This window comes from Amphibalanus amphitrite, unplaced genomic scaffold (assembly GCF_019059575.1).
Source record: "Amphibalanus amphitrite isolate SeventyFive unplaced genomic scaffold, NRLGWU_Aamphi_draft 000398F_arrow, whole genome shotgun sequence".
In the NCBI taxonomy this organism is placed as follows: Eukaryota; Metazoa; Arthropoda; class Thecostraca; order Balanomorpha; family Balanidae; genus Amphibalanus; species Amphibalanus amphitrite.
This window is the reverse complement of record NW_024881892.1, coordinates 393,942-453,097: the sequence shown is the minus strand read 5'-3', so window position 1 is coordinate 453,097 and position 59,156 is coordinate 393,942. Positions and strand designations below refer to the sequence as shown.

Below are 59,156 nucleotides of genomic sequence, written 5' to 3'. Positions count from 1 at the left end.
CCTCAGAGCCTGAAGCGAAAAATACAAGCATATTTATTTCAAAAAGACTTCAGGTTTGTCGAACGGTGTTATGAGAATTTTGATAACAGTACTGCATAAGTTTTTCAGTGATGCCGCAAAAGTGTTGTATCTATCTTCTTTTATTGTGCAGTCGGCGGGACCGATTCAAAATTGAGTCGTTGCTACTAAAATAGCAGCATATGGCGACAGACGATGAACAGGAAAAATAGTTGCGTAAATTTAGACATAAACCACCCCCAAACCATGAATATCTTTTGAAGGCACTATAGACGACCATTAACTAACTAGATGTGATGAAGATCAAATGTAATGAATACGCTCATTTTACAAAATTACATGCAAGTACCAAAAAGTGATGTAAGTACTTATTCAACGGTCATTTTCAGCGCTCCCCGCTAACGTGACTTCAAGTTGAGATATTTGCGGCAAGGTACCGAATTGAGCAAAATGGTTTTAATTTACATTATAACTTGTTGTGTTTTGTCAGAAAATGGTCCTAACTCAGATTTTGTGGAAAAAGGTCATAATCTCCCTTTAATTTTCAAAACATATATATTTTTACGCTAGCATGTTTTTTTAGCTTGTTTTTTTCGCGGACCCCGGGCCCGCGAGTCACCCGGTGGCCCGGGGTCAGCTCAGGCAAGGATGTATCCAGGACCTTTCGATGGGAGGAGGAAGGCACGGTGGGTCCAGTCTCACTGGCAGACGGGTCTCTTTAAAACGGTCTTTGCATGAGAAAATGTGGAAAATCGGCAAGCAAAAGTATCATTTATGCCCGAGGAGTGTGCCTAATGTACACTAATGCCTAATTTACATGGTATTTTACGAGCGAGCGAAGCGAGCGTCGAGCGAGCTCCTCAGAGTCACCGGTGTGTGGCGCGCTCAGAGGTGCCAGTGAAAGGCCGTCAGATGCGCTGGTGTTGGGTCCTCACAGGCGCCGTTGCGGGGTCTTAGGGCTTAGAGATACTGGTGGGGCCCAGGGTATATTGAGTGACGGGTAAGACGAACTTTGGTAGGAATTTCTAGTATAACTACTAGAAAACCTACTATATGTGGTCGGGACTAGCAAAAAGTTAGTTCAATCTAGAATATGGTAGCGCTTATGGTTGGCAGTCGTGACGCGCACGTGACAATCATTTCTTAAATTTCTTAAATAACAGGTTTTAAGGGCCGATTAGTGGGCAGATACATTCAATTAGCTATTAATAATTGATTATGCAAACATTCAAGAATCTACATCATTTAATTCTAGCCAAAATCACGCGGCGCTACCACGATTCGAACTCACGCCCCTCGGATCTGTAGCCCGATACGCTACCGACTGCGCTACCGAGGACCGCAAACCGACGATCGGAGAGGCGGATCGCGGGTGCTGGCGTGCAGAGAAATCTTTACCCTGTACGCCGTAGAAGATCGGCTGGGTTTCGTGAAAAATGGTAGAGGAATTGTCGAAAGAAAATTCATCGATCTATCATTTGAGACTAAGAACCATTGATTCCTTCAAAGATTGACCGAGATATCGCTCGCCGAAAACAGGCCATTTAACATGTAAACCCTACGGGCTGGTAGGAAATGTACGCCGTGGAGCAGCAGTGCTACCAACTAACTTCGGCGGGGGCCGGGTGGGGCCATCATTGGCATGTGTGTGGCTCTGCAAAATGGCCTGCAAGTGGAAAGTGGCCCGTCATAGGCTGGCAAGGACACTCGGAGGCTGGTAAAAGGCCCTCAGAGTCACTGGTACGTGGCCCTCAGAGGCGTCGGTGTGGGAACTCTCAGAGCCGCCGATGTAGGCCCTTAAGATGCGCTGGTGGGGGTCCCTTGGAGGTGGGGCGAGGGGCCTCGCAGTTGCCGTTGTGGGTGCCTTTAGAAACACTGGTGTGGACCGTGTGTCTATCACAGACGGATGTGGAGCCACAGCAGCCAATCCCTAGAGCTCGTTGGCCGTTACTAGGGCCCTGAGCGGCCGGCGAGGTCTCTCAGAAACCGGCATTGGGCCTTTATGAAGATAATTGTGGCTTCATAGGAGCCAATAACGTGCCCCCACAAGCCCTGTGGTGTCCTTCCGAGTTGAAGTGCGGCCAGCGCGAACCCTCTGCTACCAACTGGCGCCGCAGGGCCCCTCGGTTTTGAAGGAACCCTAAACCCGAGAACGGGCACGTACCCCCTTGCTCCCTTGCTATGTCACTGAATCCAAGTGATTAGGGGCCCTTTAGGTAATCAGGGGCGTTTCAGATGACCAGGGGTTTTCAATTGATCAGGGGCCCACCAGGTAACCATGGGCCCCTCTGGTAACCAGGCGTTAAGTAACGAGGAACCCCATCAATAACCAGGGCCCCTCAGTAAACGGGGGCCACTCAGGTAAGTGTAGGAGTCTCGCAGAAGGGCCGGCAAGGTTTCTCAGGTCCAATTTTTGACAAGGCTCTTATTGAATCAGGTGCGAGCCCTTTGCCATCAGCAGGGGGCCCTTTCAAGCCTTTTGAGGGCCGTTTAACGTCTCTTGAGTTCCCATTGAGGCCTTCTAAGGGCCCTTTGAGCAGTCGAGGGGCCTTTGAGGCCTTTTGAGGGCCTCTTGACGTCAGCTGAGGACCGTTGGACGCCAGCTGAGGATCGTGTTTTTGGGCCTTCTGATGGCCATTAGACGCCAATGGATGACCCTCTGACACCAACTGGGGCCCTCTGACACCAGCTAAGGGCACTTTAAGTTTGACGCTAGCTCAGGGCCCTCTGGCATTAGCTGGGGGGCCCTCTGACGCTAGCTCAAGGCCCTTTGACGCTCTTTAAGGCCTTCTGAGGGCCCTTAAGGTCTTATAAGGGCCCCTTGAGGTTTTCTAAGGGCCCCTTGAGGCTTTTTGAGGGCCGCTTGACGCCAGCTGAGGACCGTTTGAGACCTTCTAATGGCCATTTGGCGCCAGCTGGGGGCCATCTGGCACCAGCTGGGGGCCCTCTGTCACCAGCAAAGGACTCTTTAGAGCCTTCGGAGAGCCGTTCGACTCAAGGGCATGGCCCTCTGACGCCAGCTCAGGGACCTTTGACACCCTTTAAGGCCTTCTGACGTCCGTTTGACGTTAGCTGAGGGCCCTTTGAGGCTATCTGAGGGCCCTTTAAGGCCATCTGAGAGTCCTTTGAGGTCATCTGAGGGCTCCTTAAGGCCATCTGAGGGCTCTTTGACACCATCTAAGGGCCCTTTGACACACCAGATGAGGGTCCTATGACGCTAACTGAGGGCCCTTCGAGGCCATCTGAGGGCCTTTTGAGACCATCTGAGGGCCCTTTAAGGCCATTTGAGGGCGCTTTGTACACGGTCTTCGGTGGTCTAAGGATTAGTTAGAGGCCCATTTGAGGCGGCCTTCGGCCGCCTCAAATGGGCCCCTTCCTTCGAGTTGGGCCCCCCCAACTCGAATGGGGGGCACGGGCCCGTGTGCCCCCCCCCCTTGTGTGCGCCCTTGAGGTCAACCAAAGGTCATTCGAGGTCACATGAGGTCAACATAAAACTTGTCCTTTTCCAAACAAAATATATATCATTCGACACGGCTTGACAAGGCAAATGCGATGGTACCACTGCCGTAGCTCTAGGACCATTTTTATCGAAGTTATTTGCGAAAAACTAAACCACAGCTCGGGGTCGTTGACCTGACCTCTGACCTCAGGTCACTAAAACTATTTTTGTATTTTTCTCTAGGTCAAACGCTACACAACTGTGCCCGTAATTTGTCTTTATCTCTAAAACTCTATTTTTAGCAGCTATTTGAAGTTTGCGTCTGTGACACCGAAGTTTGCCGTGCAGGGGTCTAAAAAATCGACTTTGTGACGTCATCAATGGGGCTAGGTCCAAATTATTTTACTTCAGAAGATGTCAAATTGATGGGAGAAACGGTAATGAAAGTTTCGCTTTCCTATCCCTATAAACGTTCGGGAGCTATCGCAAATATTCGCCAGGGGGGGGGGGGCGAAAAACGCCCCCCGGGCCCGCGAGGGTTAATCTAGTGTATGGGGCTTCTTGCCTCAGGCCGTGGGGCGTTTTGCCCTGGGGTTGGGGCAAAATGCCCCATTTGCAGTTGCTTCACAAAGCACTTCCTAGCTGGGAGTCCGATCATAAGTGAATGAATTTGAGGGGTGGAATTTAAAGTAAAATGTCCAAAGAACACATTGAGCACAAATTTGGCCTTCCAGGTGGTGTGAGACAAAAGTAGGTACCTATGTAGCAAAATAAATTATCTGGGGCGTCTTGCCCAAGGCTACCCTACTTTATACTCTACGTACATTTGCTATACGTAGGCTTTTGTACGTGACGTACTTTTTTGTCCATACGTACTTTATACCCTACGTACTTCTGCGATGCGTACTTTTGTCCGTGACGTACTTTTGTCCATACGTACTTTTTACCCAACGTACATTAGCTATACGTACTTTTGTCCGTGACGTACTTTTGTCCATACATACTTTATACCCTACGTACTTCTGCGATACGTACTTTTGTCCCTGACGTACTTTTGTCCATACGTACTTTATATAGTACGTACTTCTGCGATACGTACTTTTGTCCCTGACGTACTTTTGTCCATACGTACTTTATACTGTACGTACTTCTGCGATACGTACTTTTGTCCTTGGCGTACTTTTGTCGATACGTACTTTATATTGTACGTACTTCTGCGATACGTACTTTTGTCCCTGACGTACTTTTGTCCATACGTACTTTGTACTGTACGTACTTCTGCGATACGTACTTTAATCCTACGTACTTTTGTCCTACGTACTTTAGCGATACGTACTTTTGTCCGTAACCCCAGGATTACCTACAGGGCGTCGCGCAGCCCGGCACTCCAGCGTCACCTTTCGGCCGTTCGAATAAGTGCTGATGGCAAGCCCAACCACCAGGGTACAGCCCTCTATGTTTGCGTGCTTGTGCATTGTGCGATTTTAGGACTAAAGTACGTATCGCTAAAGTACGTAGGACAAAAGTACGTATGCAAATGTTCGTACGCAAATATACGTAGGCGATAAAGTTCGTATGCCAAAAGTACGTACGCAAATGTTCGTACGCAAAAGTACGCATGAAAAAGTACGTAGTGCATAAAGTACGTATGTCAAAATTACGTACGCAAATGTTCGTACGCAAAAGTACGTATGAAAAAGTACGTAGTGCATAAAGTACGTATGCCAAAAGTACGTACGCAAATGTTCGTACGCAAAAGTACGTATGCAAAAGTACGTAGTGTAAAATGTACGTATGCCAAAAGTACGTACGCAAATGTTCGTACGCAAAAGTTCGCATGCAAAAGTACGTAGTGTATAAAGTACGTATGCCAAAAGTACGTACGCAAATGTTCGTACGCAAAAGTACGTAGCGTATTAAGTACGTATGCTAAAAGTACGTACGCAAATGTTCGTATGCAAAAGTTCGTATGCAAAAGTACGTAGTGTAAAAAGTACGTATGCCAAAAGTACGAACGGTTCTTATGCCAAAGTACGTAGTGTATAAAGTACGTATGCTAAAAGTAGGGTATAGTAGTGTAAGTTGAGCCACTTTTTCTTTATTGCTGCTCTGTTGCCATACTAACAGAAACTCATGATAAATTCATATACCAAATAATATTATGTCCATTTCGCCCATTTACTCATCGATAAATTTTGCTATGCCTTGTAACAAATGCTCATTAAATAAAGAATAAGAAAGGTATTACACATTGATCAGCTTAACCCAAGGGTGGGGTACGTACTTAATACCCTACGTGCATTTGCTATGCGTACTTTTGTCCGTGACGTACTTTTGTCCATACGTAGGGTAGACAGGGGCAAGTCGCCCCGCCGAGGTAAAAACGCCTCACCGATGTTTCTCGGAACTGGCAGGGTTCTGGGGAAAGATCCTCTCTTCTGTTAAATGTGCACTTTATGATCATTATATGGGCAGACTGGAAAGAAATTGTGATAATTCTCTAGGGAGATATAGCCAAAAATGTGTTTGTTGGGCGATTTTTATGTTTGGCTGTCTGATTATACATCATCGCGTTCTTTTGTGGTCCACATCAGGTTAACAACTTTTATGTATTTTGAACCACTGTTGTCTAATGCTTATGATGCCGGGTTGGTTGGTGTTAAATTATGTCTTGCTGGAGCGCAAGGCGTTGTTCGCTGACCGAACTACGTGATGGGGTAAAACGCCTCAGTAGGTCGCGGGGCAAAAGCCCCATGGGGCGTTTTACCTCATGTGTTGTTCGGACTACCCACTTCCTAATGTTCGGTAGCTGGCGAACAACAAGTTTCTATACATTTATATGCATTTTTCTCACCAACTGTATGGCAAGGGAAGTATATTGTTAACTGATTTGCATTGCATTAATTTATTATTTGGCCTTATGAGGCAGGTGAAAAACCTGGTCATACAATAGTGTCATAGCTGAACACTTGATAGGATGGAAGGTGTTACCTTCAGTGCCGTGCCTCCAGCGGTCTAACGGACCTCTCATATAAGATTTAGCCAACTACCATGTTCAATCTTTAATCTAGTGTATGGGGCTTCTTACCTCAGGCCGTGGGGCGTTTTGCCCTGGGGTTGAGGCAAAATGCCCCATTTACAGTTGCTTCACAAATCACTTCCTAGCTGGGAGTCCGATCATAAGTGAATGAATTTGAGGGGTGGAATTTAAAATAAAATGTTCAAAGAACACATTGAGCACAAATTTGGCCTTCCAGGTGATGTGAGACAAAAGAAGGTACCTATGTAGCAAAATAAATTATCTGGGGCGTCTTGCCCAAGGCTACTTTATACCCTACGTACACTTGCTATGCGTAGGCTTTTGTACGTGACGTACTTTGTCCATACGTACTTTATACCCTACGTACTTCTGCGATACGTACTTTTGTCCGTGACGTTCTTTTGTCCATACGTACTTTTTACCCTACGTACATTAGCTATACGTACTTTTGTCCGTGACGTACTTTTGTCCGTGACGTACTTTTGTCCATACGTACTTTATACCCTACGTACTTTAGCGATACGTACTTTTGTCCCTGACGTACTTTTGTCCATACGTATTTTATACAGTACGTACTTCTGCGATACGTACTTTTGTCCCTGACGTACTTTTGTCCATACGTACTTTATACTGTACGTACTTCTGCGATACGCACTTTTGTCCTTGACGTACTTTTGTCCATACGTACTTTATATTGTACGTACTTCTGCGATACGTACTTTTGTCCCTGACGTACTTTTGTCCGTACGTACTTTATACTGTACGTACTTCTGCGATACGTACTTTAATCCTACGTACTTTTGCTTACGTACTTTTGTCCTACGTACTTTAGCGCTACGTACTTTTGTCCGTAACCCGCATTGTGCAATGTGCCTGTCAGGTAACTAGCTGGCAACAGTGACGCAGTCATGGAAGGCAGATGGAGCCAAGCACAATAAGTCCTTGAAGCAAGGAGTGAAATTTTGAGAATAACTTTTTTTAAACGAATGACGGAAGGCTCTGCCAGTACCGAGATAGTACCTATCCTGCCTACATTATCCGTTCGTAGAGATAAGTCATTACCACGATATCCTGCCTACCTTGCTCGGCGCATTGGTTGGACATTTCCCCGGTGTCCCTGCTCGGCACCCTGCTTTTATGCTTTTTTATCGGAGCTCCCGTCAATGCCCATTGCCCATTCCCGGCGCCCTGCCCGGTGCCTCTCAGCACGTAATCAATGTCCCAACTCCGACCGCAGCATGTTTCGGTGCCCCCCTCCCCCCCCCCCCCAGCACGTGATCAATGCCCCTACTCCGGTTGCGGTGTCTCGGTGCCCTGCCCGGTGTCCCCAGGACGTAATCAATCCCCCACTCTGGTCGCTGTGTCTGATGCCCTGCTACGATAAACAGTGCTCCGGTCTGGTTCGGAGTTAGTCAGTATTCATTCAAGTATTGCATGTAGCATACAAAACCATGTGTCTTGTGACTATCTTTTCATTATGAAGGTATAGTGAAAAACATGACGCTCGTAAATTAGGTATGTCCCTCAAGCACCAATTTGGCATTATGTCTATAGAAGCCACCTTAAAAAGATGTTTTGGAATCTAAGTGAACGTAAATATACCACACTGATGATCGCCGTACGAAGAAGACATCGTATTGTTATCTAAACAAAGAAAAGCACATATACGTACAAAACACTGGCCACAAAAAAAAATGTATTTTCAACATGCATATTTCACACATGTAGTTACCAAGTTATGAAAATACCTTCCTACGAAAGTTTGTCTGTTTGTTTGTTGGGGGTTAGGGGCGCGCCGACTGCGAGGACATTTTGCGCCCGCTTCCTACGAAAGAAACGAAAGAAAGGCAACTATTTGCCTTAATTTCTTAGTCCAAATACCGAGGCACCACTTATAAATAATTCATCTAGGACTATGGGTAAGTATTTCTGAATATAATTTTGATTGAACAAAAAAAAACTGAAAACAAGTAATAAATATCTTGTAGGACATTAGAATATACCTCTAAAAGCACATCGTTCCATCGCACGACACAGATCACAAACACCCATTGGACACCGAACACGACACATACGCGTATCTCGCTATTACCGATGCTACGTCCACCAGCATGTGATGTCACACAGTAGCTATGCCAAGAAAAACTAGAGATTCAAGATGTGACGAAGAAGGCATACTGCGACATCACATACATCAAATAGCACCCATCCAGCCGCCGATCTCTTGTTCTGTTCTCCACGAAAAGCGCGTCTTCACAGCTCTCACAAGTCTCATGAGGATAATACAAGTAACACGAACAACTCAAGAGCTAACATATGAAGGGTCATGCAACTAAATTATCTTTTAAAAAAAAACCATGCACCTACTTCACTAGGTCCCGAAGAACATGAAATATTTCCAACAAAAACCATAAGAAAATCGTGAGACTCTGTCTTAATGTCAGCGAATCAGAAATAACCAATATCGAGGATATTACCGATAACTGTGTGACATTCATCGCACTTCAAGTTGCACATAATATTCCTGAGACAAGAAGCGGCAGCTATTAGCGTGCACGTGTACGTCCATTTTAACTTGTGAGAGCGATATACCGCCTCGGGGCAGTGAGGACCAGGTGAGGACCAAAGGCAGTTGTAGATGTCGGCTACCAGCTCAATGAGGCAGCCACTCTGGCGGGTTTAGGACGGTATGCATGCGGTTAGCGAGACCCAAATTGGTACAGAGAATCCCACCGAGCTATCAGGTGCTATCAATCCCAGGTGCTATTAATAACTGCCAATGACCTCCTGCCATTGGTCAGCGCTCATCAGCTACAACATTCCTCGGTATTGATTTCACAATACCTCGTCTTCATAGAGTGCGAGCACCCGTTCCAGTATTCGGTGAGGCCGTCCTGCGGTGAGACAGCTGCTCAGGCGGTCGTCACGGGCTGCAGGAAGTATCCGCCGCCGTTACCTCGCTCCTTCAATATTCGGTGGTAGCTGTTCACGACCAGTATAAAGTAGATGCCAGTGCCGCCGGACGCCAGCATCGTCATGATGTGGAACCACAAGTCCGGCGATGTGTCACTCGTTGCTATCATCAGCACAGTCATATAGAGAGAGTAGCCGATCATCCCGGCCGACACCAGGCTGTACCAGATGCACCAAACGAACATCGGGCGCGCCCGGTCCTTCTTGAAGGCCACCAGCAGCGCCACGTCCATGACCAGGCAGACGATGGCAGACGCCAGTCCGAGCCCGAACAGGACGTGCACCCCCTGCACGATCTCCCGCAGCTGCTCCTCGGCCGGCTCGTCGTCATCCAAAATGGACGGGTCTTCCATGACGGCAGAGCGGATCGCGCTGGGGGAGGCCAAGACGTACGCAAAGAATATGGCGCCCAGCGTGTTGAGCACCAGGCAGGTGATGGCTATGACGAGCACACCAGTGCGCAGAGAGCAGCACAAGAACGAGCCCAGCTGTGGACACCGCATGGTGGCGGCCCTGGCGGCAGACGGGACGGCTGTTAAACGCTAACAAAAATGGGTCTCATTCGGATGGGCATGAGTTTTTGCCCTCTGGAGGTTTAACAGTTAAACTGAGGTTAAATCGGAGAGCAATATCCAGAGAGGTCTGTAAAAGGGCTATCGAATGTGCTTTTACGCGGCGCTGTAGCTCTATTGGTTCCCGAGTTAGCCGTTGGCAGTTTCCAAAATTGTTGAAATGGATTAAATTTGACCTTTGATGACCTCTGGTGACCTGACCTTTGACCAGACCTAAAAATGACCCATGTGTTTCCGTCATTATTTCTTACGTTCTTTCGATTGCCGCTTACCGCGTGTCGCTACGTGGCCCAGGAGCCGAGTTAAGCCGGGTTCACACCGGTTTTCCGGTCCGGAAAAATTCCGTCTGCCGGGCCGGCACCAAAATGTTGAAATTGTCGCTAGATGTCAAAAAAGTCGCTAGAACCGGAAAACCGGAAAGTCGAGCCGGAAATGTCATAATCATCAACCATCAAGTACGATAAGTAGGTACCAAGCAATCTCGCGAATTATTTTGAAATCGAACATACTTGTGTGACGGCTTTACAAGTCCCTGATGCAGTTCCACCCAACCGAAAATCATCCATACTTCACTGGTAGGTATATTAGCAAGATTAATACAATTTAACATTTACAGCATGCGGGCTTGGTATCGACAAAAAAACACTAATAAATTTCAATCGCGCTGGCTGTTGTTGGTTTAAAAACACTTGCGAACAAAGAGGAATTGAGGGCTGGGCAGGGCGCATTAGAGACGGCGAGCTTGATATTACGCTTGCTGATGTAGATGGCTGGGTCTCAAAATCGGTCATCTGACTGTCACTGAACTCTACTGCCATAACCCGCGCCCCGCTGGGGATCCTAAATTTCCACGCCTTGCTGGTGGGGGTGTTTAACACCCCCCCCCCCCTTTAACTCGGCTCCTGGGCCACGTAGCGATACGGGGAAGGCGGCGTTCGAAAGAGTGTCAAAATTAATGACGAAATTAATTCGGTCACTTTTTTTGGTCAAATCAAAGGTCAGGTCACCAGAGGTAATGGAAAGCCGAATTTTACCGATTTTCAGGTCGAATGTCGACGATTTACAACAAGCCAACGCATAACTTGGCATCAATTTTCTCCCATTGACATATAATGGGGGGGGGGTTACAAAATTGACCTGACCTTAGGTCACCGATATCAAAATTCCGAGATAGTTATTTATTTAAATTGTGTACATATTGTTGCCCTTATCAATCGCTGAGAGTTTCAAAGAGGTCGGTCGCTCGATGTAGCATATGGAAGACGTTGAAACTTTGTATGAGGTGAGGTCACTTGAAGTGACCTGGTGACCTGACCTTAAGTGACCTTGCTCTACAATTTTTACATGTGCAGAAAAGATGCATGATAAGGTGTGCCAAAAACAGCCGCCGTTTTTTAGATGATCGCGAAAAACCACAGGGAGGGTTCAAATATCCCCACCCCCACCCCCACCCCCAGCAGGGCGCGGGATAATATCCTCGGCATTCAGTACCATCGTATTTCCTGAATCTTCTACTTGCGATTGAATGGCAAAACTGCCTCCACCCTCCCGAGCTGCTATGTGCTTGTGTAGGAGGGCATCGAGGGCAGAGAAGTGTTGTCAGCGCGTCTTGTAGAATGTAGATTTCAGAATCTGCTCGGCTGGCTCCACTTCGTAGACGACGGAAGTTAGCAATACGTACATTGTGCTACCTGTCCTGCGGCCGGCTCCAGCGCTTGATAATCTCTTCTGCAGATACTGGCTCCGCTCCTTCTACAACCAGCGCGTCCGCAATGTTGTTCCACAAATTCGCCCTTTTCACCGCTTCCTTATAATATTTATCTTTTTACTATAAAGTCATGGATATTTTCCAACCAATGAAATTAATTTATAATTTGAAAAGGCCATGAGTCATGTGAAATACAAAAACAGAAATGTAGCTATCACTCCGTTTGAGATGCAAATGTTTTGAAATAAAAATGAAACGCCGTCAAATTTACGCTTGAATTTTATATTCTCGTGAAAAATCGCGAGACTATTAGGGCACCGTTGGTTAAATTGGTCCTGTAGCGCTGAAACATAACATTATTTCCCTCGTGCCTTAAAGGAAAAGGGCCACCTTTAACATGGGGATTGAAACTGAGATAGCCATCTTGTAGCCCGTGTCCGAAAACCTACCGGTCTACCTCCTTACGGCCGATTTCGGCCTCCATTCGTAGTTATCGGCAATTTTAAAAGAAAATACGCCAGGAAGCCCCCGGTCAACAGACATGGTAGCCCAAATCTAGTCGGATATGAAAATTATTCTAAATCCATAGACTTTAATGCTAAATTGACTATAATTGAGAAGGTTTTATGAAGATACATGACCAGATACAGAAAAAAGCGAGATGCTATCTTGTAGATTAAATCGTCTACTATCTGCGACTTTTGAAGTGGTTTTCAATCTGAGGTACAGAAATCGTGTTCCCAAGAGACTGAAAGTAGCCATGCTTTACATTAGACCCAATGGCAAAAATTCGGAATCTGACGAAATTGGCCATTTTTACGTCTGATTTATGAAAATTCTGGACAGGATATATAAAAACCCGAGATGCTATCAGGTGGGAAATTTCATTTTCTATTACCGCCTTTTGAAGTGTTTTTCGATCTGAGACCGGCAAATCGTGTTCCCAAGAGACTGAAAGTAACCCTGTTCTACAGCAAGACAATGGCAGAATTCTAATATTTGATGGAAGATATCTTAGGTGATAATAACCTTACTACTAATTGCAATGCTTCATTGGAAAGCTCAACACTGGCACTATCATCGGTCTTTGCATTGCTATTTCACAGAACAACAAGAAATAACGTTTTGAAGCCTTTGCATATTGACTTATTTTTCATCGACGGGCTCGATCCCCATCACCACCAACAATTTTCCGGGAAGTCAGGATTTTGCAGATATTTAAGCAGAATTGCAGAGCTGTGTTAATACTACGACACTTAAATACACATTTTAAGAAAACTGCTTTCTTTCTTAGCATGAGTTGGTTCTCAGAAACAGCAACATGTCGATATAATGAGGAAAAACAAGTGCAAATGATCACGCAAGAGAGTATCCTTAGCTCCCTAGCAACCACCTAGCAACGTAAGACAAAATAGTAAACAACTCCTGTTGATGTGAGGTACTCAGCCTTGGAAGCACACTAGACGGTCACCATACTGGACTTCATACTGAATTTTGCATACCAGAATGGATGTTTCCAACTAAAATTATTTTTTCACGAAATTTATCTTTGTTGCCCTACTATTTTTCGTAAAACCGAGATATACAAACTTCATGATATCAAAAATAATATTGTGATAATAAAAACCGCCATATAAAACAAAATAATTGCTGAGATCATGCCTACTAAACTTGGTCCTACCCCTAATTCAATATACCCTGCGCCAGGAATGCGTCCTTATCCCAGGAATGCGTTCTTATCCGACAATACAGCCACCCGCGGCGAGGCTTTGGTTTTTTACCAATCAGCTCCAACCAGCTCAGCTTTAACCAATCAGCTTATCTGACACAATCCGACGAGTCTGTCTTCTGAACGCTGATTGGCTTGAGTGTGACGTCATCGCTATGCCATCATACAGTAGGTGCCGTAGAGAGTATCAACATAGTACCAATATGTTAAATAGTTTTAAATACTTTTTCGCGAATTGTGCACTTCTGGCACCAGTTTTAAAAAGAAAATGAAAAATAATAATGTCAAAATGAAAAACAACGATATCTTCATATTTCACGAAGGTGGCCCTTTTCCTTTAATTTCATATCACAAACGGTGGCTATCCGGCAAGGCAAAAGTTGAGATGATTTCAACTTTTTGCCGGACCGGAAAATCTGGCTCTCCGGCCTGCCGGACCGGTCAAAAGAAGTTGCCAGATTTGCCGGTTCACACCAGTTTTCAATTTTCCGGCACGGAATTGGCCATTTTTCCGGCCCGGCAGACGGAATTTTGCCGGTCCGGAATCCGGTGTGAACCCGGCATTAGACGGGGGGCATGACCCCCCCTGAATGATTAAACTGTAGCAAAAAGGCTAATTTGAAAGAGGTGGTATATTCCCCTTAAGAACTAAAAATCAATGGTAATAAAGGAAAATATATACCAAATGACAACTAATTATCAATAATCGAGCCGGGTTAGAATCATGGTTATCTGGAAATTTAACACCAACTGTAGTTCGCTATGGTATTAAAAAGCAACACTTTGTTATCCAAAGAAGTTGACAGAAGTTGACAGAAGTTACAAGATTGGGCGCGAGAATATTTACAATAAAAGCAAACACTCAGCTGACAAAGCACAACAAATCTTATACTTTGAAGGTGGGGCACCGATCACACTTGGATCACACCAGCACAGCTTTACGCGGCCAGCTGTTGGTCATCTCACCTGAATCAGACTACGGAGACAGCACTGTTACACTGCAGATGGCAATATCCCTATACGTACATAGACTACTCTTCTTTTATTCCCTCCTGGCCTAAGACTAAGAGCACGGCCCTATCCGCATCGATCAAGGTCGTCGGTGTACGACGCCGCTCGATAATTCTGGCCTCGACCAAGGGAGGCAGAACAGACGCGCAGATGGCGAACGCAGCGCCACCTGGTCCGCGCGTCATCAGGGGCGGGGTTAACGGGCGAGAGCTATTTTCTACTAGAGATGCAAACGTTCGGTGGTAATTGCTTCATTGGAGTCTAAGCGATGGTTTCGCGCTTTCGATCAGGAAATTGGATCATTAGCAATGGCGTACTTCGACTCAGGCTTGCCTACTATAATACAGGCAATGAACACGGCATTCTTCTCTGTACCTTGACCAGCAGGGGACACCTTCACGACCAGCTTCCAAGAGCAATCAAATCAATAAATTTTCTTTTCTCATACTGTGGGCAGTATCATACACCTTGAACTCTGCAGCTGATTTGACATAGATTCGAAACGGTATGTGTCAAGTACATGCACCAGGAAAAAAGGGTCCCAGAATTAATCCTAGAGGCATTCCGCTTGTGACACTGGTTCTGACACTGGTATGTGGCCCTTCCTCGACCAAGATTAGGGGGTTATCGCTATGAAGAAGTTCTCTGCTCTGATCCCCTGAAACGTTTCCTCAGTAGTCACGGCGCCTAGAGCCCCGGTAACAGCCAAGCAAACCACCTCAGTTTCGCCAGGCTTTCTTGACGCTCGGCTGCCGGGCCTCGACTGCTGCGCCCGTGCAATGATTACTTAAAGAATCTGGGCAGCGCACATAACCCGAAGATCTATGTATATCCATGATTAATATCCATGATTCATGCTTCTGCAAGATAATATCTTTGTTTGTCCTTTAAGTTACCAATTATTTATGAATTGATGTTTTGTGTAGACCCAACGTCAAACCGTAGGCCTTCTGTATACCGAGGTCCTGGTCCAGCAGAACTCTATGGTCCAAATGCTATTTTAGTTAGTCCAAATCGAACGATTCTCATCTGCCATCCTCCCTTATTTGAGATCAAGTGTGCCGATAAGAGGTTCTGAAATGAGGCGCACAAAAAAGGATGTCTATATAGTTTGCGTTTGCAATATTTCACCTGCCATTTTTATCCCTAAAATCATAAATAGTATACATCTTCTCAAACACGAAATTTGCGATATTTTTACTTCATCTTTCGAAAGACAGACCCAAAACCAATGATATGCCATGAGGTGCAATATTCGGAACCGTGGATCTATGCGTGGCCATTGAAGAGTTTGAAAGAATACTTCACAAAAAGACAGCTAATGTATATCTACAGAGTATCTGACGCTATCTCCTAAACTTTATATCACCAGGATTATGCTTGATCTTTGTATCTTATTTGTCCTTTGTGATTCCTCCGACCATTCTCATGAGTTTAAGTGGGCCGATCCTGGCTGTAGTGCAATGCCAGGCCAACCCGCGGCAGGGCTGGAGCAAGCTCCAAAAACCCCGCCAAAGTCCAAAAATCAGTTTAATATTCTGGTCCCCATGTAGGGGACGTATCAGATATTAAGCTGATAAGAACAGAGGTGTGTATATAAGTGCATGTTGGTGGCATGGGTTTGAGAAAGGTAAGCCAACCAAGAGCAAATATATCCCGACCTAGTGGTTTCAGACCGGTGTGCAAATATCCGGGGCCATGACCCGCCCCCCGCCCCCAAAGGGCGGCGGCCCTGGAGGTGACCAGGCTCCGTACAGATACTACACTTTGATCTTAGCCAAAAGGCCGAGAAGCGATACTTAAGCACTGCATTTTCAGATACTTATGCACTCAAAATGTATCTTTAATGTCTAGTATTCATTCAAGGTCAAATTCGTCATACAGCGTGTACTGAACAGCGTCACTAAGACCATTTATTTAACCCATAACGCTCGAATCTACTTGGGTTCCCCCACAGCTCCACGCGTATCTCTTCCAAATCGTTCTTAGGTATCTCAAAATATCTGCGATATTGTGTCGCATATCCAAAGCTATTCTGTCGGTTTGTGGAAGCAGACGTCAACGTCCACCGATGATTCGCCTTTATCGTACTATGTAGGAGGGACGACGGTACCCGATCCCGTGGCCTCTAAGTGTAGTGACCTTTGGCCTGACCTGGGTGTGATGCATAGCCCTTGAATGCCTACGTTCCCAGCTCTCTCGTCAAGTAACGGAATTTTTCCTTTGTGTCACCATTTCGTTGCTACCCACGTCTGAAGTTGAGTTACGTCCCTGTCAGGAGCTCCACCGTAAGGTCGTCTGCAGGAACCTCGTCTACCGTTCACCAGATGGTAGCACTATCACCAGCCTGCGGTTGTTGAACCCTGTTGGACCCTCCCCGTACCCGGACCCGTCCCCACACCGTGTGTCGTCACACTCTGTGGGAGGAGCCTGTTACCGCTCAGTCGGCGGACGGCGGCAGCCGGCTTCACACTCGCTGATCCGGCGGCGGTGGAGGCAAAAGGCTATAAGCCTGCTTTTGAAGCTGGCTGCTGTCGTACTCTTATATAAGGCAATGACCGTACCTTGTAACTTATGTTCTGATTTTCGACGAATTAAAAACGTCCAAGCGTGAAATTAAGCAAAGGAGTAAGCAATGGAAGTGCTTATTTCATTAATGTATTGCACCGCTTACAGACCACCAATAATTGGTCATTTGCCACATTTCAATTGTGGCTTATATTAAGTAGGGGAGAGCGGGGCTATGCGTTACACTTTTTGGTCTTCTGCACTTAGTGGCCAAGCTATTCAATGAAATTGCACCAAATTTGGTCACATGCTAGCTGAATCAATTTGGAAAGCACATGCAAACTTTCACTTCTTTACGACTATTCACTTTTATTCGAAATTCAGGAAACCAAAGCAAGATTTTTGGGGTAAGTTGAAAAATTGTGGGGCAACTTGATACACGATATGGGGTAACATGTTACACTTCTTTTTTCGTAGTTTCTTCATCATTATAACGGTCATTGGCCGTCCTATCGGAACCGATCGTAAGCCTCCCTAATGGACAATACTAAACATGCTTTCCATTCTCATTGAAAGGCAAGAACAATAAAGCATAAACCATTACTGTACCCCACACGCATGAAAAGGCTCATCAAACCTATCTATAGATGGCCTTGCATCAAACATGGCTCAATCTCTGATTTGCCTTTACTGCGACGCCAAGGGCACCATGCATTGCCATACTGACCGGAGTTTGATTTTCTGCACGAAATTTACGCCCAGGTGAAATGGAGCACGCTATAAGCAGTCTTGGGTAGCCATTTTTAAACATGCCCCGGCCCTGCGGCGGCCGACTTTCACAATACTGAACTCAAATGTTTGTTTACATGAAGAGGCTAGTGCGTTTTACTTGGTGATCTTACATAAGAAATCCTCGCTTAATTTTGTGAACATACATTCAACATTCTTACACAAATAACCTTGACAAAAAACGACCCAAAGTGTTGGCCAGCAAAAAATACTTTTGCTGTCACAACTTACCCCAGAGCGCCTACAGGGCGACATGGCGTTCCACCAGGTCTGAGCCTGCAGTGACATGTAAAATGTGCGTAACCTTTCTGCTAGCGTAAATACTGGCGCCATACCAAGAGTATTCTTAAAGATATTTCCTTTGTAACAACTTACCCCTGTAACAACTAGCCCCACTCTCCCCTACAAATAGCATCGCTGCAGCACGCGTATGATTTGCTAATGTTATAAACAATCTAACAGGAAAGTTCAGTCCTGATTTATCGCATTGTTATAAACAATTTAACAGGGACACTTCGGTCATCGCTCGATCACAATTCTCATCAAGTCTGCGTTCTCTCTCACAGCTCTCATTTCATCAGCGCGTAGACAGTATCCCCTACATTAATATCGCCTTCGACATCCACTCCCAGAGCGTTGCCCAGCAGTGGCGAATCCTTGTACATCGCCTTCTCCTCCTTCGTCTTGGCCAAGCGGAACGTGCGGAGCGTGCGCAGCGGCTCCATGAGTTGGCTGCGCTGTCCAGTGCGCGGGTCCACGCAGGTGTTGGGGCACCGCTGGACCGCCTTGATGTGTCGCATCACGGCAGTCCCGATGCGCACAAATGCCCAGTCGTCATCGGCGAAGGGAGCGGCGCCGGCGACAGTCAGGTTCATCCGAAAGTTGTCCAGCGTCACTGGCGTCTCCATGCGCGAGTTGAGTTCGTCTACGGACGCTTCACACACCACGGAGAGTGCCGTCACGTTCTGGAAGGCGGCTACGTCGGACGGCTGCGCGAAGCGCGCGTACGGCCTCGGTATGTCGACAGTGCGACGCGCCGGCACCGAACCGTGCCGGAAATACATCAGCGTGTAAGCCTTGCCGTCGGCGAAGTAGTCACTGAGCCACTTGCTCGCCTGCTCGCCGAGGTCCAGACCGGCGTTGTGCGTGCCGAACTGCTCCCCATGCACCACAGAATTGCCCTCCGTCGGTAGCGGCACGCGCAGCGGCGTCATCGTCGGCGCCGACAGGGTGACGGAATCGTCGTCTAGGTCGGCTTTGATCAGGACGATCGTGCGGCGGGACATGGCGCAGAGGATGGTGTCGTTGCAGACCACCGCCAGACAGCGGTCGAGCTTTGGGCCGGAGCGCAGCCCGAAGGCGGTCACCTGGGCGTGCTGGCACCGGAGGCCCGCCCCGGACTTGAGCGGGTACAGCCTGATGGCCGACAGTGTGCCGACGGGCACCCAGTGGCGGCGCCTGCTGTACCGCCAGGCCAGCAGGCCCGACACCGCCAGCACGGCGGCGGCGGCGAGCAGCAGCGGTGGCGGAGCGCTGGGCACCGACATCCCGGCGCGGCCGAGTGCGCGAGGCGACTGCCGATACCATGAGAGGAGCGTCACTCGGCGGCAGAGGCGGCGTCAGGCAGCAACAGCGGGAGTGTCTTGGGCGATCGATGACGCAGGGACGGTGCCAGTAGCGTCCGCAGGGCTCAGCAATATCGCCGTAGTTACCGCAAGGGTGCTAGCTCTAAGGCCATTCTAGGGGTGTCAGGTCAGTTGCCCCGAGATAGTGACAGGTCGACTGCTGACGAGCTGGGCACGCCTCTGTCGGACTGACGGTCGCGGTCGCCGACGAAGAAAAACGTTCGCCGGTGCTACTTAACGGACTGCTTGTTTATCAGACAGCATAAGTACCACGACCGCTGATATAGTCGGTATCTAAGGCCGCCTGATATGGCGACGAAGGCTGCAAAGTTAGGTTGTTCTGGGACAATAAACAAAAGGCCTTCATAATTTATCAGGGGCATTGGGCAAACACGTCTATACCAGTGGGAGCGTAGCCTGTTCTACATCAGTTGTATTGTATGCATAGGAATGTCATACTAACGACATGTTCACTATGCAGGATTAATTTAACAAACATCACTTAACGAAAAGCACTTAAAATGGGTGTACAAAATAAATCAACACTTAAGGCATCCTATCACGAAAGTGATATTATTGCGACAAAAAATAAAAGTATCACAGTTCACACACAAAACGATAGGAGTGACTGCTCGTATCACACTCAATACTGAAAAGTTACAGCAACACGATTCCATTGCCAAGTTCTTGAAAAATACATAGTTTCGCGTTTAAACAACAATCCACTGGCAGGGTGAACACGTTATATGAGCAGGCAATGTACAAGGAAAGGCTGCAACAGCTGGTCCGTCTTTAAAGTTGATAACAATAATAGAAAACCATTGCGCTGTCTCGGTGGTGCATACATTGAGGCCTTCACTTCCGTGAGGTCGCCTTTACCACCTCTAAAGACCTGTGACACAGCGGACTTAATCCAGTGAGTCCACTGACAAAAAACAACAAAAAGACGTCCGGTAAATACAAAACGAAACATATATTTCTTCTTTCAAGCTCCGTCCTATAGCATACAAGAATGGCAAGAAAAAGTAAATGCAGATTCAAGAATGGGTAACACAGCGATGGCCGCAGTAACCAAGAAACGCGTTGCCGACAATGCTTCATTTCTGTTACAATACATTTGAAGTGTGCCTACTACGCCAACTGACCTCCACCCGAAGCCTACCTTCTGCAAGAACTAGTAGTACTCAAGATTCTTGACGGTCATCCCTCACTCCTCGCTGACACACTCTGTTGCTGCTGGTTTTAGTTCCGAGATGTCTCGAGATTTACGCTTGTAAGTCAGTTTCACATGACCCCAGTGGTAAAACACCCAGTTCCCAAGTCCTCACTGGCCTCGCGTGAAGGTTGTGGCGACGACCCGATTGGCTGGTGATGGTTCACCTAGTCGAAATGTATATGCAGCAATCTAACGGATGTGCGATGAGCACAGCGCCCTTCTGCTGTAGTCACCAAGTACTAGTCGTTGGTGTTCAAGGAGCTCACCTAGACTGTGACCAAGAACTGTAGTGACTGCTCCTTATCTGCGCACCGCCCAGACCGTGAGCTCATCATCTGCGTCGTGGACGTAACCTGTCGCTGATCATCTTGAGATGCCAACATTTCGAACGCCTCTGCAGGCTGATCATCCAGAGATGCCAACATGTCGAACGCCTCTGCAGGCGCAGATCGCGTTGCGCGACTTTTGTAAAAGTTTCGCTTTAGAGTTGGTTGCATGAATATTCATTCCCCATCGACGGTTCATTGATCTTGAAGTACCATCAAGACAAAACCACACATTTCCATGATGGAGAAAAATTGCATTCACCCGACTTCTTCCCTGTAAAACAGCTCATGGCCTAACAAGTGGCACACATGAGGTCGAATCAATGACCAACCCTCATACCTCGTCTCGTGAGTCAAACTTCTCGAGTGAAAAGGTACCGACTTCTTGTAATTTGCAACTGAGCCCTAAACATGTCGCCTAAGAACACAAGGTATCCGTCGAACAGCTTCCAGAGCTTGGGTGTCAAGGATACCTTGGCAAGGCGAAAAGGGTAAGAGGAGCAATCACAGCATGCATGTCGGAGGGTTGCAATCATCGCAAGGCGCTGTTTCTGCTCTGCAGCTACCGGCGAAGGACTGAGCCCGGATTGGGATATTCAAGCTCTTCACCGTCCGAGGAACGCATGTGGAGTCGGCCCCCTAGTCACAACTGCAGCAGCACGTGCGACACCGGCTGCCGCCGTCCGCCGACTGAGTGGTAACAGGCTCCTCCCACAGTGTGTGACGACACACGGTGTGGGGACGGGTACACGGAGGGTCACACGCCGCAGGCTGGTGATGGTGCTACCATCTGGTGAGCAGTAGACGAGGTTTCTGCAGACAACCTTACGGTGGAGGCCCTAACAGGGACATCGCTCGACTTCAGACGTGGGTAGCGACGAAGTAGTAACACAAATGGAACATTCAGTTACATGACGACATAGATGGAAACATAGGCATTTAAGAACTATGTATCACACCAAGGTCAGGTCAAAGGTCACTACACTAGAGACCATGGGATCGGGCGCCGTCGTCCCTCCTACATAGGACGATAAAGGCGAATCATCGGTGGACGTTGACGTCCGCTTCCACAAACCGACAGAATAACTTCGGGAATGCGACACAATATCGCAGATATTTTGAGATACCTCAAAGCAATTTGAAAGAGATACGCGTGGAGCTGTGGGGGAACCCAAATAGATTCGAGCGTTATGGGTTAAATGAATGGTCTTAGTGACGTTGTTAAGTACACGCTGTATGACGAATTTGACCTTGAATGAATACTAGACATTAAAGATACATTTTGAGTGCATAAGTATCTGAAAATGCAGTGCTTAAGTATCGCTTCTCGGCCTTTTGGCTAAGATCAAAGTGTAGTATCTGTTCTTATCAGCTTAATATCTGATACGTCCCCTACATGGGGACCAGAATATTAAACTGATTTTTGGACTTTGGCGGGGTTTTTGGAGCTTGCTCCAGCCCTGCCGCGGGTTGGCCTGGCATTGCACTACAGCCAGGATCGGCCCACTTAAGCTCATGAGAATGATCGGAGGAATCACAAAGGACAAAATAAGATACAAAGATCAAGCATAATTCTGGTGATATAAAGCTTAAGAGACAGCGCCAGATACTCCGTATACATTAATTGTGTTGTTGTGAAGTCGGGCGTTCGGCAAACAATAACCTGGACCTGGGCCAGCAAACAGGTGTCCGGCCGGGTCAGAGGTGGATGCCCGACCCCATTACCGCGGATGATGCCTGGCTCGGCGCAGCCACACGTCGGAGGGCCAGCAGGCATAATACACTACTCACAGGCAGTTTCTCGGCATCAAAGACCAATTCATGACGAATGTATGATGTAAACCCCATGCTACTGATCTTGTTCTACGGCAACCAGGTCCAGTTCATGTCTCAGGGTCTTGTACTTCAACCAACAAAGGTGGTTGCCACCGACCATGCGCAACACGCAGCGGCAATGTTCACAACTTTGAGAATTGATTATCCATGTGCTCATCCATATCCATGTGCTTTATCCATGGTCATGGATAGCATTATCCACTTCGAGTCTAGCTAGCAGCATCATTTCGAGTTAACTCTGCTATTAAGTAATTAAATTATGCAACCGAGCACGATAATGCTCAAATCAATCGAAATGCGATATGGTTGCACCGTGGGAAAACGTCCAAGCTCTTCAGGGAGAAAGTTGGTTGACAACAGGACAGCACCAAGCTTCCTAGGTAAAGTCAGGTAGTCAAAATGTAGACAATTTTTATTACAAAGGCATCGCAACTAGCCTTAGTCATTGGCATCCTTCTCATGCTTCCTTTTCCGGGCTGGTGGTCACCACCACCAAACAACTGGTGATCAGTGCAAGTCCTCTTAGGACTAGTTGCACCCTCTCCGGGGTGATGGCTTGATGATGATTTGGTGTGAAAGGACAAACCATCAACGAGGCTATAACCCGGTGACGGTTTGAGCGGCAGGGCGAATTGTCCGATCGGCATACTACCGTCCCACTAACTGGCTTACTCACTGAATCGAACCGTCAGTGGTTCACAGTGTCCAATGCCTGCACCTTATGCTATCTTCTCATAGCTCTGTACTGACCATTTCAGCCCAAAACGTTTTATAAGCGGGGTCTAAGAGAACAACGAAACAAAAAAAGCATGAAAGCTCCGTCCTCTCTATCAACAGGATTCAGGATTAGGCAATCTGTCTCCTTGTTGACCCTTTCGGGCTGGCGTTCACCCCAACTCGACTTGGTGATTTGGTTGCCTCAACTTGGTGGAGTGCAGACTGAAAAGAGCAGCACTCGAGATTCAGCATCACCAAAGATGTTGATCTCTCACGATTCGCCACTTCAAACATGTTCAGCTCAATATTAAAAAGACGAAACATTTCTCCCACAACGTCTTTGGCATCCCTGTTGTACGGAATCGACACTTCTTGATTGAAAAAGTCGCAAGTGCTACATCAGGAAATCAATCAGTGTGGGCATGGCTCACGAGTGCGGTCTCACAAGCTCAGTCCTGAACCGTTTACTTTTCCCCATCTACGTGAACAGCCTACCCGAAACCGAGCCTTGCCGAGCCTGGTATTCGAAACTGGCGACGGACTTCGATGTGCTTGCTAACATCGACATGAAGTTGACAGCGTGCCACCGAGCAGCCACAAGGGCTACCGAATATTGCAACCTGATCTGGGGACCATCTGGAGACCGACCAACGTCTAGCGTACACGTTCAGACAAGAGCCACCCGCATAGTGTTTGGTCACGGGCCACGTGATAATATTAGCCTCAAGTTACTCCAGCTGCCGTCTCAGCGACTCAGTGGCTTCTACTACGCTTCTACCTTCCACTCCAAGCCAGCTTTTAACCAGCTGGATGACTGGCGCACCAGAGGACATCGCTTTAGAGTCAGAAACCCTAGACCTCCTGCCGAACAAGACGCTCATCGCTTGCTGTTGCACTGTACTGAATATCTGTCGGCAAGCGTACTTGGCTTTCCTCTTTCAACACGTCCAACGCTCGACAAGATGTCTCTTGGTTCACCTCATATTTTCTATTTCTGTTTAGGACTCAGTAAGTAGTCAACAGGCAATGAGACCGATCAGATCCTGAGCACACCAGCTTTTCCCTACGAAACGTTCGGTAAGCTTGAAGAAAACTGAAACCAAGCTGCAGGACATTGACTCTTCTCGGAGAAAATGGTGAGACCCTACCCCAAATGACTGTTCCCGACAACTCCATTGAGAGAGCAAGCTCGGATCGAAGCCCTCTGCCCTACCGCCTCCACCACCACTGGACAAGAGCGCGCGACATCGGCTGCCGCCGTCCGTCGACTGAGCGGTAACAGGCTCCTCCCACAGAGTGTGACGACACACGGTGTGGGGATGGGTAGGGGGAGGGTCACACCGCCGCAGGCAGGTGACGGTGCTACCATCTGGTGAGCAGTAGACGAGGTTTCTGCAGACCACCTTACGGTGGAGGCCCTAACAGGGACGTAGCTTGACTTCAGACGTGGGTAGCGACGAAGTAGTAACACAAACGGAACATTCAGTTACATAACGACATAGATGGGAACATAGGCATTTAAGAACTATGTATCACACCCAGGTCAGGTCAAAGGTCACTACACTAGAGACCACGGAATCCAACGCCGCCGTCTCTCCTACATGGGTCGACAGAGGCGAATCGCCGGTGGGCGCTGGCGTCGGCTTCCACAAACCGACTGAGTACCTTTGGATATGCGACACAATATCGCAGATATTTTGAGATACCTAAGAACGATTTGGAAGAGATACGCGTGGAGCTGTGGGGGAACCCAAGTAGATTCGAGCGTTATGGGTTAAATAAATGGTCTTAGTGACGCTGTTCAGTACACGCTGTATGACGAATTTGACCTTGAATGAATACTAGACATTACAGATACATTTTGAGTGCATAAGTATCTGAAAATGCAGTGCTTAAGTATCGCTTCTCGGCCTTTTGGCTAAGATCAAAGTGTAGTATCTGTTCTTATCAGCTTAATATCTGATACGTCCCCTACATGGGGACCAGAATATTAAACTGATTTTTGGACTTTGGCGGGGTTTTTGGAGCTTGCTCCAGCCCTGCCGCGGGTTGGCCTGGCATTGCACTACAGCCAGGATCGGCCCACTTAAGCTCATGAGAATGATCGGAGGAATCAAATAGGAAAAAATAAGATACAAAGATCAAGCATAATCCTGGTGATATAAAGTTTAAGAGACAGCGTCAGATACTCCGTGAACATTCACTGCCTTGCTGTCACGCTCCTTTGTAGGTCGATGTTGAGACTGTAATCATGAATGATAAGCCTTGCAGGACGAAGAAGTTAACTGAATGGACCGTCTCTGTCTTTCAAAGCTATTAGGTGTTTGCATTGTCACACTTTGTATCGGGCAGGGTGATAATTGAAACAAGTCTTTCAAAGGTTACGTTGTCAGCTTAGTAACCTGTTCCTACCATTGACTCCAAAATATATAAGCATCTAATATGGAAAACGAGTTCCATATATCATACCAGTATTTGTCACAGTGGCAATTCTGCCACACATGTTCCAGAAGTAAGCCTGAAAAAGAAGGAAGGCATCAATCTGATTCGGTATGAAGTTCCGGGAGTAAAACATATTTGAGAAAAACGTAGCACAAAATAACAACTTGATTGTTAATCGCTGGTTCATTTTCTTTGCGACTTTAATTGATCTTATTTGGGATCGGGCAGGAGTAACAAGAGGAAACAGATCTCCCAAAACTCGAGTATTTCGGCATTTATTCAAGTTATGCAAAAGATATTACAATGAAATGGTTTTCGTATACCAATATAACGCCTTTTGGGGCGACTAACGGAGCGAGCGATAGGGTGAGCCTTGCACGTGTGAACTTTCAAGGGGGTACCTCCAGCTGACTTGTGCACGACACCGTACTAGCCGGTCTCTAGCGATGTGCCAAATTTGAGCACAATCGGCCCAGCCGTTCTCGAGATCTGGAAGCGGCACCATGCACGTGCGCACGTGCAAAATGGGTCCCAACTGACTTTTGCACGGCACCCTACTAACCGGTCCCTAACCATGTACCAAATTTGAGCGTCATCGGTCCAGCCGTTCTCGAGATCTGGAATCGACTCCTGCACGTGCGCACGTGCAGCAGCACCCCAACTCTGGCACATGGATATGCAGTGCCTAGTGGGTGCCTACCTACATGCCAACTTTCAGCGCAATCGGCCAAGTAGTTACCGAGATATTGCAACAATTACAAAAGTGACACCTCTTCGTTTTGCACGTGGCACGTGCATAATGGGTCACCCACAATCCACATGCATCGGGAATAGTCCAATACTTGGTAGAAGGAATGAAGCTACCCTACAAAAATTACCGCGTGTAAATCGGTCAAGTGGTTGCTGAGATATAAGCGTCGAAGAATCGTGACCACGGCCGGCCGGCCGCTCATACTCAGAAATTTCCGTTAATCTAAGGAAAGACTACGCTCGCTTCGCTCGCTCCGTAATAACATGCTTAGATACTATACCTTCGAGCCGCGGCTATTGTAAGGCAGGTTCAAAGAAATATGTCTGGAAAAGAAGAACAAAAATCAATATGATTCGTTAACAAATGGCAACATATCTGCGACAATGATTGGTCTTACACCGACCGATGCACTTCAGCGACAGAGAACATCAATAAATAAATTAATAGATAAATAAATAAATCAATAAATATATAAACACATAAATAAATAAATGCATAAAATAATTTATCAAATAAATAAATAAATGAATAAATAATTAAATAAATAACTAAAGACAGAAATAAATATAGAAATTAATCAAGCCGGGGCCACATATTGACAGGTCAACCATGTTAAAGAGGGTCATTTGGAACGTCCAGGCACCCGTTCGGAAGAGCAGCTCCCATCGGGTGGCCGCTCAGCTTAGCTATTCAAACAACCGGAACGGTTGTTTGGATAGAGTGACCGATAGACCAACTCAACGCAGCACTCTCCAAACTATTGTAGTAAACGCAGATGCACTGATAGGTACACTGATCACACTTTAACATTGCCTTCTGGATACTGTCTTGCCTACCTAAGATTTTTTTTTCTGAGCCGCCACCCATTATCAGGTGTCATTAGATTATAGTCATCATTAGATTTGTCATTATTAAAGATGGACAGCAAAAAGATTCCTGCCTATATTGCGGGCATGATGGAGACTTGGTGGTGGTGCACCACCTAACATTAACCCGCGCCCTGGTGGGGGTTCTCCCGTCTCAGCCAACTTCGCCATGGTGTGCGTGTGTGGGGAGGAGGGGGGGCACAAACGCTTATCTAAAAAAAAACTACCAAAGCTAGGAAGCAGCAGATAGTGCAAAAGATAGCTCTCTATAAGTGCGTCCGGATTATGAAGATCATTTTTCGCCTGAGCTCACTGCAGGTCATCAAAAGAAAAATTTTCCCCCAAAAAATGATTTTACATTTTTTTACAGAGCAAAACACGTTAATCAGATAAAATCCGAAAAGCCGAAAATTAGCTGAAGCGTCACAGAAAAGGGCATTTGATACCACTTTCAGAACTGTTCCATCTCATATCCTCAGGATTGACATTAGGTCAACGGTTAGACCCACAGAAGACGTTAACCAACAAAAAAGATGGAGTTTGATAATATTTTCTGCATTAACTTTGGACTCGATCAATGTATTGCACCTACTTTACCAGTAAAACGCCTTTTGGGGCGACCGACAGAGCGAGCGAGAGGGTGGGCCTTGCACATGCGACATTGCGAGGGGTAGGTACCTCCAACTAACTTGTGCACTGCACCCTACTAACCGGTCCCTAGCGATGTTCCAAATTTGAGCGCAATCGGCCTAGCCCTTCTCGAGATCTGGAAGCGGTACCCTCCACGTGCGCACGTGCAAAATGGGTCCCTACCGATTTTTGCACGGCACCCTACTAACCGGTCCCCAACCATGTACCAAATTTCAGCGCAATCGATTCAGCCGTTCTCGAGATCTGGAATCAACCCCCACACGTTCGCACGTGCAGCACCACCCCAGCTGTAGCGCATGGATGTGCATTGCATAGTGAGTGCCTACCTATCAGACATGTATGGATCCGAGAAAATGGATCTGGGATCTGATCCCGCGGATCCTGATCTCGGATCAGACGGGATCACAGATCCAATTCTCTAATTTATCGAGAGATCCGTAGGGATCATAGATCAGAGTCTAATTTTTTGTTTGAGACCCAGTGAGATCATAGATTCTTATCTATTTTTGGTCAACACAAATCCACCCCACCCCCACCCCACCCCCCAAAAATATTGATGCAACTCACAAGCGTTCTGTTTTAGTTATTTTACGTGATAGCACGTCATAATGCATAGTTTTGTGGCACTTATTGACATAGAAACACTTAGAAACCTGGTTTCAAATGCTGTGCATGGTGGGATCCACTAAGATCATAGATCCATGTTTTTGGTTTATCGTCAGATCCAATGAGATCATAGATCCAGGTTAAATTTGTCATGCCGGATCCGGTGGGATCATAGACCCTAGCCTCAAATTTGCTTTAAGATCCACTGAGATCATAGATCCATCACTCGGATCAATGCACATGTCTGAGTACATATATGCCAACTTTCGGCGCAATCGGCACAATAGTAACCGGGAGATTGCAATTGTTACGAAACTGACACCTCTTCGTTTTGCACGTGGCAGGTGCATAAGAGGTCATCCATATGCATCGGGAATAGTCCAATACTTGGTAGAACGAATGAAGCTACCCTACAAAAATAACCGCATGGATATCGGTCAAGTGGTTGCTGAGATATAAACCTCGCAAAGGCGTCCGCGAGGCCGGCCGGCCGGCCGTTCATACTTAGAAATTTCCTTTCTACGAAAGACTTGGCTCGCTTCGCTCGCTCCGTAACTACCGTCACATTTGTTGTTAACCCGCGCCCCACTGGGGGGGGGGGCTATTTATAGCCCCCCCTCCCGTTTTTCTGCAATAACTTCCAAACCGCTTGACGTATCGACGCCAAACTTTCAATACCTTAGGCTGCATCAATTTGACACCTTGTGTCAAAATTTGAACTTCGTACCTACTATAGGTCGGCCGGAAATGACGTCAGAGTGACGTCATGTTCGGCCGATTTCGACGCAAAACATTGAACCACGGCAATCGCTCCCAAGAGCTCAGTTTTTAAGCTAGATCCAATTTCTTTGCATGAGAGGACTCAGAATAGACTGCGCTATCAAACTGCTATCTCGGATTTTCGAAATTTTAAAAATTTTGAAAAATTCTATATAATAATATCCAAAATTTATATTGTTACATTTTTTTCAAAAAGTTTTTGACTTTTCGAAAAAACCGGAATATATGTGATAGAACGCATTATTATGACTATCTCTAGCAAGTTTTAGCTAAATATCTTCAAAAAATGGCCATGTTTTACGCATTATTGCAAAAAAATTCAAAATTATTAATTTTTCAAATCAATTTTTCAGTACGTATTTGACATCGTACGCCAATATAAATAGCACCATCGTGTTCCTGAGCTCAAACTGCATCCAATAGACACCTTTTTTGTTGAAAAATTTTAACTTCAAAATTTGACCTTTTTTGACCTGAAAATGACCTAACATAAGCTAAATTCGACTCAAAATGACCTCGAATAACACAGACGACATCAAATTCGAAATCTCTGACCTAAATGGACCATAAAACATGTGTCACGTGACCGACGCATGATATAATATTTTCGTGACCTGTGATGACCTGACCTTGACCTGAAAATCAAAGTTCAAGTTTGGTATCCTCAGGGTAACTAGAGCATCTGTTCCCGAGTGTGTGATCCAAAAATGAGCCTGATCTGACATGTAAGACGGCGGCCAGAGCCCAAAACGTGATCAAGCCAAAATGCTAATAATTTTTACTTTGACCTGACCTGTGACGTCATCGGTGACCTCGAAGTCAATGAAATTAGGTTTCGCTCGACAGTTTTTTCCGGGGCTATCAGACGCCGTTTGAATTTTGACGATCGGCCCAGTAGTTTCGGAGTTAGGAGGGGGGGCTATGAATAGCCCCCCCCCCCCAGTAGGGCGTGTTATACGCAGACCCCAGTGGGGCGCGGGTTAATAAGCATCGTACAAAGTATTAAAGGTAGTGTGCCACCTTTGAAAGATTTCCCATTTTATTTTTCCTAGGATAAGAAGCTTCTGTTTTTACCTAATATCGCAAAAAAAAATCAAAAATGGGCCTGGAATAGTGCCTTTTTCGCCTAAAAGTTTTTCGGTTTTTAGATATGTATAACAACTGTAGTGGGCTCACCTGCAAACAGGCGTCGGGCAACAATCGCGAATGCGGCACACTTGTGACAATAAGCAAAGGTCATTATAGTGTTACGACCATACGACGTACGGGAATGAGTTATCAGCTGTCTAATCGTAGACAACACAATGTCGAGCCTTAAACTGTAAGCCCGTATTGGTATTGTTTCTTTTATTTGGCTGTCGAACATTATTTATGGTTTGAAATATGATTTTATGTAAAATAATTGATATGAAAAAGCCGTCTTATAAGTTATGACCCCATTTCACCACACGCAAGTGGCAGAAATGACAATGATCAGCTGACGCATTTTTCTTGGCCGAAGTCAGAGCGCGCGGCCCGACGCACCACGCGTATTTGGAAATTCCGACCTCGACGAGCATCAGAAGCCACCTAACAGGCGTGTTCGAAACCGCAGGAGATGATGATGAACGGGTTTATCGAAACTTGATTGGATTAGCATATCGGTAATAGCGATTTCAGTGTGTGCATTTATTGTTCATAGTGGTGTGAAATGTGGTTGGGGTACGACCGACAACCCGTCGGGGCGAATTTCGCACTGGGGTACTCAAAATTTGAAGAATTTAATACGTTTCCATGAGTTTTGAAGGTATGGATAAGTTCTAAAAATCCGGTTCTCCTTATCTGGGCCATGAACTCCATACGGTCCAAGAAAGCTGGCACACTACCTTTAAAACGCGCACCGACGGGGGGGGCGGATATCCGTCCCCCCCCCCCCCCCGAGATTTTTCGCGAATAGCGGGAAAACCGCGGCGTGTAGCGCCGCGAAATTTGGTACGACTATTCTCTCATCAATTTTACACATGGTGTGCAAGTTTGAACCTCCTAACTTTTAAGGTCAGGTCACCAGGTCACTTTGAATGACCCAACCTCAAGTCACTTTTTTGCAACTTTGTCACCGTGCCAGAGCTACAGTAGATGTCGGAGGCCTTTGAAAGTCGCAATATGTTATAAGGTTATTAGTAGCTACAATTTGTATATCTCGGAATTTTGATATCAATGACCTAAGGTCAGGTCAATTTCGCGACCTCCCCATTATAAGTCAATGGGGGAAAATCAACTCCCTGTTTTTACCACTAAAACGGGTCGGAATGGCCCCATATACCATACATGACTTCATATACGATCAAACTTCACTACATTGAGGTCTGTTTTGCTGTTGGGCAGCTGTAAGGTCATGTGAGGTCATCAAAGGTCACCAAAGGTTTTTTGCAATAACTCCGTACAGGAACAAGATACAGCCGCGCGGATGGTCTCATTGTGTTCAGCTCGTCAAGACGCATTGATTGATATACATGATGACCTCGAGGTCAACCTTTGATCTTGACCTTTTGAGGCCAACATATATATCATTTGATGCAGATTGACGAGAGGATCACGATGATGCCTTTAGTTTGTTCCTATCATGACTAATTCGAAAGTTATTCGAGAAAAACTCGCCATATCTATAGCACCGCCATTTTGACTTTTTATCCCTGTGACGTCATCTTTGACCTGACCTGAAAATGACCTTGGTAAAAATTGTAGACCTTGTCCGTGCGTATCCGATGCCGTTTACCGCTTGTCACTAGCTTGCTTCGTTCTCGAGATCTCAGGGGGGGCGGTCATCCGCCCCCCCCCCCCCGTCGGTACAAAGTTGGCGCAGACCCCCGTCGGTGCACGTGTTAATAGCAGTCTTCACGACGTTATTTGCCACACATTTGGTTAAAAATTAGTGCAACTTAGTCAAATTGGGTTCATTGTTTGCTTAGGTTGTACTAATTACTTTGTTGCCTAATTTTTCAAAAATCAAGCCTTATTTTCGATTAATTTAATTTGCCTATAATACAATCTTCTCCCTGAATGAATCTGAAAAAAGAAAATACTTTTTACATGTGCACTGAGGCAGAACCCATCATCAAATGTATATCAGATATGTCATTTTCAATTAAAACATTGAAATAGATGCATAAACTGAAAATAAGTCCAATGGATTTTGTGCAGTATTTTGTGAAATTAAGATATGGTGCACAAGTTGTGAGCATTTTCCAGATACCCTCTCCTGAAAATGGCTTGCATGACCTTACAGGCTCAGTTTGGGAATTTGACCTCACATGGAGTGTTCCTGAAAGAAAATGGAAGAAAATGTTGCATATGACTTGACAATTGATGCATCCACAATTTCCACATCCTTTTCTTTCAGATCCTGTCAAGATCCTGACATGAAATCCTTATATCAATGGCGTAAAAAATGGCGTTACGCCCTTTTGCGAGAATACAAACGGTATTTACATCAGTTTTTCTCGCACAACTATTTTTTCCTTTATCGGCACACCCAATTAATATCCAATTTTAGAACACTGCTCTGATGAAGATCACGACCTGGCCAAATAAGGGACATGTTGCAGATCAATCGAACAAAATTGATGAGCTGAACACATTCCAGTTCCACTCCAGCAGATATTCATCAAGGTTATAAAAACTGCTGACCTTTTATGACCTAATATGACCTTTCGAGTGAACGCTGATCGTGAACTGCACTCTTATGGCAGAAGTGTGATTATTCCGCTTGTTTGTTTGTTTTGTTGGGTTTGGGTCCTCCGCTCAATGTGACCATCGCAGAACCGGAAGGATGCTAGGAATTAGGGGAGACATGGGTCTAAGCGGGCACCCTAGTGTGTCATCAGGGCTGAGCCCATCCAGTTGGACAGGCCACCCAGCTCCCTGATGATGTATGTACCCAGCTACGGGCGTGCTCCTTGGGGAGCCTCCCGCATGGGATTTATAAAGCAGGGATAAAAGAGTTGAGGCATGAAGAAGGATTTGAATGTCCTGAGGATGGAAGTGACGGAGCGGTATGTGATTCCGAAAATATATCCGTGTTCGCTCAGGGCAGTGGACAATTATGATGTACAATCATAAGCAATCCACATTCTCAAATTACGTGGTAATTACGTAAGAATCTTGGTACCTAATTACTGACACTCTTATATATAAATATACTGACACTCTTATAGTTCGTTTTTTTCAAAATGACTCTGGCACAAAGTATATTTTTTGGATAAGCACGGGTTTTAGCGAGCAAAACGGGCAAAAACTGGACCTGAGAAAATCGAACGTCGACTAATTTTAACATATGATATCTTCCCGATAATTTCCATGCGTGAGTTTTGGAACTAGATATTAAAACAGTGCCAACAGTGGTGAGGTCATTCTATCAAACTTGTATTGCAATGTAACTTATAACTACTAAGGACGGGACCGCTTACTCGATTATATCCTCGGTAACAGTGAAAAACGAAGTTTCACCCAAATTCGTCCACATTTTCTCCCATCGTACGGTCATTGGACCTGCTGCCACCAATGACGTTATCATAGTATGTTCATTTTTTAAGACACAATTTCCAGGTACTTACCGTGCACAATTTCAAATCGATTATTTTTTCGGTAAGAAATTCTTGGCCAGACGCTGAAGCCAAGCTGCTAAAACTCACGTGAGAGCTTCGATAATGAACTCATGGAGCCAGCGTCCTTTTGAAAAAAAAACGAACTATGCCTATTTTTCACCCCACGGTTTTTTCGGTGAAATTTGGTACATACACGTTTGTCCACTTATTGAACCTAAGTAGGTACATCACTTTTAGGTCAATTCATTGCCTTTTTAAAAGTTCGGGTAGTCACTTTAACCCATGTAAAAAACTCGGGTGTCGCCAAATGCCCTCCTCCCCTTTCACTCTCCGCTCCCTCCCCACCACGGCAAAGGTTAAGCTATCATCATTACCTGCCAACATTGCACACTGTCATTGGACAATATCAGCAATCAGCATGCCATTGCATGTCAGCATTTCACGCAATCATTCAGGTTTTACATCAGTTACTTACCAAGTCGGCCAGAAGATGTCACCACTGTCCAGCACGCAAACACAACACTCGCCGCAATGTAATAAAGATGTCGCTGCGGTCGGCATTCCCACCGAGTTGTCACCGTACGCGACACGCGGCGCCGCGATGGGATACCATGTGCAGCTCGGTACTTCGGCTACAGCCAACCCGACTCCAGTGCCGCTGCGGGCGATATCGTTGGTGGGGTGGGGGCTGCCCACCGCCGTGGCTTCTCGTTGAGGCTCATGTCCGATGCCTCATGTGTGATGTGTCCGGCCTAGCCAGGCCAGGGATGCAGTCATAAATTCATGGACACCACTTGGCTCTAACTCCGGTTCTTGTGTCGGGAAAAATGCAACAGCTCCGGTTTTCAGCGAATGTATCCATTCAGCGATATCAAACGCAGTCAGCCAAACATGAAAACAGCGTGTCCGGACGACTGCGGCGCGGCCGGACCAAGCGCTGTCTCAAACCCCTTGTAAACTGACTAGCCGTCCAGCCAATCCCCCCCCCCCCCCCCCACAAACACACAACACCCTCTGCGCCAACAGTGTCCGAGAGCCGAGCGTAGCATCTGGGTGCCATAAAATGGAACAACGGCGCCCTGTATCAGCGCACCCTCATAAACTCACGAGGTGATCGTCGGAAACGAGCGCCCGTTCCAGGGCGGTGTATCACGGCCGCTGCCAGCACGCTGCCAGCACACATGGCAAATTCGGTCTCCATGGAAACCTCAACAAACTCGGCCGCTCCAACATTGAGTGACTTGACCACAACCTATGACGTCAGCTCGCGAAATGCGCTCGCAGCGTGGTAGCAGCGTGCTAGCAGCGGCCGTGAAGCACTGCCCAGGGCCGCTGGTATCAAGGCTGGTATGGTTAGTTTTAATGGCGTCCGTTAGTTTTCGTGCACTAGAGTGGGACATTTGGCCTGGGACCCCCCCCCCCCCCCTGAGAGTCTGAAATTGTCATGTCGTTTTCTTCACGTAAAAGAAAAATAAGCAGCTTTTGGATTTTGTTGGGGAAAGTGTCAGTTAGAACTCACAGCAGCGCATAAGAAAACTTATCTTTTAATAGATTCGCTTCCTATACGCGGCGTCAGATCCTGTCCCCCCCCCCCCTCCACCCACCCCTCTGGGTCCGCCAATGTAGATACGTAACGATCGTGTGCTGCACCAGAGCTGATCATAAATGAAATGCTGCCCTGATGTGCATAAGTGGATCGGTTTCGAAAACAATAATCGAATCCTCTATCTTTCAATACAAGTGAAGGTCTGAATTTAAAGTTTCTTGCAATGGAGGCACGAAAGACGCCGTGGATTTCTTTTACACAAAGATACGTTCATCTTCAACAATCGCTTACATGTAGGCCTGGGTATGTTAACCAATAACCAGTCATATCATTTGTCGCTAAAATCGGAGACACGCAATCCTCGGAGACACAAATGGATCCAAAAAAGCGGTCTCGGGCGCTGCGGGGGGGGGCATGCCCGGATTTTTCCAAACTAAAAAAAATAAACTTCGATTTTGATTCCTGATCCAGTGCTGTGCTGTTTGTATGTTTGTTAATTGGGGCTTTAGGGCGCGCCGACTACTTAGGTCATTTTGCGCCCATGTGCTGTGCTGTATTAACTCTCGCACTTACATCGCACTTATGTATAGGGGAGGGGTCTAACTGACCCCCCCCTCGGTTTTTCGCAAATAACTCACGCAAAAAGCGGTCGATCGCGACCAAGCATTCAGTGCTCCCGAGTTGATCAATTTTACAAATTACACCTACCCTAAAATTTCATGACCCTGACCCAAATGACCTTTGACCTGTGACCTATTTCCCGAGACCATGTTTGGACGGAATCGCGACTTGGCTGTCGTGTCACATTATCGGCGTGTTTCCAGTCTTTTAGTGGTTGTAAAAAATATGTGAAATGATGTTGGTCATATTGCGTTACGGTGTGTGTCAAGATCATTGGCCTTAGATGACCTTGGTTTACTTTTTCGAGTTGAAAGTTTATCTAAGGTAGTTTTGGGACCCGATTTCGAATTTACCGCCTATCTGAACATTTACGAAGTACTTTTAGTGCCTTCGTAACATGTAACGAAGCTGTCAGTGGTAGTTACGCCTACTATGGATAGCCGGCAGGACCTCTACTGGTTGACCTGACCAGACCTGACCCGACCTACCTAAAAATAAACTAAATGCGTGAAGGAATTATCTGTGATCAAAGCTAGCATGAAATTCATGATCGGCATCCCGAAAGAAAACCTTCACATCATTAATTTACGAAGTTCTAAAATGTCCCGATTTTCCCGACATTTGGGTCATTGACCTGACCTGGAAGGTCAACCAGTAATGATCTAAAACTTAAAAGCCGGATATCATCGGCTCCCTCTCGTCGCGGGCAACACGCTCTTTTATCGTGAAGCTATAGCTCGATCTTGGGCCGGACACGGCAAGGGTTCCCACGCCCACCCCCCCCCCCCCCCCTCCCCCATGCGTTCTCGGCTAGCAAAACACCAATACGGGCGAGGGTTTACCTCCTCATAAAAGTTTAACTTAGTTTTTCTAGAAGAAAAATTTCCAACGATTTCGGCCGGTGCGAGGGGGGAATTGTCCTAATACCTCTTCCCTCCCCGGATACGCTAGAGGAGAAAGGGCATAGCTAGTTTTGCATATTGCAGATAATATCCAGTTACAAAATAATCATCGTACCTATCAGGGGTCACCTATGATACCTATAGATAATTGAAAAGACGAATGGATCGCATTCTCGTTTTTTTTTACAGTAGCCATATATGGTAAGGGAGGTCAATTTTGAAGCTGAAACCCTAGGTTTAAACCCTTGAAGTTCAAACCCTTGTTTTAAACTAGAATCAATAATGGAGGGAACACACATAAAGTTCATGTACAAACACACGCCTAGTTAGTATCTATGACCGTGCGCCTAGTTAGAAAGGCCTTGGAAGGCACCGGACGTCCGTTGGCGCGACGCACGAGCACTGACGGCGCAACAATAGCCCGCGTGCTCATTCTCCAGCAACTCACTGCCGAGGGCTCCTCCGCCCGGTGGATCAAGCATTGGATGCCGCATAACATGACGAAGACCAAAGCCAACCACAGCAAGCGCCAAAAGCGATTAGCGAAGAAGACCACTGCGAAGACACTTCATTGAATTTTAATGGGAATTTCGCATGATCCAACACGTTTACTTGATTATATATGTATAGGTACCTTCCTCAAAAAAACTTACAAGCGGCTCGACTAACCAGCGAGCAGCGACTGAAGTTTCGACTCGGTCAATGTTCACCGACTACCGGATGCTCCGGCTAGTGGCTAGGGCTCAACAGTTCGGTATTAAAGTTGGCTCATTTCCTGCGGCAAGCTAACCCATTCTTTACATGTAGCAGACTGAAAAGCTTTAGATAGGTAGTTTAAGAAAATATATACCTGCCGAACATACAGCGGACCCGGGACCGGTGTCAAAACGGTTACCAGGTCACAGACGAATACAGACCGACCGAAAGGCTGGGATCGTCCGCTTCTAGTTCAAACCGAGCTTGAAATCTATGCTTCAAAATCGTTGCAAATTCAAAAAAAAAACATTCGCACTACCGTTCTCCTCATCATGCATGAAGCTATTTCCATAAAGTCATGAGAGAAAAATTAGTCGATATTTTAATAAGAACAATTGTCTTGTAATAACGATATTTTAGGGCACATAAGAAGTTATTTTGCCCAGTAATGCCAAAACGGTTTCAAAGCACATCTCCCCTCCAACTGTAAACGAACGAAATTCAGCTTTGAATGAACGACGGCTACATCAACATTGCGGCGTTAGCTCACTTGAAAAACGTCGATTCCACATATCGAAGCAATTGCAATTGGGCTCAAAAGGATCTGCAAAAATCGACACCGCAGGCAGCCGGGCGACCACCAAAACATGTGAGGCGGGTCAGCGGAGAGGAGCCGTATCGGCCGGTGGAAAATAAACGCGGTCCACTGAAATCCGCATTACCTACGCACAACCACGCAAACCGCGAGGCGGAGGGTTACGATCGCGCATGGAAAATTTGCAACCAATCCATATTCCACATCAAATGGATGGTCCCGCGAGTTCGTGTAGAAACCTGACGGAATTGTAGAAGCCACTTTACAAATCCAAACACTGATCGCTCGGCACGGCCGATGCCCGATGGCGGTTCGGGTGCCAAAAAAAAGCCGCGTGAACACTGAACTAACCGACCGTGCACTACACAACAATCGAATGTTGTACTCACCACCTGTCGTCACCAGCTCCGTCCAAGTTCCTCGATTGTGTTCGGATCCATTGCACGTCTTACAAAAGAATATCGTAATGCGTGATTTGACAATGCCCCTTGATCACATGGCCACCACGCCACACGGCCTCTCTCAAGACTCCATCTACCGGGCGCCCCCGGGCCGTAGCCATCTCGGTGGCTCTCACAAAGCACTCACGCGTGCACATCTCAGATACGTAACCACGTCCTTACACACCAGTCAATCACTGAAAACTAAACGCCGGCCTTGACGCCGGCGATATTCGCCCGCTGGCCCCGAGCCCCCTTGCGGCCCCTGCGGCGGCGTCCCGTGAGAAACGCCTCCGCGCGCTGCTCCCAAGCTACAGCCGCGGCGGCAACTGACTCCGCCCCGCCCGGCGTCCAGCCAATCAGCGAGCAGCACCGCTGTCGCCGGGTGACAAGGGGCGAAGACGAGTCGTGCCCCGGGGGCATGTATGCGTGTGTGTTGTAGTACGTGCTGTTGGGCCACCTGTGCACAATGGGCAGGCCACCCCAGCGCGACTGTGAAGAAGCTTCTGTTGACAGTTCGACTGTTCGAGGTGTTTTGACTGTCATGAGGATTGACATGAAATCGTTATCCAATGGCAGGCAGCGGGTAATAATAGTTTTTTTTTATGAATGTTGTTTGTGCTGTTATAGGTATGTCACAAATGGAACCATGCAGCTCTCTCTCTCTCTCTCTCTCTCTCTCTCTCTCTCTCTCTCTCTCTCTCTCTCTCTCTCTCTCTCTCTCTCTCTCTCTCTCTCTCTCTCTCTCTCTCTCTCTCTCTCTCTCTCTCTCTCTCTCTCTCTCTCTCTCTCTCTCTCTCTCTCTCTCTCTCTCTCTCTCTCTCTCTCTCTCTCTCTCTCTCTCTCTCTCTCTCTCTCTCTCTCTCTCTCTCTCTCTCTCTCTCTCTCTCTCTCTCTCTCTCTCTCTCTCTCTCTCTCTCTCTCTCTCTCTCTCTCTCTCTCTCTCTCTCTCTCTCTCTCTCTCTCTCTCTCTCTCTCTCTCTCTCTCTCTCTCTCTCTCTCTCTCTCTCTCTCTCTCTCTCTCTCTCTCTCTCTCTCTCTCTCTCTCTCTCTCTCTCTCTCTCTCTCTCTCTCTCTCTCTCTCTCTCTCTCTCTCTCTCTCTCTCTCTCTCTCTCTCTCTCTCTCTCTCTCTCTCTCTCTCTCTCTCTCTCTCTCTCTCTCTCTCTCTCTCTCTCTCTCTCTCTCTCTCTCTCTCTCTCTCTCTCTCTCTCTCTCTCTCTCTCCACTGGCGGATCCAGGGGGGGGCCACGGGGGCCATGGCCCCCCCCCAAAGGCCTAAAGTGGCCGGTTTGGCCCCCCCCCAAAACGTCCGAAAAAAATGCTAAGAAAATATACCTTGATGGAGGTTTTTAGCCACTTGGTGAAGTAAAGCTTTCCGCAGCATAATATGGAAGCAATATGGTAGCAGTGAGGGTCAGTCAAAAGTTGCGCGAGAGGAGTCGACCTTAAAAAAAGACTGTTGTTGGCACGTGTTTATGGCGCGGCAGCTGGTAGTTGGCGGTGTTTCGCGTGGTGTGGCATCACTGGCCGATCCAGGGGGGGGGGGGCACGGGAGCCTGAGGTGCCCCTGACAGGTCCATGGTGCCCTTGCTAGGCCTGTGGTGCCCCTGGACCCTGGCAGGCCTGTGGTGGCTCTGGCGGGCCTAGGGTGCCCCTGCTAGGCTGCTGATGCCCCTGGGACCTGACAGGACTGCGGTGCCCCTGACAAGCCTAAAGCGCCCCCAACAGGCCCGTGATGTCCCCGACAGGCCCAAGGTGCCCCTGCGTGATGCCGTGATGCCTGCGAGGCCGGCAGGGCCCCTGACAGGACCATGGTGCCCCTGCGAGGCCGGTGGTGCCCCTGGCAGGTCTCTGGTGTCCCTGACAGACCTGGGGTGCCCCTGACAAGCCTGTGGGCCCCTCACAGGCCCGTGGTGCCCTTGCTAGGCCTGTGGTGCCCCTGGCGGGCTGGTGGTGCCCCTGCTAGGCCGGTGGTGTCCCTGACAGGCACCACCCGGGCACCAAGGGGGGTCATGACCCATGTGGCCCCCCTTGGATCTGCCACTGATACATAATATATTGATTTGTAAAGGCTAGACCGGTGGTGCCCCTGGCAGGCCTGTGGTGCCCCTGCTAGGCCCCTGGTGCCCCTGGGCCCTGACAGGACTGTGGTGCCCCTGCTAGGCCTCTGGTGCCCCTGCTAGGCCTCTAGTGCCCCTGCAAGGCCGGTGGTGCCCCTGTAAGGCCTGTGGTACCCCTGCTAGGCCTCTGGTGCCCCTAACAGGCCCATGGTGCCCCTGTGAGGCCGGTGGTGCCCCTGGCAGGTCTCTGGTGTCCCTGACAGACCTGGGGTGTCCCTGACAAGCCTGTGGGACCCGTCACAGGCCCGTGGTGCCCTTGCTAGGCCTGTGGTGCCCCTGGCGGGCTGGTGGTGCTCCTGCTAGGCCGGTGGTGCCCCTGCTTGGCCGGTGGTGCCCCCGGGCACCAAGGGGGGTCATGACCCATGTGGCCCCCCTTGTATCTGCCACTGATACATAATATATTGATTTGTAAAGGCGTTATGGCTTATGCAATATGCAATTGCAGGCACTTGGTATCCCTCACTTATCCCTCATTGGGGGCTCTGGCGGGCTCCTGAGTGCCCACGTCTATCTCCATTCTCCGGGAGCCCTAGACGGGCTCCTTTGGGTCCTTTCAGTCCAATACAGCATAAGAGGTCTCCACGCAAGTCCTATGCATCTGAGGGCGTACCCTGACGTCTGAGGTACCCAACTGCAGCTCCAATGGTGTCTTACACTGGCGGATCCAGGGAGGGGGCATTTAGGGCCATGCCCCTTTCCCAGAGGCGGCCTAAAGTGGCCCGTTTGCCCCTCCCCCAAACGATAATGAAACATAGTTCAATCAGTGCGTGGCCCAGCAGCCGAGTTAGACTGGGGGTGTTTTACCACCTCCCGGCCCGCAAAGGGACCCAAGAACTGACTCGAAGCGGGTTAACTGCTCGACAAAAGCAATGGTAAGTGTTCACAAAGTAATATAAAGGCATGGGTCGGGTGGACTACCATTTATATATTTTTCTTTTTAGTTAAAAAAAATTAATAGTGTCAGAGCTGTGACGAAAAATAAGTGGCCTAAATCCGATGAGAAAACAGGATTTGGGGGTACCCTAGGTTTGGCTCCGCATGAGTTGGCCCCCCCCCCAAAACGCAAGCCTGGATCCGCCAGTGTCTCTCTCTCTCTCTCTCTCTCTCTCTCTCTCTCTCTCTCTCTCTCTCTCTCTCTCTCTCTCTCTCTCTCTCTCTCCCTCTCTCCCATTCACGATCCTAGCGCACCGCGCGTGATCAGATGGAGGGGGAGGGGGTAGCGCGCGCTGTTTGAAGAGGCCGCCACGCCGCATCGAGGGGTCCGTTAGCCGGGCAGGCTGGGGGGGGGGGGGGTGCACTGCGGGACGCCAGGGACCAGCGGTGTAGCGGGCGGGCCAGTGTCGCAGTGATTGATCACGTGGTGACGTCACTAGCTCCGTCCGTCGGGTCCGTCCCTAGCCTTCATTATCCCCTAAACCCTCATCCCTCGGCCCTCCCACACGCGGCTCGCCCCCACGCGGTGACCGGCGTGGGGAGCCCCCGTCCCTCGTCCCGCCGCGCCGTCTGCTGCGACCGGCACCCCACCCAGCCCGCCGCGGCGGGTCCCTTTCAAGTGCCCGGCCCTCCTCGACGCCGGTCACCATCGCTAACCGCCCGCTGGGGCCCCCGTCCCTCCCCTCACCCCCTAGACGCCGCTTTGACCGGTCGGCTCTCGCTCTGCCCTCCCCACCTGTTCCGCCGTCCACTTCCCCACTCCTACCTCAGACCCCAGCCCGCCTCACGCTCTCATATCGCCCCTGTCTCGTTACCGTCACATAGAGGGCTGCCAGTGCCTAGTGCCTATTGCCTACTGCCTACTGCGTATAGCCATGCTGGCGAGTGGCGACCGTGGACCGTAAGCCAAGTAGGCACTTCTGCAGACGGGGTGGGGACTACCTGCCTACTTTACTTCTTCTTGTATTTCTTGGCACATGATATAAATAATTAAATATACTTATATTAGGATTACATATCAAAATAACTGAAAACACGATCATCTTATTTTGCACTGCCCGTTGCCCCTCACCTACACGAGCATACCGATAGGCGACGTAGATGACTACAGAGCAGTCAATACTCACTACAGTACGTTTCTCAGTCTGCTCGTAACTCACTTCTCCCGCCCTCCCCTCCCTTCCCCTCCCCTCCCCTCTCACACACAAATCGGACTCTGTTCCTCGACGCTACCACTGCAGCCACCGAGCCAACCAACCATCTCGGGTATCGCCGCCAGCTGAGAGGCCGCATCTTGCGTTACAGCATTGTAATCACTGACGGACCGTGCCGGCCTGGGGCGGTTAGTGTGGTGTCGTGTGTCAGCGGCCTGTCTGTCGGTGATCCATGTCGCTGCAACCGGAACACTGCTCTCGGGTGTCAGAGGCATGACAGAGTCGGGAGTAGAGCTAGAGATGGAAACGAAGTAGCGTTTTCCAAAATCTTGACTAATGACTGACAAATGACTAATGACTATTTAGGTTGACTGACTGTTAACTGACTTATCTTTCGTCTCGGCTTGACTGGCTAATGAATTACTAACGCCATTGTTCTTTATTTTGACTATTACCTTGACTTAGGTCTAAATTTCGGAATTTATTAGCACTGGGTAAATGAAAATATGCCGATACGCCAAGAAACATAAATGATAAGTAACACCATGTTCTATTTTAATGTTTATTAATTATTCCATTTAGCATTTCAGAACAACATGTGATGTTTGAACACAATGAACACAATTGAATACAAGCAATACAGTCAGCAGCTGGGGATGCTTGCCATGGTGGGCATTGGGTAAACGACATGTTCTATGCCTAAATGAAATGCCTTAAACATCTTCGGCAAGTATCAAGTACATACATTGGCAAGCACTTTACAAGTAACGCAAGTTTTTCGCGAATATCAAAGCTTCTAGATGTCCGATCGCGGATCGACACCGGAAAACGCTAATTGTTCTTAAATTGTATCCCTAATTATTTTATGCGGCCAACGCGATGCGAAGCGAGCGCAGGGTATATCTTGTCGGCCGTTACGACACCTGGTTCGGGAGATAATAAGAAGGGTAAAATTTACCCCCCCCCCCCCAGTCCGGCGCGTTCGGCCGGCGAGCCCAGCGGAGCGCGGGTTAAAGGAAATAGTTCACTTTTAACATGGGGTTTGGAACTGGAATAGCAGTTTTGTTGCTTGCGCTGAGACTAGCACAAATCAGAAGCTTTTACGGCCCAACGATCACCCTAGACGAAGATATTCCATTTTTCGTTCCGAAAAGAGTGCCTTGCAGAGGAATGCGTGCCTTGCTGAGGAATGCAGTCACGTCATCGTCAGCCAATCAGAATGCTGCTTACAGCCGATGGGTTTGTCCTACGCAATATGATTGGTCAACGCGTAATAAGCTTCCGCGTCAAACACTATTTTATATAGAATATAGTTCTTCTTATACTAAAATATAGAAAATAATCCTTTTTACAAAAACGTTTTGTTTTATTTTCTGATCATTTTGAGCATAAAAAAACATAAATCCATAGCAAAATACTAATTTCAGGAAAGTGAACTATTTCCTTTAAAGGAAATTGTTCACTTTTAGCATGGGGTTTTGAACTGGAATAGCAGTTTTGTAGCTTAAGCTGATACTAGCGCAAATCAGAAGCTTTTACGGCCCAACGATCACCCTAGACGAAGATATTCCATTTCTCGTTCCGAACAGAGTGCCTTACAGAGGAATGTGTGCCTTGCTGAGAAATGCAGCCATGCCATCGTCAACCAATCGGCATGTGCTGCTTCAGTGGGGTTGTAGGTACTACGGACGGAATATGATTGGTCAACGTGTAATAAGCTAGCGTATCAAACGATATTTTATATATAATATAGTTCTTCCTTTATTACAATATAGAAAATAATATTTTATAAAGGTTTTATTTTCTTTGCTGATCATTTCAAGTCAAATAATCATAAATCCATTGCAAAAAAAAATACTTTCGGGAAAGTGAACTAACTTTGGGACTTAAGTCATCTCACGAATCACGACAAATTACTCGACAAATATGCAACAAAATCATTGACTAATGACTGACAAATGAGTAATGACTAACACACATTTTGGTTTTAACTAATTAATATTCATTTCCACCTCTAGTCGGGAACACCCAGGCCATGGACATACTCTCGGTCGTCTATAGGCCATCGAGCCCATCAGACAAAAAGGCTACTCAGTGCCCCACCCGTGCAGTGGGGTGAAGTTGTGCAGAGGGTGCAGCAGCTTCGGACGGTCGGGGGTCCTCTCTTTATGCCACAGTTTCATTCAGGTAGAATGTGATTTCATTGTGCCTGATGTCAAAACGTCACATAAATATGTTCAATGACACCGCCTTTACCACTGTGGAAGTCGGGAGACGAAACAAATTGTTCGGGAGGTCCCTAGTCCCCCTTCCCTTTCCTTCCCCATAAACGCACGAATACCTCGTTAAGTTAACATTCACCAATCTAAAAAATGCCTTCATTTATCCAATAGCAATATGGATAGCATTTAATTCTCGCCGGCCAACGGGGAGTGGCTGCCGCCCCCCCCCCCCATTGTTTTTTTGGTGAAAGCTCGGGACACGCCGGCAATAATAGAGCTGAAAAGTTGGCATGCCTGACGTTTGATTCAAACTGGATCTTGTGACACCAACCACGTCCACATCTTTCTACCTTCAGGTCATGTCAAGTCACTGACCTATAACCGTAGAACGTCACAAATTAACCTCTGCAATTGCATTCTGCACGGTCCTCAGAAGTCGCAACATCGCTGCAACGCCCTCAGAGCTAAAGGAACTTTAACAGGGAAATAAAGCTTACAGGACGTAGCATGCTCCAGATGTCTTACAACTTGTACATCCCGGCTTTTACGTAAAGGTCACATGAGGTCAGGTCGGTCACGTGACCTCACCATTAAAATTTATAAGTCAATGAGGAAATATGGGATCTATTATTTTGGCGCCGGGAATGATCTGAAATTCTCCTAAGCACATGGAATAGTGATTTCATACACTCCTTGCAAGATCCATTGCTTCACTTTTGCATTGTTGATCTTGCGTGACGTCGACTCCGCGAAGGTCATAAGAGTTCTTCGTCAATAACTCCCGATCCAATTGAGCTAGCGAGTCCGGAGTCGGTAAAGCCACCGATGGACTCGGGAAGACCTGCCAAATCTAATGATATGCGATATGATCTCCTTCGACCAGCTTCGTGACCTGAGGAATTCTGGCCTGACCTTGACCCGAGGTCAACACTTGTAGTTGACCCCATCCGAACAAAAAGTAGATATACCTACCATTCGACGCGCCTGAGCTAGGCAAATACTATCAGGTGCCAAAATCACGGCTCTGCGGCCATTTTTGCGAAGATATTTAAGTACCAAACACCAAACCCGTGCTTTGGGCCACTTGACCTGACATCAGAGATCACCGGCTGACCTGAGACCTTGAAATCGGGTACCTACCCGCTCGTACCGGCGCACACGCTCGTTTTTTTTCGGCTAGATTCTGGCGGCGAGGGGAGGGGGTCGTACCAACCTACGCCGGTTGTGGGCTGGGGGTTAGGTATGTGAAAAACAATACAGGGTGTCTCAAAAGTTCGTTCACAGGTACCAGCCATGCTTTTTTGTCAATAATTCTGAATCAACAAGAAATTAACAGTCGAAATTTTGCATGGGCATTGGTGACAACCATCCTCAAGCAGTCTCATTGTCTTCAAGTGCATTCGACCCTTCATGAGCTCACAAAAAGGGTTCACCTCTGACCATGGGTCAGGCACGAAAATGTAGGTTGCAAAGTCGGGTATGTTGTGAAACTCTCTGTTTCAGGAGTAATGGGAATGGTTAAGTCGGAAATGACACATGGCTAAGTGTCGGCGAGGATGAGTGCAACATGATGATCATCTCATAAAAACGGTGGCTAAAATTTTTGAAGGACGAAACCATGCGAGACTAACGGCGTTTTGAACGACCCTCGCACGACAGCAGACTCGTGTTCCGGAAAGCAGCTGAAAATGCGGTCATAACTATTGAAAACTGGCAAAAAGGTCACAGACAGAGGTTACCCATTTTCAAAAAGTGCAGGTCATCGTAAAATAAAGACAAATTATAATTTAAAATTGTTTATTATATCTATAACGCTAATTTTTGGGGACAATAACACAAAAATCGTCAATGCCAAGGACACCTGACCCTCCAAAAGTGTCAGTTATTGTAAAATTTTATCTAACGAAGTTTCAAGAGGCAGATATGCACCGAATAATTTTCTTTTAAACACAAAATCCCGATAAAACCACACGATGGACAGGTTTGGGCCGTTTACAAAGCAGAACATCCCCCGAGGAAAACACTCCGCAACCGAGCGAAGGTCTTGGCATGGGGAATGACGAGCGCTTGGAATTTGCAAAATTTGCACAATGTGTCTGAGAAACAGACGTCCGACACATTCTGCTACCATATGATGCAAAAAATTTACTCCTGGAACTTCCCGTTTGTTCAGGACTGGGGTCGTTTTGAAAAGGAAAATGGCGCTTGGGATGTCGGCGCCAGTCATTCATGAAGGAGTTAGCGCCAGAGAATGCCTACAAAATACTCAAGAATGGTGTCGATGCAAGCTGTCGGCTTTCAGGGAAAATCAGATGGTGCCGGGGAGCTAGTCAAAACTAAATCCGACGCAGAAACTGCAGGGGATTCCCCTGCAAGAGCTTGAAAGCTGGTAACCTTTTATCAGCCTCCGGCAGCTGACGGAGCAACAAGAAGCGGTATGGGCAAATATTTTTGGAGATACAGCAAAGGGGTTGGTTTCCAACCTTCTTAATCAGTTGCCAAAGCATGCATATTTGTCTAGTGTACACACAGACACCAAAACCCTATACTTTTGGCCGGTTCTTATATGCTTTATTGGCATGGGAAATGTGTGAACGAACTTTTGAGACACCCTGTAGTTCTGGCAAGGGCTAAGCCGTGTAGCTTATTATTTAACCATCATTTACCATTTACATGCCATTAACCATCTGATGTACCTAATTCAGGGGCGGAGCTTCCTATACCTACAGTTGGTGGGGCGGCTGCCCCACCAACTTGCCATTTTACCCAACCAATAAGCCTTTTGCCCCACCAATAAGCCTTTTGTCCCACCAATAAGCCTTTTGCCCCACCATCTTTAGCTGATTTGCAGGACTTTGTTGCTTTGCAAATCAATCATTGAGGAGCTTTGGAGTTTGGAATGCCTGTGTTACCTATACAAAATGTTACATTCCTTACCTATAGGTTATCGGACAGCCCGAAGCTGGAAGCATACCGCATAGAAAACTATCAGACGAATGGTAGCATGCGGCAAGATTCCTTTACTACATGCGGTACCCCGACTAACAACGCTAAATTTCAATATCAAGTAGTGTTTGAAGTCGTTGAAAATACTTCTCACTGTGAAGTGTGACGAACCTTTTTGTATCCTAAACTTTGTGAGTCATAGGCGGCGGAACGGGGGGAGGGGGCACCGGGGCACCGTGCCCCTTGATTTTGCCATTTCAACATTACCCCTATGGGCGTTGCATGGAAAGAATGGGACCAAAAGTCGGCAGTGCCCCCCCCCCTCCCCCGGCCCCCTTGATTGAAGCCTAAAGGTGTGCCGACGCTACTGGTGAAAGCCTTATCGAAAAGTGCTCCAAGAATATTGATCTGAGCCTGAATGTGAATATGCGTTAAATGTCACCGATATTTAGAAAAAAATATGAATCTGAATGCTGATAAAACCATCAATATTCGGACAAACTTGAATTTGTAGGTATGTGGGTTTATATAGCCTTGGGTATGTGAATTTGAATAACATGCAACTTCAGGCACATATTTTAGTGGCGCTGTTCATATGAAATGTGGCGCACTTGTTTCAACTACGGTTTTCATCAACAACTAAGCTGAAAGCTCCAAACACGTTGACAACACGTGGGGGGATATCGCATGTGCACGGTGGACGTGAGAAAGGGATATAAGCAAGGAAGAAAGTCCGGTTAGGTAAGAGATTTCTTATAATTATCATGGGTAAGAGCATAGATATCAAAGGGCAAGGGGCGCCGGGAACCTGCCCGGAACGTGAACGCAGCCTAAACTGTACCATGGATTACCTACTACCACTACGTACAGTCATGTACGTACAGTCATGGTACTACTTCATCCATGACTGTACGTACGCTACAGCTAGGAAACCCCCTATTTCAGTCGGGGAAACTATGGTAAAATCTGCTATTTTTAGCAGTCTGCTATTTTTAGCAGAAATCTGCTAAAAATGGGTACGCATGTGACGTCATCGTACCCAAATATAGCAGATTTGGGTACGGCCCCCGACAAAAGCAGATCTACACCCTAATTGAAGCGAATGCGCATCAAATGCCTGGCAGATTCATGATTAGAACAGTGCTGAGAATGTCCTCTGATATTTTTGTTCAGATCAGACTATTTTCAAATTCATTATTTGAAAATAGTCGGATCTGAACAAAAATAGCAGAGAACACTCTCAGCACTATTCTCATCATGAATCTGCCAGGCATTTGATGCGCATTTGCTTCAATTAGGGTGTAGATCTGCTTTTGTCGGGGGCCGTACCCAAATCTGCTATATTTGGGTACGATGACGTCACATGCGTACCCATTTTTAGCAGATTTCTGCTAAAAATAGCAGACTGCTAAAAATAGCAGATTTCTATATAGCCATAGTTTCCCCGACTGATTTTTTTTTTAACCGACAACAGGATTGTATTATTCATGTACAAGGTCGGTAGGTACTAGGTAGGTACCTCGAGCCTCAGTATTAACTGGATTCAGTCAGCTGGCTCATGGCTGGCCAGCTGATGACGTATGATAGCTACCATGTTTATGAATATAAGCATGGTACCTAGGCTAGTAGATGGACATAAATACACAAAATTCAAAAGGGCACTAACTGATAAATTAATGAATAGATATTTAGTTTTTATATCTAGCGCTGATATATAACAAGCTATGCCCAGACTGGAAAAAATACACGTTATGCTGAATATGTCCGGCGTAGTGGCGGGACTGCGCCGAAAATTTCAGCGCATGTCCGGCGTAACTTCGCATGCGCCGAATTCAGCGCATGGCGGTGGACGAATTTTTCGGCACAGACGGCGCATTGCGGTCGCATAATTTTTTGGCGAAAGACGGTCACCGAATTTATGCGGTATACTGGTCAATCTAGCAGCAGATTCGCGGCCGCAGGCGGCTCTGGAGAGGTTGCGGGACGAGACGTCCCCGCCCCGGTCGTCGCGTGCTCGAACTGGCTGCCGCCTTGAGTCTACTCAGCGGAGGAACGGCCGCCCAGGTGAGGCCTCAACCTTCGGCGTAGAGATAGGTATGGAAAACCTTGTTGAACGTCGCCAAGCGTCGTTAAACAATAGCAGTGGGTTCCTGCCACTGCAGTATTGAGGGAATGAGAGCGTGGACGACCTGGCAAAACAGGCGGCCGCCCTGCCCTCAAACGCCCGATCGCTGACCAGGGCGGTTCATTGTGCGGCCTCGCATCAGTGGCGCGACAACTGCTCATAATCACTATTCAAGCCACTCCTCGGGAGCACGCCGCCGCTCCCTATCCCCGGAGAGGACCGAGAGGATGCCATTTCGGTGCACCAGATGAGGGCGGGCCACCGGGGCCGCTCGCTCCAGTACGGCAGCTAATCGGCTGTCTCCACTCCGCCGCGTACCAGCAGTGCCCAGACAAGCGGTGCTCAGCGGCGCTCTGCACCGTGAGCCGAGAAGAGGCTGATGTGCCGGAGCACGTGCTGCTCCGCTGCCCGGCCCTCGCTGGCTCCCGCCGAGGTATTGGGTTTACGTGGAAAAAAAACTCATTCGGACGCTCAAACATGGAAGAGCGTACAAGGCCCCGAAACACTCTGTCTGGTTGATATAGCCTTGATCAGTAGATGTGCACATGTGCTTTATATGAAAAGGGCTTAATTTTCGCACGAATAGGCACCTAATTTTTTGCGCAAATCACGCAGAAATTTTGGCGCAAAATCGCTTGCGCCGAATTTCGGCGCACGAGGGTCTCACGGGCGTCCGGCGTAGTGTATGGATGTTTTCCAGTCTGGAGCTATGCTAGCGCCATCAGACAGCGGCAGACGGCAAATAATCCAGTTAACACTGCTTCCCGGTACCTCCAGTTGCTCCAGTCCACTGCAGAAGTAATGTGCGGTATCAGTCGCGGTCATGCTTTGCATCTGTATCTTAGAACGATTTGCCAGACCACAATGAAACCTGGAATGTAGCTTACATTGACGTGGGTGTCATTATCCTTGCAGCTATACCTAAGTTTATCTTTTGCTGGCTACTCCTGGGCATTGTCCGGTCTCAGTTTTTTATCAGCAGGCTGCGAGCATGCTGCTACTTCTTGGCTCCTCATTGGTCGAGTCCAGCGCGGTTGTTTTCGCCCCAATGGTCGAAAGTGGTCTATTCGTTAGAGCAATGGGAGACCAAGAAGCGCCAGCAATTACTTCTGTATATGGGGAAACCCGACAGCACGCTGATAAAAACAGCCACCGAACAGAGCTCTGGATCACTTCATACTTAGAAATTGTCAGTCGCCATCTGTTGAGATTTGTAAAGCCTCGCATTTCTGAAGCGGTGGGCTGCTTATGGGCCTCGTTGTCTTGTATTGTGTTAAATGTAATCAGATGAGGTAAGCAAATCAAAGTATGGCTGTTGTGCAGACCCAATCCAATATGAAGAATCACTTGTGATTGGGTACAAGTCTGATGATTATTGTTAAAGGAATAAACAAGCATAAAATCATGTTTGCAAATTTTATGCATAATGCATGAAGTGTCTGTCTTATTGCAGCATTAATTGAAAACCTAATTAATTTGATGGTTTCAGAAGACAGGCATCAGTCTGGAAGAATGTGGCCAGCTGACTTTAATACCTACAGAGTGGCAGAAGAGACAATCACTTGTCCCTTCAACAAGGCACACCAAATTACTGGGATGCGATATCATCTTCACATCGTCAGGTGTGCCAAGGTGAGTGTAGTAGAAAGATTAACTATCACAGTGAGGAATGAACACGCTTCTTGTTAGAATTTCAGAGAATCACTCATTCAGTTATGACCAGAAGAGTTAACTCAACTTACGCTAAATGCCTATATGAAATGTGTCAAAAACATTCCGAGAAAGGCAGTGTTAGAATACTGGTGATGAGCCATGAGGAGAGGCTCGAAAAGTATATTCAGATAGCCGTCACTTGTATCATAGCCTGTTGCCGCAGGTGTTGGTGTAATTCATGCTGATGTTTTTTTTTTTAATGTGTAAGTTTATAAAGGAAAACACAATCAGTGCTAGAAAATATGAGGCCGCTTTCTGGTCCCGGCGTTATATTCTCCGGGTGGGTCAATCTCGTCCAGCGTTTAGCCCTTCGGGACCCACTCAGGGTCGCGGTTGTTTTCGCCGCTCGCCCCAGTCGAGATACAAAGTTAATAGTCACACGAAGCTTATTGAGGGCCAGCCAAACCAGCCTAGGCTGGAGTTACTGTTAAATTTATGCATATAGATAAAAGAAAAAGGTTTTGTAGAATCGATTAATTTCGAAGTTGTAACTACATTCAGAGGCCCAAATAAACTTCGTGTGACTATCAACCTTGCATCTCGAATGGGCCGAGCGGCCAATACAACCGCGGCTCTGAGAGGGCCCCGAAAGGCTAAGCGCTAGACGGGGTTAACCCACCCGGAGAATAAAACACCGGGACCAGAAAGCGGCCTCATTTCCAGTACTGAACACAATAGCTGGTTCCAAAGTGCTGTGCATAGTACATAGGTAAGAATATGGCTTGATGTTATTACTGTTATTATTTCATTTTATAAACAATTCATATTAAGTTCCTGCTGTTTTTTTTTTTGTAATGCACACAAGTATATTTTTGCTTCTCAACTGGATAGAGGCGTGTTATTTGTATAAATTTAGTCCGAATGTTTTGATTGGAAGGATTCACAGGAACAGAGCCCCCGCTAAGCGAAGCTTGTTGCGTTGACCCTGCCCTCTACCCTCCGATCGCGCAATTCCAGTTTTATGGCAGAATTTAGAGTCCAAAGTTTAACGTGCGCACATAGCCGCGCACGGCCGGTCCCCTCACTGACTTCGCCTGGCTACGGCCTGCCACCAACCGCAACCATGCCTGTCAGGAGGCCCATGAACGTCAAGCGCCCGTCGCGCTTCGATCCCGGACTGTTATAACCGGGAACGCGTGCTCTCACCACGCGGAGTCCAACGCTCTACCGACTGAGCTACGGGATCGACCAATGTTTGTGTTTCATGTACTCATAAAATATAATAGATTTAACCCGCGCATGACATGGTTATTTTCCATAACGCGAGTGACTGAGGGGGGGGGGGCTATTCATAGTCCCCCCTGCTAACTCCGAAACTACTGGGCCGATCGTCAAAATTCAAACGGCGTCTGATAGCCCCGGAAAAACTGTTCTGCGAACCTATTTTCATTGACCTCGAGGTCACCGATGACGTCACAGGTCAGGTCAAAGTAAAAATTTTCGGCATTTTTGCTTGTTTACAATTTAGGCTCTGGCCGCCGACGGACAAGGCCGATCAGGCTCATTTTTGGTTTACGCACTCCTTGATATATGTATGCCTTAGATACCCTGAGGGTAACGAATTTTTACTTTGAATTTTTCAGGTCAAGGCCAGGTCATCCTAGGTCATGAAAATTGTATATCATGTATCGGTCACGTGACGCATGTTTTATGGTCCATTTATACGTAGATTTCGAAAATAATGTCGTATGGGTCATTTGAGGTCATTTTCAGCTGAAATTACCGGAGGTCAGGTCAATTTCAGGTCAGAAAAGGTCAAATTTTGAAAATGCAATTTTTCAACAAAAAGGGTGCCTATCAGATGCAGTTTGAGCTCAGGAACACGATGGTACTACTTATATTGTTGTACGATGTCAAAAACGTACTGAAAAATGGTTTTGAAAATGTATAATTACGAGCGAGCGAGCGCAGCGAGCGAGCGAGCGCAGCGAGCGAAGTTGAATCTTTTCAATATAACGGAAAAATCTCAGTATGAGCGGCCCGGCCCGGCCCGGCCCGGCCCGGCCCGGCCTGTAACGCTTTTGAGAGGCTTATATCTCAGCAACCACTGGACCGATTGGCCTGCGGTCTTTTTTGTTGGGTAGCCCCATCCCTTCTACCCCGTAATTGACTACTTTTGATACATCTCATGAAAAGTCAAGGGTGTTCAAGCAGTTTTGTAAAAGTAGTGATTTTGAGAGGCCCATATCTCAGCAGCCGCTTGGGCGATTGACTTGCGGTAATTTTTGTAGGGTAGCAGCATCCCTTCTACCCAAAATAGGATACTCTCGATGTATGTGGGTCACCCCCAGTTCACGTGCAAAATACAACAATAAGAGGTGCCAAATTTGTTCCCATTTCAGTAACTCGGTAATTACTGGGGCGATTTCGCTGAAACTTGGCATACAGGTAGGCACCCACCAGGCAATGCATTCCCATGTGTTGCGGTTAGGGTGCTACTGCACGTGCGCACGTGCAGGGGGCGTTTCCAGATCTCGAGAACGGCTGGGCCGATTGCGCTCAAATTTGGTACACGGTTGGGGACCAGTTAGTAGGGTGCCGTGCAAAAGTCATTTTGGGCCCCGTTTGCACGTGCGCACGTGCAAAATGCCGCTTCCAGATCTCAGGAACGGCTGGGCCGATTGCGTTCAAATTTGGCACACCGCTAGCGACCGGTTAGAAGGGTGCTTTGCACAAGCCCGTTGAAAGCACCTTCCCGCCCTTCCGCACGTGCAGGGCTCACTATCTCGCTCGCTCTTCGCCCAAAAGGCGTTTTACTGGTTGTAAAATTTGTCAATAATGCAAATAACTTGGTTATTTTTGAAGATATTGGGCTAAAACTTGCTAGAGTAGTTTATCAGTGTGTTCCGTATCAGTGAGTAGTTATCACATATATTCCGGTTTTTGCGAAAAATCAAAAACTTTTTGAAAAAGAAATAAAAAATATATCTTTTGTAATTGTAAGAAAATATTATTCAAAATTTTCAAAATTTCGAAAATTCGAGATAGCAGTTTGATAGCTTCGTGTATTTGTAGTCCACTGATGCAAAGAAATTGGATCTAGCTTTAAAACTAAGGTCTTGAGAGCGTATGCCATAATTCAATATTTTGCATCAAAATCGACCGACATCACGTCACTCTGACGTCATTTCCGGCCAAACTATGCTAGCTAGAAAGTCGAAATTATAACACAAGGTGTCAAATTGATGCCGCTGAGGTTACTGCAAGTTTCGTGTTGATCCGTGAAACGGTATAGAGGATATTGCCGAAAAACGGGAGGGGGCGGGGGGGGGGGGCTCTGTAGAGCCCCCCCCAGTCATGCGCGGGTTAAATGGAAAAGCATGATTTAATAATGATAATAATGAATAATAAAACTGCAATTTTCCTTTTCTGTTGGCACCTTACAGCAAACGGTGGGCCGTGACGTCCGCATCTGCACGTTCAATGCCAAGCACATCATCGACGTGCCGAAGTACGCGCACCACATCGAGCACTGCCCGGACCGGGACCGCCTCGACCGGGTCATCACGGAAAAACTAGCCGAGAGTGAGAGACTTCGCTTCGGGGGGCGGCAGAGCGCTGAATGTCTGAATGCCCGTCACCTGTGTGTGGTTGTGATGGGTCGGTTACATGTAGACTGATTTATGACTGTAACCTGCATAAATGCAACTCGTTTAAAAATATGACTTATCGGCTGGCTTTACCGATGCACCCTCATGACTAATTTAATGAAACCCTGATTATCGTTTAGAAGGCCCTCAGTCGATCAACTTTGTCTGCTCTCGATTTACAGTTGTATATTTCTTACCTCGCAAGTAGTCTCATGACCCTCCCGATGTCTGGCAGTCCACGAGTCGGACAAACGGATCCGGTCGCAGCCGATCGACAGCGCGCCCGACTTTCAGTTCTCCAGCGGCGAGAACTGGGACGACGACGTGGCAGCGGTTCCGTCGTACCGTCGCCGCGGCTCGTATGACCCGAGCGCGGCCATCTCCAACCGAGATGTGTACAGGTGGGTCACAGGTGGCTCGGGGCCCCACTGCGGTATAGTGGGAGCCGGGAAGGTGAATTATTTGACCCGAACTTTCTGTGGGAATGGCGATGCGGGCTGGATGGAGTAAGTCTGTTGTGATGGGGGGGGGAGGAGGGGAGAGGGATAATTCACAGGGAGGTGTCAGTGTGCACCAAGCAGCTAATGGTGCATTGTAAAGCCATCGATAAGACCGAGTTTGCCCGAGTTTTACCACGTGCAAGGCTAAATGGTCGTTAGCGCAATATATACTGAGGTGCGCTGTAACTAGAAACGCTTGCATGTTTCCAAAACGCTGTTCCGTACCGATATTACATGAAGTACTGCATAAGGCCCACTCCCGCCCAGTCACCCAGTGACACGGCCTTTACTGCGACCGGTCAGGTTCCCGCAGGAGCCGATGGGCAAGTCGTCGCGGCGCCAGTTCCGCTCGGAGACGGTGGCGCGTCTGAGACAGATCCAGGAGGGCGGTTCGGCGCCGCCGTCGGCAGCCAGCTCCACCACAGCGGCCTCGGCCTCGACGGGAGTGGGCCGGCGTCCCACCGTGCCGCGCATGCCCTACTCGAGCACACTGGCTCTGACGGCCCGGCCGCAGCTCGGCAGGGGTGAGTGACCAGCCCCGGCCGCAGAATTTTAGATGCCAAAGTTTAACGTGCCCTTCAAAGCCGGACACGGCCTGGCCTGTCCCACTCAACTCACTTCAACTGGCTGCGGCTGCTCCCACCAACCGCAGACCATCCCTGTGAGGACCCGGGCTCTCACGACTCACTACCGGGAGTCCAACGCTCTACCAAGTGAGCTACGGGACAGGCTACGGGACATATTAATGCTCTCTTAAAATTTCTCGGGGTTACAGCTCTTTTATATGACCCTACCGTCACCATCTCACGCTTCTTTCCTCACCCCTTTTCATCCCCCACCGTGACATCCTATTCCCTCATCGGTGTCTCCTCACCCCACATCTGTGCCAAATATGCGTCCCCTCGCTAACGGTTCCCGTCACCGTGCGTCGCCAGGTCAGCGGGTGCAGGAGGTGACGGCGCCGGTGGGTCTCAGCGCCGGCCCCAGCGCTGACCAGTCGGTGGAGAAGGCCCTCCACAGGATGAACCTCGGATGTGGCCGCGGTAAGAGCGCGTGTAGTGGGGACTTGGTGGAGCTGTAGCTAGTAGAGAGGGCGGTAGGTGTTCAGACACTAGCCTAAGCAAGACTGGCCATCGGTTATGAACATTTGGCTTGTATCATTACATGTTTAGCTGTCATGTGAAAGTCGCTACACAGTTTACTTCTTGGTGCTGTTACTATGATCTGTGGCGCCATAAGTGCGTTTGCCCATGTCTACTACTTACCCAGCCTTCCCCCCCTCCCAACACACACACACCAACGGCCTGCAGTCTGTACCCTGGTTAGCTGGGTCGGGCTGTCAGACTGAACTGGACTGCTACGATGGGACCGGACTGACATATTGAGGTTTACTGGCAGACTGGGTTGAACTGTCTGACTGAGACCGGCGGGCTAAACTGGACTGTTCCGAATGGTCAGGACTGACAGACTGCCCGCGGTTGTTGGCAGGTCGTGCCAAGCAGACTGTGGTGAGCCCCCCGGGGACAGCAGCTCCGGGCACCGCCGGACTTTCCATCTGGTAAAGTGAGTTGCGCCCGCCCCGGGCTCTTTGCTAGTAAAGGTGAATTACGCCTGTCCCCCGCCGGAACAGCCCCCGGACTTTCCATTTGGTAGGGGCGAGTCCTTTGTCTGCGGTCCATTGTCCATATTCCATGCGTCATCGGTATCTTTGTATGCCAATGTCCATGCGAGATCGTTATGCTCTATCCCGATTGTGCAAAAACAGTACATTTGCCGCCGACTGACGGTATATGAACGGCTGCAATCCGGCAGGTGTTTGTCCGACTACAGCTGACTGGCTGGGCGTGGTGTCCCATCACGTCGCGCGGGCCTGGCTGGAACGATAGGCTGCAGTGCTGCTGAAGAAGTATCGACAGCTCTGGGCCAGAGCCACCACTACCGCCACCAATTTAAGCTCAGAGTCAAGTTGACAGGACTGTCATTGCTATCAGCTATGTCTGTTAAACTGCAGGCTGTGGTAGAGGTGATGGGTAGATGTGGTAAAATAAGTTTGTTTCATTTTCACTTCGCTACAGTAGACAACTGTAGCTGGTTGGAGAGAGAGCTGTGAGGTCCAGCCATTTAGACGTCATACTCATGGCTGATGGCGTTTATTTTGAGACAAGGTAAGCCTGGATACCCGGGTTTGTAGATGCCACCGTCTTTCCTTACCCTATTTGATGTTCCTAGGCCGAAGTAAGGTCGTACAAACTAGTGTACAACTGATAACTTTTGTTGACTGTGACGCTCGAGGCGAATTTTGTTGGCGCAGTACAAACAGTGAGCCCCTGTTGGATAATATACGTCCAATTTATACCACTGTTTGCTATTCGGTATCGATAATTGCGAGCGTTAGTTATAAAGAGGTACATGGTGACACAAAAAAACGGTCATCACCAAATTTCGAATAACTTCGGAAGTTTTATTCAGATCATCACCAAACTTCGGCCACTTAAGGTCACACCTATGTAGCATACATCCACCAAGTTTCAAGTCTTCACTACGAATACTTTTAGTACAGTGTGTGTTTTACTGAGACGCTCCACAATGTGCTCCAGGTGAGCGCCACGGCGCTGCAGGGCGTAGGCACACTTGCATCCGGCGGGCAAAGTTGTCGATAACCCGATGGCTGTGCACTTTACAGAGTGCAATGGCCTCTGGAGACAGTGCTCAGGGGGTGTGCTACCCCTAAAACGTTATTCTTATCGGGTTATCGGCAACTTTGCCCGCCGGATGCAGGTGTGCCTACGCCCTGCAGCGCCGGGGCGCTCACCTGGAGCACATTGTGGAGCGTCCGTAAAACACACACTGTACTAAAAGTACTCTT

General features: G+C 47.7%; 3 protein-coding genes, 2 non-coding genes and 2 pseudogenes across 8 annotated transcripts; 3 read left to right on the top strand and 4 right to left on the bottom strand.

Moving 5' to 3' along the window:
- Positions 1-8,180: 8,180 nt before the first annotated feature.
- LOC122390515 lies at positions 8,181-14,638 on the bottom strand. Its single transcript, XM_043383552.1, has 2 exons — positions 14,446-14,638; positions 8,181-9,983 (listed from the first exon to the last, which is right to left on the bottom strand). The coding sequence occupies exon 2, from the start codon at positions 9,971-9,973 to the stop codon at positions 9,410-9,412; it is 564 nt and encodes a 187-aa protein (XP_043239487.1). The 5' UTR covers positions 9,974-9,983; positions 14,446-14,638; the 3' UTR covers positions 8,181-9,409.
- Positions 14,639-15,923: 1,285 nt separating this feature from the next.
- LOC122390524 lies at positions 15,924-16,088 on the bottom strand (annotated as a pseudogene).
- Positions 16,089-16,223: 135 nt separating this feature from the next.
- LOC122390525 lies at positions 16,224-16,287 on the bottom strand (annotated as a pseudogene).
- Positions 16,288-18,356: 2,069 nt separating this feature from the next.
- On the bottom strand, positions 18,357-19,334 carry LOC122390501 (mitochondrial amidoxime-reducing component 1-like). The gene has a single exon (XM_043383512.1). It carries the CDS (start codon positions 19,332-19,334, stop codon positions 18,357-18,359), a length of 978 nt encoding a protein of 325 aa, XP_043239447.1.
- A 2,939-nt stretch (positions 19,335-22,273) lies between these two features.
- On the top strand, positions 22,274-22,466 carry LOC122390523. Its single transcript, XR_006258170.1, has one exon. It is a non-coding gene; the product is annotated as a U2 spliceosomal RNA (small nuclear RNA).
- A 2,939-nt stretch (positions 22,467-25,405) lies between these two features.
- Positions 25,406-25,598, top strand: LOC122390522. Its single transcript, XR_006258169.1, has one exon. It is a non-coding gene; the product is annotated as a U2 spliceosomal RNA (small nuclear RNA).
- A 23,365-nt stretch (positions 25,599-48,963) lies between these two features.
- LOC122390514 lies at positions 48,964-58,645 on the top strand. 4 transcript variants are annotated; one of them, XM_043383548.1, is made up of 8 exons: positions 48,964-49,103; positions 51,977-52,119; positions 55,587-55,725; positions 56,026-56,191; positions 56,594-56,814; positions 57,226-57,333; positions 57,779-57,853; positions 58,103-58,645. In XM_043383548.1, the coding sequence occupies exons 2-7, from the start codon at positions 52,000-52,002 to the stop codon at positions 57,850-57,852; spliced, it is 828 nt and encodes a 275-aa protein (XP_043239483.1). In that variant the 5' UTR covers positions 48,964-49,103; positions 51,977-51,999; the 3' UTR covers position 57,853; positions 58,103-58,645. The 4 variants fall into 4 exon arrangements, with proteins under 4 accessions (XP_043239483.1, XP_043239486.1, XP_043239484.1 ...); XM_043383551.1 differs by having other exon boundaries at positions 48,975-49,103; positions 51,980-52,119; XM_043383549.1 differs by having other exon boundaries at positions 48,985-49,103; positions 51,941-52,119.
- Positions 58,646-59,156: the final 511 nt, after the last annotated feature.

What these genes read in the sequence shown, in the direction of transcription:
- LOC122390515 (XM_043383552.1), bottom strand. Translation starts at nt 9,973, where the DNA reads ATGCGGTGTCCACAGCTGGGCTCGTTCTTGTGCTGCTCTCTGCGCACT.
- LOC122390501 (XM_043383512.1), bottom strand. Translation starts at nt 19,334, where the DNA reads ATGTCGGTGCCCAGCGCTCCGCCACCGCTGCTGCTCGCCGCCGCCGCC.
- LOC122390514 (XM_043383549.1), top strand. Translation starts at nt 51,967, where the DNA reads ATGGTTTCAGAAGACAGGCATCAGTCTGGAAGAATGTGGCCAGCTGAC. An exon ending in CACGGAAAAACTAGCCGAGA is followed by an intron (nt 55,726 to 56,025) that starts GTGAGAGACTTC and finishes GATGTCTGGCAG; the next exon opens with TCCACGAGTCGGACAAACGG. An exon ending in CCGGCCGCAGCTCGGCAGGG is followed by an intron (nt 56,815 to 57,225) that starts GTGAGTGACCAG and finishes GTGCGTCGCCAG; the next exon opens with GTCAGCGGGTGCAGGAGGTG.